This window comes from Mauremys mutica, chromosome 11 (genome assembly GCF_020497125.1).
Source record: "Mauremys mutica isolate MM-2020 ecotype Southern chromosome 11, ASM2049712v1, whole genome shotgun sequence".
NCBI classification, from domain to species: Eukaryota; Metazoa; Chordata; order Testudines; family Geoemydidae; genus Mauremys; species Mauremys mutica.
In genome coordinates this window covers 38,330,943-38,391,890 of record NC_059082.1, presented here as the reverse complement: position 1 = coordinate 38,391,890, position 60,948 = coordinate 38,330,943, and the positions used below count along the sequence as shown (strand labels likewise).

Sequence of the window (60,948 nt, the reverse complement as noted above, 5' to 3'; positions counted from 1 at the left end):
GAAAGGCTTCATTAATACTGTGGTTTTCCATCTTCCTGAGTTACCTAGAGTTATGCTTAATGACACCAACAAGACCCCAAGTGTCAATAAAGCCCTCCTGCTCTAGGCCTGAGTGAACCAAAGTTCCTCCATATTGTAAACTGTAACCAACCTAAAATGCTAACAGTCAAAAAGCAGAATTTGTAACCGTCAGCTATTTAGCTAGCAGCTGCAGAACAGCTCGAACCGGTCAAAAGCGGTAGTGATAACGGGGGGGGGGGGAGGAGGTCTACATGCGTCTGTGTCGTGAAGGCCGAAGATAAAAATGCAGAAGGGAAAGATTTCTAACAAGCTACAATTTATTGCCTAATGTATTTGCTGCAAGGGGCGGGAGGGAGGGGGAGAAAGGGAAAAACAAAAGCTTAAACATAGAACTGGGATATAAAAAGGGGAAATTGCTTGTATCAGCGCGCTTGATTTGAGACACTGTGGTCTCCTAGTGCCTTTTTCGAAATCTCGAATAAACTTGGTTTGCTTCTCCACCCTGGTGTGTTAATTAGTGCGACGCACACCGGGCAACAAACCCTGCTGTTGCCCCCTCGGGCCCTCTGTGCCGGCAACACTATGGTGCTTCCATGCACCACGCTGCTGCAATCTGCCCCCACTGCCAGCCGCACCCCCGTTGTTAATTTCGGTTGGCCATATTCCTGGTGCTTTTATCACAGGAGAGAATCTTTAATTCCTGAGCCTCCCGGCCGATCCCGGACCATTGGCCACCCTAATTCTCTGCCGCAGGGTTTGGGGCAGCGCTGAGCCCCCCCTCCTAGGGAGCATTTCGCGGCACCCTCCCCCCCACGAGCTGGGGAAGCGGCCCAGGGCCCATCGGGCTGCGACCGGCGGAGGAGCAGGGATGCGGGCAGGGCAGAGCGACGCCGGCATGGGACGGGCGGGCTCCCTTACGTCACAGCCACCGCGCGTGCACACAGCGGGAGCCCAGAGCCGGGCGCTCCTGCGCGAGGCCAGAGGGCGGGGCGGAGCCGAGGGTGCAGAGTGGAGGTAGGGGGGCAAGAGCCACTATGGTTTCCTCGTCGCGTCACCCTGGTGATGTCAAGCGGGACCCCGTGACGTCACTGCTTTGGGGGAGGAAAGGCCTCCCGCGTGGCATGCGGCCCCGGCCCTCCGCGGTAGGACTTGGCTACCTGGGGGCGGGGGCTGGGGCTGCCTGTCAGGGGCTCAGAGCGGGAAGAGGAGGTGGGACGCCTCGGGCCGAGGAGAGAACTACATCTCCCATCATGCTCTGCTCGCGCGGCCGCTTCCGGTGCAGGCAGCACTTCCGGCCGTGCGGGGCCGAGCGCAGCCGCAGGGGTGAGCGCAGCGGGGTGCGGGGATGTCCGCGGTCCCAGCTATTTACCCCGCTATCAGGGGTGTGTCTGGCCGGACCGGCAGTGCCCCAGTAACTCGGGGGGCTGGCTGGTGTCGCGCTGCCGCGGTTACAGGAGGGCGTGGGGGAGGGGCATTCGGCGCGTCTGCCCTGTCAAAGCGGGAGCAGCGGCGGGTCCGCGTCTACGCGCGCGCAGCGCCCTGCGGGGTGACAGCCCCTCCCCCCGACTTCTGCCGTGATATCAAAGCAACCGTCCTTAGCGCCGGGCCACGTGCGCACCCAGCACACTCCCTGGAGAGGTGCTACGTGCAGGGCTAAAAGCGGAGCCCTCTGCTTTACTGCTGTTGCCCACTGGTGTTCTACCAGCTTGGGGGTTTCTTCACTGTATGCAGATATTTTCTGGTGTCTTCAAGGTGTGATATTTTCTGGTGTCTTTGCTCTGTGGGATGCAACTTAAACAACTTTTGTTAGTTAACACAGTGTAGTTTTTTGTTTGTTTCTGTTTTCAGTAATCCAAACTTAATACAAAGTTTAACTTAGTTTGTTTACAGTGTAATAGGGACAATATAATAGGAACCAAGTCTTTTATAACACAAGCTATACTTTTGCAATTGTTGTATAGACATTCATTTTCATTTGAGGCGCATTACTAATTATACTAATATCATGCTTAACTGCTAAAATAAATGCTCACAATCTTGTGTGAGAAGGTGTATTGCTTTTTTCCCCCCGCTGAACGTTCTGTGTTAGCAAAAGAGTTAATAACATAATTTTTACCTAGCTTTTTAGAGTTAGTTTGCTTGTGATACCAATTTCACTCTTGTTAACTGTTTAGAACAGGGGTGGCCAACCTGTGGCTCCAGAGCCACATGCGGCTCTTCAGAAGCTAAGCCCAGACTCTGGGGCTGGAGCTACAGGCACCAACTTTCCAATGTGCTGGGAGGGTGCTCACTGCTCAATCCCTGGCCTTGCCCCCACTCCACCCCTTCCCACCACCTCCCCTGAGTCTGTAGTGCCCTTGCTCCTCCCCCTCTCCCCCAGAGCCTCCTGCATCCCATGAAACAGCTGATCAGGAGGTGCAGGGAGGGAGGGGAGGTGCTGATTAGGGGCTGCTGGTGGGTGGGAGGTGCTGGGAGCAGGGGTGGGGGGAGCTGATGGTGGGCTGCTGACATATTACAGTGGAGTCGCATCATAGGCACATTTAACTTGCGCAATTTTAACTATACGTGCTCAGCAAAACAAAACAAGAAAAAGAAAAATAACAATTTAAATACTGTACCTGTAGTGCGGGTGATTCCGCCTGCCATTCCACTCAATGAGTATATGTGATTTTCGCCTTACGTGCTGACTTCAGAACCTAACCCCCACGTAAGATGCGACTCCCCTGTACTGTGGCTCTTTGGCAATGTACACTGGTAAATTCTGGCTCCTTCTCAGGCTGAGGTTGGCCACCCCTGGTTTAGAAGCACAAACTTTAACAACCACTGCTTCCCATTAACATAACATAACAACAAAAGAAAAGCGTATACAATTTAAACCAAAATAAATTTTAAATACAGGTCCATGCAAATACTTTGAAGGTATTAAACTTTCAGGATGCTTTGTTGTGTTTGGGATCCAAAGGTGGAAACCTGTTGAAATTGTTTGATTAGCTTTATGGATAAATTGTTATTTTTAAACATTTTTGCTATCACATTCTTATAACTATATTTAAAAGTGCAAACAAGTTTATAAAAACCCAACCAAGAAATTGACATTTTGTTAATGTTATCTTTACCTTAATGTTGAGGTTTCCCCTTATATTTTTTCTTTCAATAACAAGTAAAAAAAACCTTAAAAAACAAAACTAAACCGTGATTAATATAAGAGAATTTTTTGTTTGCAATTGCATTATTTGTTGAGACAGAAATATATGTACATATACAGTCGAACCCATTTATGTCGACCTCGGTTAACTTGCCAATCCTATTAAGTCGACGGTTTACAAGTGGAACCGCCAAACTCCCTCATTGTCTTATGGGTTTCTCATCCGTTATGTCGATTTGCCGAACCCTAATATCTCGAGCCCGTCCCCGACGCACCGTGTCCCCAGCCGCCTGCTCCCCGGCTCTCCAGCGGCGCGGTTCCCCAGCCGCCCGCTTCCCGCGTCCCTAGCCGCCCGGCTCCCCGCGTCCCCGACCCACCGTGTCCCCAGCCGCCTGCTCCCCGGCTCTCCAGCGGCGCGGTTCCCCAGCCGCCCGCTTCCCGCGTCCCTAGCCGCCCGGCTCCCCGCGTCCCCGACCCACCGTGTCCCCAGCCGCCCGCTCCCCAGCTCCCCAGCCCCGCGGTTCCCCGCGTGCCCGCCCGCCGGCTCCGCTTCGCCGCCCGCCCGTCCGCCCGGCTCCGCTTCCCCGCCCGCCCCCGCATACCCGGTCCCTGCCTGTCACCGCCCGCCCGGCCCCGCATACCTGGTCCCTGCCCGTCCCCGCCCCACATACCTGGTCCCGGCTTCTCCTGCCGCCCGCCCGCCGGCTCCGCTTCCCCGCCCGCCCGGCTCCGCTTCCCCGCCCGGCCCCGCATACCCGGTCCCTGCCTGTCCCCGCCCGCCCGCCCGGCCCCGCATACCTGGTCCCTGCCCGTCCCCGCCCCACATACCTGGTCCCGGCTTCGCCTGCCGCCCGCCCGCCGGCTCTGCTTCGCCGCCCGCCCGTCCGCCCGGCTCCGCTTCCCCACCCGCCCGCCCCCGCATACCCGGTCCCTGCCTGTCCCCGCCCGCCCGCCCGGCCCCGCATACCTGGTCCCTGCCCGTCCCCGCCCCACATACCTGGTCCCGGCTTCGCCTGCCGCCCGCCCGCCGGCTCCGCTTCGCCGCCCGCCCGGCTCCGCTTCCCCGTCCCTGCCTGTCCCCGCCCGCCCGCCCGGCCCCGCATACCTGGTCCCTGCCCGTCCCCGCCCCACATACCTGGTCCCGGCTTCGCCTGCCACCCGCCCGCCAGCTCCGCTTCCCCGCCCGCCCGTCCCCGCTTCCCCGCCCCCGCATACCCGGTCCCTGCCTGTCCCCGCCCGCCCGGCCCCGCATACCTGGTCCCTGCCCGTCCCCGCCCCACATACCTGGTCCCGGCTTCGCCTGCCGCCCGCCCGCCGCCCGCTCCGCTTCCCCGCCCGCCCGTCCCCGCTTCCCCCCCCCCGCATACCCGGTCCCTGCCTGTCCCCGCCCCCCCGCCCGGCCCGCATACCTGGTCCCTGCCCGTCCCCGCCCCACATACCTGGTCCCGGCTTCGCCTGCCGCCCGCCCGGCTCCGCTTCGCCGCCCGCCAGTCCGCCCGGCTCCGCTTTGCCGGATCCAGCCACGTGCAGGCAGCGCGGTAAGGGGGCAGGGAGGGGGTGGGGGGGTGGATAGGGGTTTATCTCGATCATTGGTTATCTCGACGGCTTTTGGCAAACCCCTAGGCCGTCGAGATAACAGGGTTCAACTGTATTTGTAACTGAAACCTTTTTGAACTTTGCACAAAAAAATTGGTGTTAATAATACTATGATTCTACCCCAACCAGGATCTTAAAATAGTGTGGTACCACGTATACATATATTTTAAAAAAGTATAAAATTGACTTTTGTTGCAACAAAATAAAAATAAAAAATAGTCACGCGACGCACACAACATACAACACAGGACATACACGTCAAACTTAAAATTAAAAACAAATGGCACCATAATTCTATTCATAACTATACAAAATAAGACAAACAAAAATAAAAAGGGTTAAACATTTGAATAAACAAGTTATTACCTTATTTAAAACTTTTAACAAAAATTGATAGAAATGTGTTAATATTTGCCAAATTTATTGTATTAATTTGGTAACAAGGAATTTTGCACTACTTATATTTAACATTATTTTAAAACTCTGCTATATGGAAATAAGAAAAGCCCGTATTTCAAATATCAGTGAGTGGTTAAGATTAGAAGCAGTGTGCGCGTTTCTGTTGCTTGGCAACCATATCTTCAAGAAAGTTAGGAATAATTCTAGCTGTTGCATTCCTGAAGGGTTAAAATAATTAATTTACTGGATTTATTTAAAGTAAAGTTTTTTTACCTTGTTTTCTGCTTTGTTCTGTTTTCAATTGCTTTATCTTTTGGAGGTTTCTGTAAAAACTATAACTTTTATCACAGAGAAAGAGTCGAAGTGAGGAGAGGTAGGGAAAAAGAGGTGTGTGTGTGAAGAGCTACCTAGTAAGGTAGTGAGACATGAGCCAAGAGAGATTAACTCTTAAGGTACAGGCAGCAGCAGCAAGTTTAGCAAACTGATAAAAGATATAAAAGAAAACATACTGGTATGTAAAAATATTTGAGAAAGAAGGTTATATTTTTAGCGGAGTGTGGTTCCGTGGGTAAAAGCAGTTGGGAAACCGCGCCCTGGGTTTTTATTCTGGGTCTGAGATGATAGTGGGGGTAATTATCTGCTCTTGTAAAACCTGAATTTATTCCCCCGGTGTCTGTCTTTGTCTGCATGCCAAACAGATTGCAGGAGTGCCCTTTTTTTCCTGCAGTTAACTGTTTTTGGGCAACTCCATATGTTCATGTTTCAATTTAGGTGTTAACCTGCTCAATTTTAGTTTGACTTTGAAATTCCTTTTTATTCACTCCCCTGCGATTGAATCACAGCTCCTGTCTTGTAATGTGTTCTGTGAACCGTTGCATTTTTTCTTCACTTGATTTACCAATTCAGTGAAATTATTGTGTGCTACTTTTTCCATCTGTGCACTTACTTGTCCCATTTTGACAGGCACCAGTCTAGGTCTCGGTTTAGGTTGTACCAGTACCTGGCTTTTATCATAAGGTAGTGGTTGCACTGCAGTGGACCCTGTTTCATCTTTTAATTTTGCTAGGGCCACCTCTTTCCATTTCTGTCCCCATTCTTCAGGCACAGGGTAGCTACCTGAAGCCTGCTGTTTACCACCAATATTTATAATGGGATGGCACATGTTTTTTTTGTAGGTTCCGTGCAGCTGTTTCCAGTGTTTTATTCTGTTCTTGTGCTGGTTGTCTCTGGGCTGCTTGCCACCCTGCAAGGGGGGTGGGAGCATTCCAGGAATGCTGTGTAGCTTCTTTTGATTCTTTTAACTCTTTAGTTGTTACTGTTTCTTGCCCCACCAATTTTGTGACGTGCTGTTTTAACCATTTAACAGCTATGGTTATAGTTTGCAATATTTTACATTTTAAGGCTACAGTCTCTGCCCTAGCCTTAAAGATTACATTACGTGTTTCTTCCCCATTATATTTTTTAAACTCTGTGGGGAGTTGCAGGGAGGGGTTAAGGGGGTTCCGTAGCTCGTGGTTCTCTGTCATGTTAGATAGCGATTCCTACAGCGGACAGCTTGCTTACTCATCAGATCAGCCATCGGGGTCACCAGTGTCATCAGATGCCACCGGTATGGTGCTCTGCTCTGTTCAATGATGATAACAGTCGACTGCATGCATGTGTTCCCTTTGTGTGCTGCCCCGGCTCTGCCGATCGCTAACACAGCAGGCCCGAGAGAACCCCCAATGACCACAGGCTCTGATAAAATACGAAGGCACCCGGCCAGGTTTATTGCCAAACGAAGAGCAGTTATAGTTTCCACAGACTCTACAGGACATACTACGAATATGTGCCCCCTGAATACTACATTCCTTAGTCATGATCCCAGGCCTAACATTCCCAGGCCCACTATAAGGGACTACAGTCAATTGGAAAATAAAATCTGTTCATCAGTCGTACGAGGGAATGTGCAGACTAAAGACAGGTGGGGCATGAGTGTATGAATGGCAAAATAAGGTAACCACATAACAGTGTTTAGCCTACTGAGTTATCTTTAGTCCATGCATTATGCTTTTCCTGGTTGATGGGTAAACATCCACCCCATAAAAAGACAAAAAGTGGGGGAATGTAGTAAGATGAGGTCCTGAAACATAAACCCTTGGTATCAGAGGCCTGGTATGAGGCCTGAACTAAAGTAATGGTCAAGAGTTTACTAACATAAAGCAAAGTTAAGCTGTGAGCTAGAGGCAGGCCCTGCTCACAGAAGTTGGCAAGAAGAAGGCTGCTAATTGCACGTATACACATATCTAAAAGGTATCAAGTACTAATAGGATGAACATGTGCTAGGATGGCACCGGAGCATTCTGGTACAAACACATTCCACAGAGATAATGGGGAACAGGCTGACCCATCCTAAAGACAGGGTCAAAAGAATAATATGACGGATAGACTTGTTTGTTCGAACCAACATGTACCGGGAGAGAGGCAGCACCCTAATGCGTAGAGAGGTTGTACTTCAATGGGTCAGGAGTGAAGTGTTACTTGTTTGTACCTGTGTATAAGAATGCATCCCTGAGTGAATATCTTTGGCCTAGGGGGCAGTGGAGAGTCCACCACTGACTGAGCCGGTCCATTGTCAGGGGGCACATATTCGTAGTATGTCTTGTAGAGTCTGTGGGAAACTCTTACTGTGCTTCGTTTGGCAATAAACCTGGCTGTGTGCCTTCATACCTTATCGGAGTCTGTGGTCATTGGGGGTTCTCTCGGGGCCTGCTGTGTCAGCGATCTGCAGAGCCGGGGCAGCACACAGTGGGAACACATGCATGCAGCCGACTGTTATCATCATTGAACAGAGCAGAGCACCACACCGGTGGCATCTGACGACATCAATATTGTTGGATTGCATTCTTGTCTGTGGAGATGAGAGGTCTAATGGTTACAGAAAGCACAGCCAAGCACATAGATTGGCACATTTACTCTGAAGGTAACATGGCTAACTGAATGAGGAGTACTTGTGGCACCTTAGAGACTAACAAATTTATTTGACCATAAGCTTAGCCCACGAAAGCTTATGCTGAAATAAATTTGTTAGTCTCTAAGGTGCTACAAGTATTCTTCATTCTTTTTGCTGATACAGACTAACACGACTACCACTCTGAAACCTGTCACCATGGCTACCTGAGATGTTGGTCAGATGTTAGAGACACATGGTACTGTAATGTGTCTCTAAAATGCACCTCCAAATGGGAGTTAGGCGCCTAAATAATTTTGAGGGATCTGGACAAGGGTTTTATTCCCAGCTCTTCCTGAAGTGGCCTTGTGCAACCTCTCATTTTCCCCATCTGTAAAATGTGGGGAGTTATACTTATCTTCCTTCTAAATTAGGGGAATGAGGCCTTGCTCAATAATAAGGGCTGTGAAGAACATGGAATTATCAACACTAATTGATGGAAGAGCTGAGACAAGAACTCATGGACCCTTCTGGCTCTCAGTTTAGCATGCCTTTCCATAGGCCAAAGGGACAGAAGCTTTTGCTTTTGCAGTGTTCTGTTGAGAACTCAAGGTCTGTGAGGCTAGGGAGCAGGCTAAATGCAGATGAAATCTTCAGAGATTTTAGCAGCAAGCCTCTCTAAGATGTGCTGAGTATATGTAAAACTCTGACCTTATTCTGAAGAACGGGTTTTTATTTTTTATTATTATTATTTTTTTTATTTAAACAGAAATCATCCTGAGGCAAAGACCAAGCATTCCAGCCCAAATGATTGAAGTCTGGCAAGGTTATAAAGACTTGAAAACAGTGGACTATAGTGGAAGGGATATGGTAACCTTAACTACAGATGTCACTACCAACTCCACGTATAATAGGGGCATAGTACTTTGAACATTTGGAAAATAATATATAATTCAAACATTTGGATTAAATAAACCAAACACATCCAGCAAATCTTGTATATAATTGTAACCAAAGCTTTGCAATCTTCTCCATTTCCAAACCACATGCATAAAGGGCCTTATCTAGAGTCGATGGAAAGACTCCCATTGACTTCAGTTGACTTTGGATCAGAACCAGAAATCCCTAACATTTTACATTTAGTCTGGGAAGGTGTATATCACATTGTCCCCCAGCTTCCACCACTAGCTTTATATATTTATTTAAAAACATTACAGACATGGTGTTTAGTTTGATATAAATACCTAGATTATAGGTATTCATTTGTTTGAGTGTTATATATATCTTGAAAATTAAATAACATTCTATGTGTCCTACACGTTTGTTTATACCTTAGTCTTCCCCAAATTAGTTTAGTTAATTAATTGTAGTTAATTCTATATTTCACCTCTCTAGCAGTTTTTCAAAAGTATCCCAGTGATTGAGTCCTTTAGATCTTGCTTGCATTTTAATCATTTTACTTTCCAAAATATTCAATTAATGCTCTTCCAGCTAATTTCCCAAAGCTCCAGTTAAATAAAGAATCAGAAGAAATAACTAGCTGGAATATCATACTTTTAATTTTGTTCATTAATCTTTCTAAATGATATTCATTAACCTAATTATATCATTTTCTTTTGCAAAGTTTAGGACAGGGTTAGGTTGGTGATTTAGAGTTATTATTTAATAGTCATGTGGGGCTTATGCCAAAAAAACCCAACAATGTTCTGACTGAATCATTTGTGATGGCCTTAATTTCATTTAAATTGAATATAGATAAAACATGATATAAATTATAAGAAGTTACAGTATCCTGAGTTACCTTAGCCAATACATAAGTCGAATGACCCTGTCCCCAAGACAAAAGAAACTGAACCTTTTAGCAATATTTTGGAGGGTGGGTTGCCTATATATCCCTGTATTATGAGACAGCATTAACAAAGTTAGGCCCTGATCCTTCAACTGATGATGTGTGGGTGGACCACTGCGATATGAGCAGATTCCCGTTGATTTCAAAGTCATTTTAATATAATGGCCATAATGAAAATTAGTTTTAATTTTCTAATGTGTTAAAACTTAATGCCAAAGATAAAAACCTGTTATGATGAGTGATTCATATGTGATGGCCTTAGTTTCTGTGCAAAGGCAACTGCAGGATCAGGGGTTAAATTTGCCCTAGGTGATTTTGTTTTTCATTAAATTATAAATAATCTATCAAGTATTTTGGAAAAATGTCATAAATTCATAGGTAAACAATGGAAAATGTATAAAAATTTCAGGAGCGTATTCATTTTTAGCATATTAGATCTTTCTATAAACATAAATGTTCCCTTTGTTTTTGTGAGTAATTTATTCAAAGTACTTGCTACCATATCTTTCTTATTGTTAGAGATCCATTACCCATATGCCCAAATTTATCTGAAGTTCATTTTAAAGAAAGGTGTTTTAAGTAATCTTTATTATTTAATGGATGTCTCCCAAGTGATTCAGAATCCTGAAAAAGGCATTATTATTACTATTTGTATTACAATATTGCCTAGAAGATCCAGCAGAGATCACAGTCCTATTGTGTTAAACATTGTACAAACACTATTGAGAGAGAGGATATGTCTACAGCAGGGGTAGGCAACCTATGGCACATGCGCCAAAGGCGGCACACGAGCTGATTTTCAGTGGCACTCACACTGCCTGGGTCCTGGCTGCCGGTCCGGGGGGTTCTGCATTTTAATGTAATTTTAAGTGAAGCTTCTTAAACATTTTAAAAACCTTATTTACTTTACATACAATAATAGTTTAGTTATATATTATAGACTTATAGAAAGAGATCTTCTAAAAACATTAAAATGTATTATTGGCACGCGAAACCTTAAATTAGAGTGAATAAATGAAGACTTGGCATACCACTTCTGAAAGGTCGCTGACCCCTGGTCTACAGTATAGTGGCATTGCTATGGCTCTGTGGCTATGACATCATAACCCTGTAATGTAAACGCAACTTATGCTAACAGAACGGGTTTTTTCATCGGACAAGGAACACCACCTCTTCAAGTGATGGTAGCTATGTTGATGGACGCATTCTTCTGTTGGCTTAGCTGAACCTGTGTGGGTTAGGTTGGCATAGTTTCACACTCCTCAGTAATGTGGCTATGTCAACCTAAAATTTTAAGTGTAGACCAAGCCAGACAAAGGGTGGGAGAAAGGAAATATTATTCTCCCCATTTTATAGATCAGAAGGACAGGAAGTCTAATTGTCTTGCCCAACATCACACAAGTTGTCTGTTGCAGAACTGGGCATTGACTCAGACCTGAATCCCAGTCTTGTGCCTTAAACGTAAGTTCATACATCAGTTATTTCAGGAAGTGTAATTGCTTGTGGTAACTCCAATCTGCTTCTGCTGTGATGCACAAGATATTAACACTCTTGGCTGGCATTGGTTAGGCAAGTGGCAAGATGTGACTTCTGCTTTTCTGCTAAATTGTGTTCGCTTCATAGCTATTTCTTCCTCCACTTTGTTGGTCTGTTTTGCCCACCTATTATATCAGGGGGCCTAATCCCCGACTGGGTTCTTGGTACTCCTATGAAGCAGATGATGATGATGATGATAACTCTTGTATGAGAGCCAAGGTGCATACATCTGATTGATGTATTAAAAAACAACAACATGCATTCATTTCGCCTATTAGAGACTGAAGGTATGCAACTCGACTGAGTCACGTGCCTTTTCCATATTAAGTGGGAACAGCAGACTCTAAATCCTGTACCAATTTGGACAAATGAAGTAGCCTCTTTACATTTATTTCTGTTGACCTTCCAGAACAAAGCCTGACAAGTCCTGAACCCAGTAGCGTAGCTAGTGGGGTGCAGGGGAAGCAGCCGCTCCCCCTCAGCACACTTTCCAAAAGCAGCGTGCCTTAGTTAGGGGTTACCATGGCGCCAACTCCGCTCTGAAGCTTGGCCTGCCGGCTGGCACTGTACTCCTGCACACAAGGGAGGGGCAGGGGCTGGTCTCTGCGGTGGGGCGGGGTGGTGCCAGCACAGGAAGCGGAAAGCAGCGGGGCTGGTTACTAGTACCGGGGGCAGCATGGAGCAGCCATGAGAGGTGGGTGTGGGCGGCCCAGCTCCCCCTGCCTGGGGCTCCCCTCGCCCGCCGTGGGGCGCGGGCTCCTCCTCTGCAGCACTGTCCGCCGTGGGGCTGGGGCTCTCCTGGGGCTCTGCCCTACACGCGCCCAGCACCCCTGGGTCTGCTCTGCCTCCCCGGGCTGGCCCCAGATCCCCTCCCCTGGGGGGGCTGGGGTCCTGCTGCAGCTTGTGCCCCTCTGCCTCCTTTCCGGCGCAGGCAGCCCCAGGGGGTTGAGGCCGTGCCACCCCTTCCCCAGCTTCCCCCTCCAGCAGCCCCCACACCGCCCTGCCGGGCCTGTTCAGCTTGGCCTCACCGGGTCCTGCCCTGCCTCATGAAACCTGCCCCTACCATGGGGCGGCCCATCCTGGGGGCACTGGGGGAGCCGCAGCAAAGCCCTGCCCAGAGCTGGTGCAGGAGATGAGCCTGGCTCTCAGCCCAGGCTCTGGCATCAGCCTGCAGCGGGGAGCGGAGCCACCCCCCGCCGGCTCGGCTCAGCCCAGCCCCACTCTTAAAGGGACATTGACTCCACCGCGGCTTGGCCCAGCCCGGGGCACGTCACCTCACCCCCTGCCTGGGGGGCCTGGCGAGGGGGTGCTCGGTACTGTAGCAGTGCAGCGGGGAGGCCAGCGCAGAGTGGACCCCATGAGGGCGGGGCGCGTGGCGGACGGAGGAGGAGCCAAAGGGGCATGGCCAGAGGAGGAACCATGGGGGGATGCCTTTTTTATGTTTGCTCCCCCGCCCCCGCTCTTAGGACCTGGCTACACCTTTGCCTGAACCATGAATCTAGGCTGTCTATTTTCAAGTCGCAAAGAGTCCTGTGGCACCTTATAGACTAACAGATGTATTGGGACATGAGCTTTCGTGGGTGACTACCCACTTCGTATTTTCAAGTTTTTTAGCAAAAACTTATTGTGATTTAATGGTGAAGATTCTGCACGATACTGAGTATACTGACCCCAAGCTGTGGGGACCACAGACTACTCATGTACTTAAAGTTAAGCAAGTGGTTAAGGGTTTTTCTGGATCAGGGTCAGATTGCTCATCACTTCGCAGAATCGAGCCTAAAACTGGGTGACCTGATTTAGGATCTACTAGGATCCTTTCACTTTTTAGAAATGCTGATAATTTTGCTTCCCTTAATAACACTGGAAGGGATCCCTTCCATTGTGCCTCTCTGTTAATTGACAATAATATGGGATTCCTCTAAAGATTTTGAAATGTTACCTCAAGACCACCTGTTTTACCTCCTGGTATCCTGTAAGTACTTTTGCTAGCTCACTTTCATCAGTTGGGCTATTCCGGATGTGGAAAGGATCCCATTTACTTCAGTGAGAGGTGTATCAGAGTTCCCAACTCTGAGGATTTGCATGTTGCAAATGTACTCCACTGGTGAGTGTGTGTTACATGTTTCCCTCCATGCCCAGTCCACAGAGCATGTGAGTCTGTTACATCCTCACACTACAGAACCTGACTCTTTAGCTCATGCTGTAGCAACATATCCATTTAGCTCTGGATCAATTTCTGGTGTCATCCAAAATGGCAGCCATCATTCATATAACCCTTGATCACAAGCAGTCCCTTCTGGTGAAAGCACATTGAGTGCTTTGAGCCATAGTACCCAATATTTTTTAAATTAAGTTAATTTCACAGTTAACCCTGATGTGATCTTTAGAATAATAGGTAACTGCTGAGGAGCAGAATGTTATGGTGACCCTCCCACCTTATTACTGAAAGAAGTGTAACACTTCTTGGATCAGTTTATATTGTTCTGAACTGAAGAGTGTTTTGAGGCCACTTACTGATATTCTGTATAGGGAGGCAAATCAGCAATTTCTCTGCATGTCTATCATTGGGTAAATCCAGCTCAGAGTTTGAAGACTGTTTCTCCTTGTTTGTAGATTTGATTGTCGCCAAGGTGCATAATGGAGCCCTTAACCCTTTCAGAGCCACAGCCTTCCCCACAAAACAGCTTGCCCACACCACAAAAGACGTACCATGTGCTGGTGGGTGTTACTGGAAGTGTGGCTGCCCTGAAGTTGCCTATTCTTGTCTCAGAATTGCTGGAGATTCCTGGGGTGAGTAACTTATGCTTCAGTGAGTTAGAAGAGAAACTGTAAATATGATATCTTCATGTTTCCTTTTTATTCTCTCTTAGTGGAGATCAGATTGGGTCAGTTAGAATTTTAAAGCTGATTCTAGATGCTGGTCCTGGGGTCTGAAAATCAGGCTGAGCATTTTTCTGTCTCTTTCCCCGTGATCAGTAATAACTCACAGATTCTCACAGTAAGAGTTTACCTGACCGTTTTGTTGATATTGTTAGCCAAAAGGGCTCGTTTCCCCCTGGAGCTTACCTAATTACACCAAGGAGGCACGGAGACAGGAAGACAAGTACCACACCCTTTATTGATCGGTCAGCTGAGCGGGTGTTCCTCTCGGCTAGTGCCAGAGAAAGAGACACACCTTTCATGGCCAAGCGGCCTACCTTTATAGCCGGTAACAAACAACTTAGCCTACGTTTGTCTACATCATTTGGTTGACCTATAGACCCTGTACATGTATCTATTAGGGGATAATTGGGTACGCAGGATACATATATCATTTTGTGGGGGTTACAAGAGACATACAGCTGTTGAGGATACATTTGTCATTCTGAAGGGGACACAAGATACATCCGTTGACCCTTTGTACTAGATACTTTGGATGCATACATGTGAACGCAGCTGCATACACTTGGGGAGCCAACATATACTTGGGGAGCCAAACAAAACTGATAAGCGAAATAGCTGACTTAGGTAGATACACGGCCTTCAGTCTAATGAGTTCTGTAAGCTTTCCAACACAGTTTGGACAAGCATAACATAACTTTGGTTTACTCAGGCCTAATACAAAAAGGCTTCATTAGCACTATGATTTTCCAACAACTCCCCCCTTTGAGAATACTCACCAAACCTTTTGGCTGAGTTTTCTCACACCAAAAAGCAATGAAGCTCTGCAGAAATATTTACAACTGCTCTTTTAAGCTTAGTCACCCCCAACCCAGGAATGAATGCAGGGACAAAAGAGTGGAACCTTGTTCATTTAACAACGAAGGGATCGGGGCACTGACTATAACTCAGGTAGGTATACCCAGTGGTTTAATTTCCCAGATGTCTCGGTGAATAATTTAATCCCATATGCATCCTCCCCATGGATCCGGCAGGATTCGGTATGTGGGAGCCACACCCACCCCAACCAGTCCATATGCTTGGAAGGAGCACTGTAAATGTACACACTTCCACCCAGAAAGTGTCCAAGTATGTCTTCATGACCACAGATCAGATGGTACTCCTGATATGTCTGTAAGGGCAGTGGGTCAAGTCTGGTGCTCAAGATCACTTCAAATGGCCATCAGCTGGTCATCGAGGAAATCCTGAAATTTTAAACATACTAGATCCCACTGCAATGCCTTCCCAGCCTCAGTGATATTCAATACCATCTCTGTCAGTAACTTCTGGGTTATAGAACTAAGGGTGGAAATGACATGTAACTCACCAACTTCAGCCTATACTTGGGTTAGCTGAACTTCAGAAATAAGGCTAGTGGCCCTTTCTAGTCGGCCCAATTTCTTATTATGTTCTTGGCCTTTAAGAATATTCCAAATGGCTGCTACACTATTGGCCCCAGCCCACAGGGATCTGCCCAATTTCTTCTTTTTCCAGAGGAAATAACCCAGGCTCTTTGTTGTGCTAATCTAATGGCAGTCCCCTGTGAGCAATCTGGGTATGTAAAAGTGATCTGAAAACTGGATAAAGGCAATGTCATTTAAAATCCAATTAGGGAGGGCAATACATACTAAAGGATTTATCCAAAACACAGGGCGCAGCCTGTAGAATAAACCCCAAAATTCAATTAATACCACATTTCCAAACAGGATCCCACAAGTTTCTTCCTGCCAGTGTAGAATTTTTGTTTCTTTACCAGGGTCAGTTCTCAATGTCCTTTTTAGTCAGGAATTCCTGGACTTTGGCAATGTCAGTGGAGTGAGCGTTCCTTCTCCTTTCCCAAAACAATTGTAGTTTAGCATTCTACAGGGGAGAGATTATCAGCACATCACCCTGTAATGGTTTTTTTTTTCCTAAAACATTTTATTCACAAGACGACCCGAGTCCTCCCTCGTGAGGCTTGCCACCTGGGCAAAACGCATGGCCCGCTGGCGTTAACTATTTAATTGCCTCTTGTAGCAAACACACTGCTGTTACAGCGTATGCTGAGCACAAATGGTTAAATTTTAACAAGTCCCTAAAGGACTGGTACTTGCTTAGCCAGGGCTTCCTTTTATAACTGGAAGTCCTGTCTCAAGGCCTGCAACTTGGCCTGGCGCAGGTTTGAGTTGCTGCCTGGTTCATGATCTATGCTCTTAATTGCTTAATTCCAGTTATCAAATACACATTTTTTTCCTTTTCTCCAACTACTCTATTGCCCAGTCCTGCTACGACTGGGGGTAGATTCACCTGCCACCCTTCCTGGTCAACCAGGGTGGAGAGAGGAATGCTAAACCCTTCTCCAGTTCTCAGACTTACTGCAGCTGAGAATGGGCACACCTTTAATTATGCAATCCTCAACATATAACACCAACAGAACCAAATAAAACAAACATAAAACAACAAGGGTAAAACAAATAGATGGTGTAAATTCTACAGGGTTCCCCCATTCTCTATTGCTCACCAAACTGTGACAAATTTCTGTTACCAATTTATGCCTCATGTCAGGTGATCAAACTGACACTGCAGGACGTTGCAGGAGGATAGAGAAAATACACCATATAACCAAATTTTAAAGCTTCATTAAAATGATAAAACAACAATGGAGAGTGTTGGGAATGCTTCCACATCACTCATAAAAAATACGAATGCCCCATACTTACACATATCCAGACTGGCCACGTCTGTATATAACATTCAGAAAAGGGGAATAGGTGGACGGGAGATTATCCTGTATACAGCTTGTTCAGAATTTCCAACATGCTTCCGCTCTTGGGAAGGCTGTTCTTTTACACCCTGGAATCTCCTGCGGTGTCTCTTTCAGAGATTCTAGTCCAGGTCAGCTACCTCTGGCTTCTCCAGTGTCACCAAGCCACACCAGCACCGGCATCCGTCACAAAGTCAGACTGTTGGATCTCACCAAACAGTTAAGCTTTGCAAATGTAATCTCAGTTCTGTAACTTGTACTGCCTTTGGTTTGCTTGACCTTGAGCATAAAACAACTTTCTCTTTTTATCTCTGGGCGAAGCTGAGTTTTAAATTAACCCGTTTCTAGACAAATTGCTCACACTGTGTCAGAGGCTTTTCTTTGGTGATTAAAAGCTCCTCTGAGATATATGATCTTATCTAGATTAAAGGTACCTTTTAATGGGCATTGTTTAGATGGATCTTCACGCGTATAAAGATTCCAATTCTCTAAATACCTGCAGGTTTTAGAACCATAATGTACGTACATATAATATGCTGGGGTACCCTTAGGGGGTGAGGTGGAATGTTTAGACTGTCCCTTACCCACACGGAAAAGAAGGGGGGGGAGAGAAGATGGGTTCACACGCTCCTAGACCCGGTTACAGTTTTGGCTTCCAGCATACCAATAGAACAAGAAACAAAAGTACCCCTACCAAAAAGAAAAGCCAGCCCTGGGGCTGCTCTAAGTCCCAGTAATTGTTCAGCACGGCCCACGGACTCGTGGAGTTAATGGAATTATTCATTAGCCGTGTCTGAACCTAGGTACCTTAACCAGAAAGCTTTTACCCACACACCTTCCTATTTGTGGGTTCCTTTACCATTAGGGGCCCAAGGTCCCAACCCGCACTTCGGGGGCGTTAATCCTCAAACCCAGGAGGTAACGCACTTACCACGCCCGGAGTGGCCACGTCTGGCAGGTGGACTCCCCTCTTCTGGTACTGTCTTGCCTCCGTGTCGGCTGGAGTTCTCTGTGGAGGGGGCGTAGCCGTCCTGGCCGATTGCGGCGACCCGGAGCTTGAGCAAACCAATAGCTCAAGGTGGCCACTCTCCTGAGCCGTCCTCGGCCGCCGGTCAGCGCCCCCAACAGGGAGAGAAGTCCCGGCGTGGAGTCGCCATTTGTTAGCCAAAAGGGCTCGTTTCCCCCTGGAGCTTACCTAATTACACCAAGGAGGCACGGAGACAGGAAGACAAGTACCACACCCTTTATTGATCGGTCAGCTGAGCGGGTGTTCCTCTCGGCTAGTGCCAGAGAAAGAGACACACCTTTCATGGCCAAGCGGCCTACCTTTATAGCCGGTAACAAACAACTTAGCCTACGTTTGTCTACATCATTTGGTTGACCTATAGACCCTGTACATGTATCTATTAGGGGATAATTGGGTACGCAGGATACATATATCATTTTGTGGGGGTTACAAGAGACATACAGCTGTTGAGGATACATTTGTCATTCTGAAGGGGACACAAGATACATCCGTTGACCCTTTGTACTAGATACTTTGGATGCATACATGTGAACGCAGCTGCATACACTTGGGGAGCCAACATATACTTGGGGAGCCAAACAAAACTGATAAGCGAAATAGCTGACTTAGGTAGATACACGGCCTTCAGTCTAATGAGTTCTGTAAGCTTTCCAACACAGTTTGGACAAGCATAACATAACTTTGGTTTACTCAGGCCTAATACAAAAAGGCTTCATTAGCACTATGATTTTCCAACAATATCACACAATACATCATGGAAACCAGCTTTGTCTCTCATCATATGTGGGCTTTACAGGGCTCACCGATGTAAAAACATAGATGTCAGTAAAGTCACCAAACCTGAATTTATGAGATACATATAATAAAAAGTGCCATATGCTCTTTGAAACTCCAAATTTGTAGTTCAGATCGTGCAATATAAGTAGTCTCAGTAGTTGAGACATAGAACTTAAAAGTTGGATGCTAGTGTAAAATGGAAGAGGACAAACTATAAAAATATAGGAGTACTTGTGGCACCTTAGAGACTAACAAATTTATTGTAGCATAAGCTTTCGTGGGCTACAGCCCACTTCTTCGGATGCATAGAATGGAATACACAGAAAGAAGATATTTATACATACAGAGAACATGGCATAGCTACTTCCACCTTTTCAACGGTAAGAGGCCAGTCAACTGAGATGAGCTATCATCAGCAGGAGAAAAAAACCCTTTGAAGTGATAATTGAGATGACCCATAGAAGGTGTGAGGAGAACTTAACATGGGGAAATAGATTCAATTAGTGTAATGACCCAACCATTCCCAGTCTCTGTTCAAACCTAAGTTAATTGTATCTAATTTGCATATTAATTCAAGTTCAGCTGTCTCTCTTTGGAGTCTGTTTTTGAAGTTTTTCTGTTACAAAATTGTCACCTTCAAGTCTGTCACTGAGTGGTTAGAGAGGTTGAAGTGTTCTCCCACTGGTTTTAGAATGTTATGATTCCTGATGTCAGATTTGTGTCCATTTATTCTTTTGCATAGAGATTGTCCGGTTTGGCCAATGTATATGGCAGAGGGGCATTGCTGGCACATGATGGCATATATCACGTTGGTAGATGTGCAGGTGAACGAGCCCCTGATGTGATTAGGTCCTATGATGGTGTCACTTGAATATATATGTGGACAGAGTTGGTATCGGGCTTTGTTGCAAGGATAGGTTCCTGGGTTAGTGTTTATGTTGTATGGTGTGCGGTTGCAGGTGAGTATTTGCTTCAGGTTGGGAGGCTGTCTGTAAGGGAGGACTGGCCTGTCTCCCAAGATCTGTGAGAGTGAGGGATCATCTTTCAGGATAGGTTGTAGATCTTTGATGATGTGTTGGAGAGGTTTTAGTTGGGGGCTGAAGGTGATGGCTAGTGGCGTTCTGTTGTTTTCTTTGTTGGGCCTGTCCTGTAGTAGGTGACTTCTGGGTACTCTTCTGGCTCTGTCAATCTGTTTTTTCACTTCAGAGGTGGGTATTGTAGTTTTAAGAATGCTTGATAGAGATCTTGTAGGTGTCTATCTCTGTCTGAGGGATTGGAGCAAATATGGTTGTATTAGAGCTTGGCTGTAGACAATGGATCGTGTGGTGTGTCCTGGATGGAAGCTGGAGGCATGTAGATAAGTATAGCGGTTTCCGGTATAGGGTGGTGTTTATGTGACCATCGCTTATTAGCACAGTAGTGTCTAGGAAATGGACTGCTTGTGTGGATTGGTCTAGGCTGAGGTTGATGGTGGGATGGAAATTGTTAAAATCATGGGCTGTAGCCCACGAAAGCTTATGCTCAAATAAATGTGTTAGTCTCTAAGGTGCCACAAGTACTCCTGTTCTTTTTGCGGATACAGACTAACACAGCTGCTACTCTGAAACCTATAAAAATATAGAAGCATCTGTATGCACGTTTAAAAAAAAAATTATTTCCTAGAGCAAGGGTAGGCAACCTATGGCACGCGTTCCAAAGACGGCACATGAGCTGATTTTCAGTGGCACTCACAGTGCCCAGGTCCTGGCCACTGGTCTGGGGGGGCTCTGCATTTTAATTTAATTTTAAATGAAGCTTCTTAAACATTTTAAAAACCTTTTTTACTTTACATACAACAATAGTTTAGTTATATATTATAGACTTATAGAAAGAGACCTTCTAAAAATGTTAAAATGTATGACTGGCACGCGAAACCTTAAATTAAAGTGAATAAATGAAGTCTCGGCACACCACTTCTGAAAGGTTGCTGACCCCGGTCCTAGAGTAACCAATTTGTCCAGGAGATGGCAGTATTAGTCAGGAGTAAATAGACTTACTTTTTCAAAACAAAGGGAACTATAATAGCTTTTGCTTTAAAGTAAAAGGAAAATTCAGAATGCTCTCACATTTTGGAACCAACCCAATTATCGTGGTTCATTGAAAAGAGAGAGAATTTGTGGCACCATCTTTCTTAAACATAGGCCAAATACATAATGCATTTATATTGCTTGGGTTGCTAGATGGCCTGGTTTAATACCCTTTGGATGAGTCATATATTTGGGATTCCTTCACTCCAGAGCTCAAGGTACCCCATGAGATTTGGACACAGGAGATATTTTGGAAATGTAATTGTGAAACTGATTGGTGGTGGCAGTAGCAAATCTGGAAAGGCTGTTGAAGGTACACAGAGCTGTCAGGGTAGCAGTGCTGTACCCTGTCAGCTGTTGGAAAGAAAATTCAGCTGGCATATTTGGGGGGGTGGGCTTAGTTAAGCTTTTCAGTTCCAGTAACTGAAAGAGGCTTAAGGTTCCAGACCAGATTGGGAGGGGGATGGAGGTGGGAATGGACAGCAGAAAGTGATGCAGAGACAGGAAGAGGTCATGTCAGAACCTCAGGTCATGTGTTGCTATCTGTATGAAATGTAGGTTATGCAGGGATTGTCCATTTCCCCCAGCCCTCATCCCCAGCTTTCTGGTTTTCCATCTTAGCAACAGGAGATGCCTGAATCATAGAGCCCGCAGCATACTATCTCTCTCCCATCACCCCCATCCTGTACTGGTATCCGAAAGACCTCCCTCCACTCTGTAGGTGACAGGAAGAGAGAAAACTACCCATTCTGTAGGAGTCTAGATCAAAGCACATCCCTTCTCTGTGAATATTTTGATCATAAACAAACTTTGCAGCAAGCTAGATCCAAATTTGATAGCAAGTCTCCTGGATTCTGTGATACTCCTGTGCAGGAGTCTGCAGATTTTGTGGCAGCTTCATTTAAATTTAAAAATAGAGGTTTTCACTGAATGAAATACAAAGAATCCATTCAGTCTAGGAGCCCTAGTTATTTATTTTGGCAATAAATTCAATTGATTTTCTACTGTCTGTACAATTTCAGGGCCTGAGCCAAAGCCAAATAAAGTCAATAGGAGTCTTTCCAGTTACTTTAAATCAGGCCCTCAGTTTTAACTTGCTGCAGATTTTTGTGCTGACAACAGAGAACTGTCTTACGAAAGTTCTCAGAGGAACTTGGGTAGAAAACAGCTGAAGTTTTTGGATCATTAGGAGATGTGCTGAGAGGTTTAGTGTTGTAGGATAAGCATGTTAGATAGAAGTTTCTGCTAAAATGATCAGCAGTGAAATAGTTGACAATTTAAATATCAATGTTGTAATCATTAGGTTTCAGATTCAACCACTCATTGAGATGAATGAGGTAGTTAATACATCTCATAGCCATCAGGTTAGACTCTCTGCAGACTCAGGAAGTTAATAGTGCATCAGTTAACATTTTAAAGGTTTTCTTCATAACCATGGCTGTTGAAGCAGAAAAAAGTCTTGTTTTATCCAGGCCAGTGGAAAATTCTGATGGTCACTTATGTATTTGCTCAGAGTTACTAATATAAGTGAAATCACTGCTTTCTTGACTCTTTAAAATGGCACTCACGTAAACGTGGGCAAAAATTAGGCTGGCAGAGCATTGGCTAGTGATCTCTGTGTAGAGACAGCAAAGCAGGAGATCCAAGCTTAGCCCTGGATGAAGTCTGCCACTCCACTAGCCTCTCCTCATGTAAAAAACACAACTTGTGACTCTAGCACACTTCTTTGACCAGGTGACGTATACATCAGCTTGTATCAGCAGTTAAACAGAGGAGTCACATGCTCATTTTCTATTTTAGCTATTATAGAGGCAAACGGAGGCTGTTACTGGTATATAGAAAGGAAAGAATACTGATCTCTTTCCAACTTAGGTGGAGGGACATGAAAGTCCCACTAAGGGTATGTCTGCACTATAGGATTACTCTGATTTTACAGAAATCGATTTTTGGAAACAGATTGTATAAAGTCGAGTGCAGCCACACTAAGCACATTAATTCGGCGGTGTGCGTCCATAGTACCAAGGCTAGCATCGACTTCTGGAGCGTTGCACTGTGGGTAGCTATTCCATAGCTATCCCATAGTTCCTGCAGTCTCCCCCACCCATTGGAATTCTGGGTTGAGCTCCCAATGCCTGATGGGGCAAAAAACATTGTCGCAGGTGGTTCTGGGTACATGTCGTCAGGCCCCCCCTCCCTCTGTGAAAGCAATGGCAGACAACTGTTTCACGCCTTTTTTCCTGGGTTACCTGTGCGGATGCCATACCACGGCAAGCATGGAGCCCGCTCAGCTCAACGCAGCAGCCATGAACATTGTAAACACCTTGCGCATGATCGTGCAGTTTATGCTGAACCAGAACCTGCAAAATCAGGCGAGGAGGAGGCAGCAGCTCGGCGACAAGAGTGATGAGGACATGGACACAGAATTCTCTAAAAACCGAAGGCCCGGCACTTTGGAGATCATGCTGTTAATGGGGCAGGTTCATGCCGTGGAACGCCGATTCTGGGCCCGGGAAACAAGCACAGACTGGTGGGACCACATAGTGTTGCAGGTGTGGGATGATTCCAAGTGGCTGCGAAACTTTCATATGGGTAGGGCCACTTTCATAGAACTTTGTGACTTGCTTTCCCCTGCTCTGAAGTGCAGACACCAGAATGAGAGCAGCCCTCACAGTTGAGAAGCGAGTGGCAATAGCCCTGTGGAAGCTTGCAACGCCAGACAGCTACCAGTCAGTCGGGAATCAATTTGGAGTGGGCAAATCTACTGTGGGGGCTGCTGTGATGCAAGTAGCCAAAGCAATCACTGATCTGCTGCTACCAAAAGTAGTGATTCTGGGACTTGTGCAGGTCATATTGGATGGCTTTGCTGCAGTGGGGTTCCCTAACTGGGTGGGGCAATAGATGGAACCCATATCCCTATCTTGGCACTGGAGCACCAGGGCAGCCAGTACATAAACCGCAAGGGGTACTTTTCAATGGTGCTGCAAGCACTGGTGGATCACAAGGGACGTTTCACCAACATCAACGTGGGATGGCCAGGGAGGGTTCATGACACTCGTGTCTTCAGGAACACTGGTCTGTTTAAACGGCTGCAGGAAGGGATTTACTTCCCAGACCAGAAAATAACCGTTGGGGATGTTGAAACGAGTATAGTTATCCTCGAGGACCCAGCCTACCCCTTAGTGCCATGGCTCATGAAGCCGTACAAAGGCAGCCTGGACAGTAGTCAGGAGCTGTTCAACTATAGGCTGCGCAAGTGCCGAAGGGTGGTAGAATGTGCATTTGGATGTTTAAAGGGTCGCTGGTGCACTTTACTAACTCGCTCAGACCTCAGCCAAACCAGTATTCCCATTGTTATTGCTGCTTGCTCTGTGCTTCACAATCTCTGTGAGAGTAAGGAGGAGACCTTTATGGCAGGGTGGGAGGTTGAGGCAAATCGCTTGGCTGCTGATTACGTGCAACCAGACACCAGGGCGATTAGAAGAGCACACCAGGAAGCACTGCGCATCAGAGAAGCTTTGAAAACCAGTTTCATGACTGGCCAGGCTACGGTGTGAGAGTTCTGTTTGTTTCTCCTTAATGAAAACCTGACTCATTCCCTGTAAGCCACCCACCCTCCCCCCTTGATCACAGCTTGCTTTCAAAGGAAATAAAGTCACTATCATTTCAAAACCATGTATTCTTTATTAATTGATTATAAAAATAGGGAGAGAACTGACAAGGTAGCCCCGGTGGGGTAGGGGAGGAGGGAAGGAAGGAAAAGGCCACTTCAAAACTTGTTGAATGACAGCCTTTTGCTTGGGCTGTCCACTGGGGTGGAGTGGCAGGGTGCATGGATCCTCCCCCCCGCGTTATTGGACATCTGGGCAAGGAGGCTATGGAACATAGGGAGGAGGGAGGGCTGTTATACAGGGGCTGCAGCGGCACTCTGTGATCCTGCTGCCGTTCCTGAAGCTCCACCAGACGCCAGAGCATGTCCGTTTGATCCCGCAGTAGCTGCAGCGTTGCATCCTGCCTTCTCTGATCTTCCTTCTGCCACCTCTCATGTCGAGCATTCGTCGCGTCCACGTCTGTCCTCGCGTTCGTCCCATCTGTCCTCACGTTCATTGGCCGCTTTCCTGTACTGTGATACTGTGTCCTTCCACTCATTCAAATGAGCTCTTTCACTACGGGTCAATTGCATGATTTCAGAGAACGTTTAATCTCGCGTGCGTTTTTTTCGCTGCCTTATCTGAGATAGCCTTCGGGACGAAGGAGGGAGGCTTGAAAAATTTGCAGCTGCGGGAGGGGAAAAAAGGGAGAGAAGTATTTAAAAAGATATGTTTTGCAGAACGTGTGTACTCTTTCACGGTGAACAACACTATTCACATTACACAGCACATGTGATTTTGGTACAAGGTCGCATTTTGCATCTTAATATTGAGTGCCTGCGGCTTTGGTGTTAGACATCACAGACCCAGGGCCGGGCAACAGAATTCAGCTTGCATGTGGCCATGGTAAGCCATTGTCTTTCAGCTTCTGCAACCTTCATAAAAGCAGCGCCCTCCTTTTCCATACCTACGGTTTTCATGTTAATGTGCAGCAGCAGAAACCAAACTAACCCTGCCCCCCTTCCAATTCTCTGGGATGATTACTTTACCCCTCCCCCCACCGCGAGGCTGTTATCAGGGAAGATCCTTGCTAGCCAAACCCAAACAGCTCAGCGTCAATGCCCCCGCCACCCCGGCTAGCTGCAGGGAAGGATTTCTTTTCAGCCACAGGCAAACAGCCCCATAGGAACAGCCACCTCTGTCCCCTTAATTAAAATTCCCGTCTTTCAACCAGGTTACCATGAACGATATCACTGTCCTGAGGATAACACAGAGAGATAAAGAACGGATGTTGCTTGAATGCCAGCAAACACCGGGACTATACGCTGCCATGCTTTGTCATGCAGTGATACCAAATTACTTGCTACTAGCATGGCATGGTAAAGTGTCCTACCGTGGAGGACGGAATAAGGAGCACTGCCCTGAAACCTTCTGCAAAGGCTTTTGGAGTAACCTTCAGGAGAGCTTCATGGAGATGTCCCTGGAGGATTTCCGCTCCATCCCCAGACACGTTAACAGACTTTTCCATTAGCTGTACTGGCTGCGAATGCATATCAAGTCCTCAGGGCAAATTAATCATTAAAAAAGTTTGCTTTTAAACCATGTGTAATAATTACAAAGGTACACGCACCAGAGGTCCCTTCCATGGCTTCATGGTCCAGGATACTGCCTTGGGAGGGTTGGGAGGCTACTTCAGTCAGGCTGAGAAAAAGATCCTGGCTGTTGGGGAGAACAGTGTGCTGTGTGCTCTCCACAAGCTCGTCCTCCTCCTCATCTTCCCTGTCTGCAAAATCCTCAGGCATGGCTGAGAGTACCCCCTCCTCGCAATCCATAGTCAGGGGTGGGGTAGTGGTGGCAGCCCCCCCTAGAATTGCATGCAGCTCAGCGTAGAAGCAGCATGTCTGCGGCTCTGCACCGGACCGTCCATTTGCTTCTTTGGTTTTCTGGTATGCTTGCCTGAGCTCCTTAACTTTCACGCAACACTGTAGTGAGTCCCTATGGTGTCCTCTCTCCAACATGCCCTTGGAGACTTTTTCAAATGTTTTGGCATTACGTTTTTTGGAACGTAGTTCTGCTAGCACGGAATCCTCTCCTCATATAGCGATCAGATCAAGTATCTCCCGTACAATCCATGCTGTAGCTTTTTCGATTCTCGGACTGCATGGTTACCTGTGCTGATGAGTTCTGCATGATCACCTGTGCTGATCAGCTCTCCACGCTGGGCAAACAGGAAATGAAATTCAAAAGTTCGTGGGGCTTTTCCTGTCTACCTGGCCAGTGCATCCGAGTTCAGATTGCTGTCCAGAGCGGTCACAATGGTGCACTGTGGGATAGCTCCCGGAGGCCAATACCGTCGATTTGCGGCCACACTAATCCTAATTCGAACCGGCAGTGTCGATTTTTAGCGCTACTCCCCTCGTCGGGGAGGAGTACAGAAATCGATTTTAAGAGCCCTTTATGCCGAAGTAAATGGCTTTGTTGTGTGGACCGGTGCAGGCTTAATTTGATTTAGCGTGGCTAAATTTGACCTAAACGCATAGTGTAGACCAGGCCTAATTAGGATGAGTAAGCAAGGAGCCCATCCCTGCAGAAAAGAATTTAACAGTGGGAATAATTAATCATTGGAATGTGTTAAATTCTCTATCACTTGGAGTTTTTAAAGCATGACTGAATGTCTTTTGTAGCCCATAGGGCTAGCCTGCTTGCTTGCTTGCTTGCTTATATCCTTTCTTATAGGTTTGTTGATAATAGCTTTATAGCTTTGTATTAGAGTATTTTTTTGCAGTAACGGAAGAAACCTACAGGCCACATCCTGTATGATGAGCTAAAGCAAGTTAGCGTACACATGTTTGTGACCTTTGGCATAGAGAAGTTGCCAAGCGATTGTGCGCTATAAAGTTAACAGGTACACCACAAAGAACATGGCTATAACCACCAAACCGATTCAGGCCAGAAATAACAGATGTGAGAATGAGCACCCCGATTTGATGTGGGTGAAGAAATTGGACGTGGAAGGTTGGGCACATAAGAGGGCAAACCACCATGATTAGGGTTAGGTTAGTTTTTTCTTGGGTCTTTTTTGGCTTAGTTTCCTGGCTTTCTAGCTCTCTAGCTTCCCCTAAATTTTTCACTTTCCACTCAAGCATTGAGGAACCTGGACAATCGGACTCTTTTTGGCATGCTGGAAATGAGGCTGGTCCTTTGTCTCTTACCATCAGGTTCTCAAGGAAGGATGAGTGTGTGTTAATCTAGGAAGTTTTATAGTAAAGGATACCACATGTACCTCCAAAACAGTACTATTTCCTTTTTAATTCTGGGTGATTACTTTCCATTTGATTACTTTTCCACTTATGTCAGTAAAAGTCTCTACGGCTGTATTGTTTTCTCAGCATAAGTGTCCTTGTCATACATCCTGAGGGGTTCTTGCAAGATTCTGTGTAGCCTGATTTTGGGACAAGAACCATATCTTCTGATCAGATCAACTGGCAAGCCTTTTAACTTATATAAATAATAATATTAATCCCCTAAAATCAAGCAACACAACTGTTATAAAGGCAAACAGAGGCTGTTACAGATATATGGAAAGGAGGGAATACTGATCTCTTTCCAACTTAGGTAGAGGGACATGAAAGTCCCACTTAGGATGAGTAAGCAACGAGCCCATCCCTGCAGAAAATAATTTAACAGTGGGAATAGTTAATCATTGGAACAGCTTACCCAGGAATGTGTTAAAATTCTCCATCACTTGGAGTTTTAAAATCATGATTGAATGTCTTTTGAAAAGATGCACCCTAGCTTAACTATAAATATTGGGTTAAATGCACGAATCACTGGGTGCACTTCTCTGGCCTCTGCTATACAGGAGGTCAAACTAGATGATCAGAATGGTCCCTTTTGGCCTTAAAATCTGTGAAAGAAATGGCAGAGCAAGAGTGGTTTTTAAAAGTGCCTTGGCTGCAGCTATGTGTTTGTTTCGAAGGGCTTGTCTACACTATAAAGGTTTTCTGCCTTACCTGTACCGGTACAGTTAAAGCAGCAAAAAAACTCTGGTTGTGTACACAATTATATCAGTATGAAAATTCTTATATCACTATATAGCTTATTTTGGTTCAGGAACTGAAATAAACTATATTGCTATAAGGCACCTTTATATTGGTATAACTGCATATACACTAGAGCTTCTACTGGTATAACTACATTGGCAATACTACTAATAATTAATATATCATACCCCTAACCAGTGTAGGCCTTGTGTACACTAGAAAGTTTAGTTATAGCTATACCAGCAAACCCTCTAAGGCAGTGTCTACACTGTGTACCTTAGAGTGACAGGTGTGTTGCTACAGCCGTGCCGCTGTAAGGTGTGCAGTGTAGCCGCTCTTCATTAGCCAGGAAAAAAAGCTCTCCTGCCGACAAAATAAAACCACCTCCAACGAGGGGCGGTAGCTTTGTCGTTGGGAGAGCGTCTTCTGCTGATAAAGCGCCATCCACACCGATGCTTTTTGTCAGTAAAATTTTTGTCGGTCAGGAGTGTTGTTTTTTTTTTTCCACACCCCGACTGACAAAAGGTTTACTGCCGAAAGTGCGTTGTAGACATAGCCTTAGTGTAGTTGCAGCTTATAGCAGCAAAACAGTGCTTTTGCTGGTCTAGTCTATACCGGTTACTGAACAAGGAGAAGTGCACCCAGTGATTCCTGCATTGAACCCAATATTTTATGGTTAAGCCAAGGCTTTTATTAATATAGAAATGTCATAAAAATCTCATCCAATATTAGTATTCTGGCTAAAGTGTATAGTATAGATCTGGCCACAGTTATGCTAGCTCGCTCCAAAAGATTCCTAGTGCATGTTAACATTGGGACTACATCAACACACGCTAAGTACCTTTTAGGGTTTGGCTACACTTGCAGCTGTACAGTGCTGGGAGTTAAAGCTGTCTTTGTACAGCTGTGTAGGGAAAGCGCTGCAGTGTGGCCACACTGACAGCTACCAGCGCTGCAGTGTGGCCACATTTGCAGCGGTGTTGGGAGTGGTGCATTATGGGCAGCTATCCCAGCGTTCAAGTGGCTGCAACGTGCTTTTCAGTGGGGGGTGGGGTGGAGCGTGACAGGGAGCGTGGGGGAGAGAGAGAGAGTGGATTTTTGAAGCTGACACTGTGTCAGCTCCCTGCCTTGCAAGTTCCAACCCCTTCCCACCCTCTCTCATTCACTAAATGCAAATAGCCTTCTTTATTTTTTTCCTCACAGAGCAGATAAGCAGCTGCTCCAAAACGGACCCCCCCCCCCCCGCCCGCCAGGCTGCTTCTTTCCTCAAGCAAACACTAGCTGTGGACATTCCAAAGGGATCCCCCTACCTGCCTCTGCTCGAGCAAAGAGTAGCTGTGTTTGTTTTTTAGATAAGCAGCTCCGGGAGCCCCGAGTTCACAACAAAACAAAGAGAGGCATCACAACAAAACAGAATGTTATCTTTACTTAAAAGCATTATGGGAAGGTTCCGGAGGTCAGTTACAGCGTAGTAAGATTAATCACTGTTTACACTGGCACCCCAGTGCTGCAAGAGCAGCCCTGTTCTCTTTATTCCTCTCGTCGAGGTGGAGTACAACCAGCGCTGTAGCCAGGGAGATACAGTGCTGTATGTGCCTTGCCAGTGTGGACGGGGAGTGAGTTGCAGCGCTGTAAAGCCACCACAAGTGCTGTAACTCTCAAGTGTAGCCAAGCCCTTAGAGTGTGTCAGCCAGGTCTACATGGGGCAGTTTCAGCACAACATTTTAGAATGCTCTACAATTTACACCCCTCCGGGGCACATTGACACACCTTGTAGACAAGCCTAAAGAATGCAGTTACTGTATAAAATCAAAAAGAATAGGAGTACTTGTTGCACCTTAGAGACTAATAAATTTATTGTAGCATAATCTTTCGTGGGCTACAGCTCACTTCATCGGATGCATGTAGTGGAAAATACAGAAGGAAGATATATATGTATAAAATCAGCATTTAAATAGGCTGTGTAGGCTCTGAGGTAAACACCTCATTGAGGCAAATAGGGTAGCAGATAGTGCAGTTAGCACCTTTGCTGCCGCTGTTTGGCTGGAAACAGTTTTGTGCAAAGTGAGGTTAATGGGGAAACTGTGGTTGTTGCTCTGAAAATGATTTTGACACTGGAAAGGGCCAGAAATGTGTGTGATTTCAAATGAAAGCTATGGAAAATGAGCAAACATTGCAGAAAGAGCATAATGTCCCAGAGTATGATGCAGAATAACTGGATAGTGCCCTGCTATGAAGAACAAGCAACCACAGAACCCAGCCTGGAGGAGGAAGAGCTGAAAGACATGCACTCAGATAGTGCTGGCTGACTCCAGCTAGCTGCTTGCTTGTTAGATTGCAGTTCATAGGTATGTGCCCCAACTATGCTTTGACATTGCCACTTTCAAAGCAACATAAACTAAACTGGAAAAAATCACTTTTATTCCAGAATAAGACTGTCAATCCAGTATGATGTACTGCTACACCTGTATCAGTATAAATATACCTGCATAGTATATACATGTACATTTCTATATGTAGACCAGCCCTCCTTAGATTCTGAAATAAACAGCAAAAGTGATCAAAGACCCTGAAGTTTGGGAGCTGGAATTTTCCACTGCCCCAGGTCATCCTAGGTAACAAGGGTGGAGGAAGATGAGCCTAGAATTGTCATTGCTAGGAAGATAAAACAGACTATAAAACAGTCACTGTTGGGGAGATAGGTTAACCTGTTCCCAAGCCTCAACTGCTGCTGTTGGAGATGGTCAGCAGCTTTTGGTGACAACAGAGGTGTATAGCAGCTAGCATGATGAATACACTTAGCCCATAATCAAGTATATTACTATGGATGTGCCTACACAGAGGTTTTCTTCAAATTCTTCCACCACTGGTGGACATAATGGCAGGAAATGCTAGCATATACTGGCCATCATAAGTAAAGAACAAAGTCTTTTGTCCTCTTCAATGTTCCACTCTAGTCCATCTGCTGTTGATGGGCCTTCCTTGTTGGCCACTTTCTATTGGAGATAATCACTTTACACTAGTTAATGTCTCTCTCCCATCTGGTGATTTACACAGAGGGTTACAGTGAAAACACTCAAATATTATCTTGTGATATGGGATACAGATATGATAAGTGAGATTAATGCTTGCAGCAACTTACAAGCATTTCATAAAATCTAAACACTAAATGCATTCTTATTCTAGTACTTATTTTAACAATACTAACACACAGGTGAGCCTGACTGATTTCAACCATGTATTTGTAAGTATTCAGTTGAGGCATGGGGATCTTGGCATGAGCTGGCACCTGGTATGCCAGCATCACACTCCATAATAGGTAGTAAGTGTGCATCCTCATTGGTTGTAGGACAACAGCCAGAGAATTTGAGAAAAGCCTCCTTGTAGTTAAAACCATTGAGTTACACCCATAATTTCGCATGGGTGACAGACTGTTTGCATGCAGTTTGATTGCAAATGCAGCAGGTGTAGTTAGACATAGACTGATGAACAAAAATCCTGCCAGACAGAAATAGCCCTAGGAAACAAAAAGTTTTCTTATGGTGTCTTCTTGTCCACGGCCATGAGGTGCCCTGCTTAATAGGGCCTTCCAGAGCCAGGCACTTTCACAGCCTCTTTCCATACACATCTCTTGATCAGACAAGGCTCTTGTATGGAGCTTTGTTTTTCCTGGCAGCCCTCTTTTCTAAACCACGCCTCTCTTTTGTCTGTTTCGGTCATCTTCACTGGCCCAACTGCTGGTTGGTTATTTGCATATGCTAGGAACCAAATGACTAAGGCCCAGCCTGCTCATGTGAAGAACAGAAATGAGTATCTGGCTTGCATTGCACCTGTTGGTGCCTGACCTTTCAGCGGTGACTGGAAGTGGTTATGCAAATATGAGTAGTAGGGTGAAGTCTTGGTGTGAGGGCCTGATATAAAACTCTTTGCCACCCAAGTCTTCCTTCCCTTGCCTGGCTCAGGGCTTTTATGTTATGAAAGGTAATTGTTTGTCTCTCCTCCTCCTTTTCTCTCGTTAGCTGAAAGTGCGTGTGGTAACAACCGAGAGGGCAAAACATTTCTACAACCCCCAGGAGATTCCTGTAACCCTCTACAGTGACATTGAGGAATGGCAGGTCAGTATCCCTCTTCTACCCCATCTGATCCATTCTCTATGGTTGCTGGGGACAACTAATTCCCATGCCAGCTTCACTTTTTATATAGGATTTGTTTGTTCATTCAGTTGACCTAGTCTTCCAGAAATGGCCAATAGTGGATACTTCAGAGCAAGGCAAAACCCTCTCCCTCCATAATGCACTTGGTCAGTTGTGCAGATGCTGGATTTGGTGTAGTAAAAGAATTCCTTCCAGGTCCCCTCCAAGTGATCAGTTTTTCAGCATGAGGCTGATGGACTGATTTCATTCACTTTTACAGAGCCTTTGAATCCAATTACGGAGTATTAAAAACATGCAAATAATATGATGTTGCCCTCTCTGGATGGTGGTGATGGTGGTATTTATTATTATTACAGTAGTGTTAAGTGGTCCCAACCAATATCATAGCCTCATTGTGGTAGGCACTGTACAAACACATAATAGACATGCGCTGTCCTAGAGCTTACAGTCTAAATAGACAGGAACGACTCAGTGTGGAAGAAAGGAAAGATTGTTAATGGGTAGTGCCACAACCTGGCCCTGTTCCCCTCTCTGGACAGACACCAGTATGTTGTGAGAAGACACAACCACTGGATCCCATGTGCTTCTAAGACTGCTGGGTCTAGGTAAGGACTGGTCACTTCCTGTATCTGGGTCTATCGGTCACACTCCCTCTACACTATAGGTCGAATTGTGCCAGTTCAATTTTCCGGCACGGTTAGGGAACATCTGTATGTTGTCACATTTTTTGTTTGTGATGACCTAGGACTGTAGCACAGTTCCCAAATTACATGGTCTCAACTACACTAGAAACCAAGTATTAAAACAAAGGTTGCCCTCACTATGCCAGAGAACCACATGACACCCAGATGGACGAGGGAGGGAGTGTAGGGTAAGAGGTGGTCTCTGACCACTCAGGACTTAAGAGCTATCCCCATCTCCCTGAATAGCAGCTGGAAGTGGGTAGGAAACCACTGAAGAGCAGTGGGTGCAGATGTTATGCAATCATTATGCCTTGCCCAACTTAGAGGGCAGCAGCTTGATTACCCCCATCATTATCTTAGCCTGCAAATCTACAGACATTATTAATAGTCATAAAATTATCCAGCCCTGTTTAAAATCTACCTTCAGCATATGACTCAATAACCTCCAGCACCACTGAATTTCCCAGGCTTATTATACATCATATGGAGTGTAATAGAAGTTCTAGATTCCCAGCCTCAGATCCGATGCCTGGGCACCAGGAGAAAAAGTTCATCTGTGCCCAGTTTCATTGCAGAGTTCTATCTCATTCACAACTTTAGTATTTTGCTGTTTTGGATGGGTCCCTCCCATTCTTTTTCCTCTTGTAATTTAATACTAGTTAGGATTTCTGATTGGAGACTATGGCACTGAACAGCCTTTCTTCTTAGTCCTGGATCATAACATGAAATCCAGCCAATCAAAACAGATGGCTTGTGTGGTGAAAAATAGTTCCAAATTGTATTTTTGGCAGCCGGAGGCAGCAGTTTGTGCTGCATGAGTGAGCTGCTCTGTCCTATTCTTTATCATCTTATGATTAGGGCTGCGAGACTGAGATCTGGGTTCTATTCCTGGCTCTGCCACTGACTCATTCTTGTGACCTTGGGTGAGTCACTTTACCTCTCTGTGCCTGTAGTGGTTTAGTGGCGGGGGCTCCTCCCCATCCGGGTCCGTGGGAGGCCACTCCGCCTCATTACGTGTCTGTTTGTCTCCTACCGTGGGGCATTAGTGGGGTGACAACAGTCTACCGCTCAAGTCTATAGCTCAGGCCTGTGGTAAGGGCCCAGCAACAAAACATAGGTAGGGAGGCCAGGCCCTTAGTCATAAGAACGCAAGAATGGCCATACTGGGTCAGACCAAAGATTCATCAAGCCCAGTATCCTGTCCTCTGACAGTGGCCAATGGCAGGTGCCCCAAAGGGAATGAACAGACAGGTAATCATCAAGTGATTCATGCCCTGTCACCCAATCCCAGCTTCTGGCAAACAGAGGCTAGGGACACCATTTCTGCCCATTCTGGCTAATAGCCATAGCTAAGATCTTGCATGAATCTATCTAGCTCCCTTTTGAACCCCGTTATGGTATTGGCCTTCATAACACCCTCTGGAAAGGAGTTCCAGAGGTTGACAGTGTGTTGCGTGAAAAAACTTTCTTGTGTTTGTTTTAAACCTGCTACACCTCTACCCCAATATAACGCAACCCAATATAACACGAATTCAGATATAACACGGTAAAGCAGCACTCTGGGGGGTGGGGCTGCGTACTCTGGTGGATCATTTTGTTGCCCAGTCACCCAGTTTTGTGAGATCTTTTTGTAGCTCTTCGCTGTCTGCCTGGGACTTAACTATCTTGAGTAGTTTTGTATCATTTGCAAATTTTGCCACCTCACTGTTTGCCCCTTTTTCCAGATCGTTTATGAATATGTTAAATAGGACTGGGCCCAATACAGACCCTGGGGGACACCACTATTTACCTGTCTCCATTCTGAAAACTGACCATTTATTCCTACCCTTTGTTTCCTATCTTTTAACCAGTTACCAATCTGTGAAAGAACCTTCCCTCTTATCCCATGACTGCTTATTTTGCTTAAAAGCTTTTAGTGAGGCACCTTTTCAAAGGCTTTCTGAAATTCTAAATACACTATATCCACTGGATCTCCTTTGTCCGCATACTTTTTGACCTCAAAGAATTATAATAGATTGGTGAGGCATGATTTCCTTTACAAAAACCATGTTAACTATTTCCCAACAAATTATGTTCATCTGTGTCTGACAATTTTGTTCTTTATAATAGTTTCAACCAATTTGCCTGGTACTGAAGTGAGGCTTACTGGCCTGTAGTTGCCAGGGTCACCTCTGGAGCCCTTTTTAAAAATTGGCGTCACATTAACTATCCTCCAGTCATTTGGTACAGAAGCTGATTTAAATGATAGGTTACAGATGACAGTTAGTAGTCCTGCAATTTCACATTTGAGTTCCTTCAGAACTCTTGGGTGAATACCATCAAGTCCTGGAGACTTATTACTGTTTAGTTTATCAATTTGTTCTAAAACCTCCTCTAATGACACCTCAATTTGGGATAGTTCCTCAGATCTGTCACCCAAAAAGAATGGCTCAGGTTTGGCTCACTCAGGGCAGGGCATTGAGAGTCTATAGCTTTGGCTTGTGTTCAGGGGTTCGGGCATCCTAGCTCTGGCGGATGCCTGACAAGCACTGGCCTCTTAGCCTAGAGAGGAGGAGACCACCACCCCAGGGGCTCGGATGGCAGGGGGAACGCAGGCCCACCCACTCCACTGCATCCTGGCCCAGGGCCCTAACAGCGGCAGAGGGGTCTGCCACTGGGTCAGTGGGGATCCTGACTGCAACATGCTGACTGAGTCTACGGCAACAATGAACCGCACTAGGGTTAGCTGTCCCTGGGCCACTTCCTAACTCCTCCTCGGGGTGTACTTGGGTCTGTAGAGGATTGTCCAGATCGTCAGGGTAGAAGGCCTGCAATAGTCCCGACAACTCCTCTGTGGTGTGGTCTGGTCAGTATGCAGCTCTGGCCAGTTCTCAGCTCCCCAGGGGCCTGCAGCAGTCTCCCAGCTTGGGAGCAAGCAAGAGGCATCTGGCTCCTCTGGTGGCTACAGCCCAACTAAGTGCCCAGACCCACCTTTTATACTTCCTGTCCCTCCTACTGACTTCTGGCGGGAGGGGTGAGCATGCCCTGGTTCCGCCCACCAGGGCTCAGTGAGGGGCTCCTCCCCCTCCGGGTCCGTGGGAGGCCACTCCACCTCATTACAGTGCCTCAGTTTCTCCTTCTGTAAAATGCTTTCCTATAACCCACATGCAGTTGTCTACACTGAGGTTGTTTGTACTGGTGTAGCCATACCAATGTAGTTGGACTGGTGCAAATCTTAGTGATGTAGGTGTCTTGCACCAATCTAAAAGGCGGCTTGCACTAGCATAAACTGAACTGGTGCGTGTCACTTTTGACACCAGTGCACCGTGTCTACATTGGGTGTTTGTTGTGATAGCTGTGCAAAACTTTCCAGTATAGACAGGTCCTTAGTTCATGAATGTTTGCAAGGTGCTCTGAGACATCTTCAGATAGAAGCTGCTAGAGAAGGGTAAAGTCATATAATGAAGGATTTAGGGAAGGGTCAAGTCAGATAATGTGGACGGAAGTCCCATTTCAGGACCTGGACTCTTCTGAGGTGTCTACACTGCAGCTGGGAGTGAGCTTTCCAGCCCGGATAAACAGACTCATGCTAGTGGGGCTCAAGGTAGCACGCTAATAATAGTGTGTGGATGTTGCAGCTCCTGCAGAGGCTTGGGCTAGCCACCCAAGCTCAAATCTAGGGGTTGGGTGGGTTTGAGCTGGAGTGTCTAGCCTGAGTCTCTGCCAGAGCCACAAGATCCACGCAGCTATTCTTAGCATGCTAGCTCAAGTCTCGCTAGTGTGAGTCTATTGTCTACCCATGCTGGGAAGCTTGCACCCAGCTGCGGTGTAGAATAACCGTAGTGAGTTAGTGCAGCACTGTGGGAGAGGGATGTTTTATCAAAGGTACAGTACTTTAGAGGAGATGTTAAACCAAGGCCTTGTCTACACTGGCAAGTTTCTGCGCAGTAAAGCAGCTTTCTGTGGTGTAACTCCCGAGGTGTACATGCTGCCAAGCCACTTAGCGAGCAGAAACTGCGCAGTTGCAGCGCTTTAAAAAACCTACCCCAACGAGAGGCATACAGCTTTCTGCGCCGGGGCTACAGCACCATGGTGCCAGTGTAGACACTCTGTTCGATTACAGCACTGCGATTGGCCTTTGGGGGGTGTCCCACAATGCCTGTTCTCACCTCTCTGGCCATCAGTTTGAGCTCTACTGCCTTGCCCCACCCCTTAAACTCCTTGGGAATTTTGAAAGTCCCCTTCCTGTTTGCTCTGTGATGTGTGCAGTGGTCTTAGCGTATCTTTCCAGGTGACCATGCCTGCTCCACACACCAGGTGATCTCCTGCTTGGAGCAGTGCTGAGCTGCTGGACCTCATCAGCATTTGGGGAGAGGAGGCTGTCCAGTCCCAGCTGCGCTCCAGCCGTAGGAATTATGATACTTATGGACAGTGTGACAGGGTCAGGCCAGATGGATGCAGGAGAGTGTTAGAAGGCAGATATATTAGTCCCAGATTAAGTAGATCCCTTTTCCCTGGGGAAGGTAACAGGGACAGTTCCAGAACAAGCAGGAACTTTCTGGAACCAATTAAGGCAGGCAGGCTAATTAGGACACCTGGAGTCAATTAAGAAGAAACTGCTAGAATCAATTAGAATAGGCTGGCTAATCAGGGCACCTGAGTTTAAAAAGGACCTCACTTCAGTTTGTAGCATGCATGCAAGTAGCTGGGATCAAGAGGCACTAGGAGCTGGGAGTGGGAAGGCTGGAGGACTGAGGAGTACAAGCGTTATCAGACACCAGGAGATACAGACACAGTTGTAGCTGTTGTGCAGCTGTTCCAGGAGGCACTCTAGACAGCGTCAGTCCACAGGGCCCTGGGCTGGAACCTGGAGTAGAGGGCGGGCCCGGGTTCCCCCCAAACCTCCCAATTCCTGATCAGACACAGGAGGAATAGACCTGGGCTGTGGGTTCTACTAGAGGGGAAGGTCTCTGGGCTGTTCCCTGACCCACATGGTGAATCTCCTGAGGCAAACAAATCTGCCAATAAGCGCAGGACCCACCAAGATAGAGGAGGAACGTTGTCACAACAGATTTCACGATGCACGATAGAAAGGGGCCATGACTGGGACACATTGCAGTGCAGGGGCAAAATGAAGGAGCTGCAGAATGCCTACCACAAGGCGCGGGAGGCAAACCGCTGCTCCGGTGCTGTGCCCATGAGCTGCCGGTTCTACAAAGAGCTGGATGCAATACTCGGTGGCAATCTCACCTCCACTGTGAAGGCCATTATGGATACTTCGATGGCTTGCATGCCAGTCGAGAGTGGAATGAGCCAGGAGGAGGAAATCTTGGATGAGGATGTGGAGTGGGGGGACCCAGAGGTGGATGACGACTCGGAGGTCAGAGATGCATGCAGCCAGGAGCTCTTCTCTACCCCGGAGGAGGCAAGCCAGTCACAGCTGTTGGAGCTTGTTGGAGTACAAACAGGAGAGGAGGCCCCTGGTATGTGGCTTTGATTTTGGGAATCGCCGGAGCGAGTTGTTGTGGGCAGGACGGTTGCTGAAAGCAGGCTTGTGTCTGTATGATGTGCGTACCACCACATGCCTAGTCTGAGTGGCGGAATAGGGTGTTGATTGACTCCCGCACTTCACAGGAATCTGCCTCAGAGATCTCCACAAAACTCTCATGGAGATACGGGGCAATCCTCTGCCGTAGGTTCTTTGGCAGAGCTGCATTGTTTCTTGCCTTGTTAAAGGTAACTTTTCTGCGCCACTCTGCCGTCACTGGGGCGGGACCATTGCTGCACACAGGCAAGCTGCATAAGGGCCAGGGTGGAAGCTGCAGTCTTGGAGAAGACTGTCCCTTGATTCCCTGCTCACCCTCATCAGCAAAATATCTTCCATAATGAACACAGCTTGTGGAAAATGGGGGGACAGGAATGATTATAAGGGTCCCCCCCCCATGCTGGCTCTCCCCAAGAGCCACATGCCCAGTGTACAGTACGGTCTTGGAACACTGATTTCCCCTGCCTCTGCGGTTACTCACCATTTTGGGGGTCTTGTGGCTCATGCGTGTTTGCCTGGGGTCAGCCAGTTAGTGACAGGTATGTGAATAGTGGCTGTCTTTTAAATCAATGAATCAGTGTTCTGTGTGTTGCAAACAATACTGCTACTGTAAAGTGTTGCATTTTGGTTTCACAGAGATGATCTCGGGAGCCCAGCCTCCCTCTTTGTTATCGCCGGCTGAACGGCTGTGCAGAATTAGAAAGCGGCCATAAAGAACTAAAGAGGACTTTCTGCGTGATGTCACGATGCACTCTGCGGCCGAAAAACAAGAACTGAACGAGTGTTGGGACAGCAAGAAGAGGGACTGAAAGGAGAACGTGGCGCACCAGAACGAAGCCACGGAGCTGCTCTTAGAAGTTATGGAGCGCCAAGTGCACACGCTTCAGGCACTACTAGCACTACAAACCGAGTAGTTCTGTGCCTGCCCTCCCCTGCAGCTGCTGTCGTAAAACTCTTACCCATGCACCCCCCCAGACACCGCCAACACACTCTTATCAACCTCCTGGCTCCAGTCTGTACTCGCTGCATTTCACTCCTGCCCTGTCACAGTCCAGCCCTGTGGCCTCCCAGTACCCACTGCACTCAACACCCGTCCCTCTGCAGTTTAGCCCTGCTGAAGTACAATACCCACTGCACTGTACTCCAAAGGACAAGGTTGCATATGATACCTGGACATACACAAATCTTTAACCATCCCGGGACCCCACCTCCTCCTGGGACCCTCCTTTTCCCCATCCTCCACAGTCCTGATGTGTTTTTTGTTAGTCTCTCTCCTCCAATTGTTTTTTTTTAATAAAAGAATTGTTTTGGTTTGAAAGCCATCTTTATTCCATTAATTGTGAAAACAAACAGAGGCCTGCAAAGCAACAGGCAGTTTTCTTAAACCTTCATAGTGCATCGTCTGCACCAATCACAATCACCTCCTAGCATTACAAGCACTGCACTCCCGAGCATAGCAACAAATATTAGTGGATTTCAGCTTCAAATTTCTGCCTCAAGGCATTCCTGATTCTTATGGCCCCACCTGCGCCCCTCTAATAGCCCTGATCTCTCTCTGTTCAAATTCAGCCTCCAGGCGCTGAGCCTCAGCAGTCCAACCCTGAGTGAAGCTTTCACCCGTCCCTTCACAAATTTGGAGCATACAGCACACGGCTATAAACATAGGAATATTGTCATGAGCCAGGTCGAGCCTCCCATATAAGCAGCGCCAGCATGCCCTTAGACAGCCAAAAGCACACTCAACCGTCATTCTGCACTTGCTCATCCTGTTGTTGAACCGCTCCTTGTTGCTGTCAAGGTGCCCTGTGTCTGGCTTCATAAGCCACGGCATTAAGGGTTAGGCAGGGTCTCCCAGGATTTCGACTTCCCCTGTGGTGATCTTCTGGTCCGGGAAGAAAGTCCCTGCTTGCAGCTTCCTCAACAGGCCAGTGTTCCAAAACATGCGTATGTCATGCACCTTTCTGGACCAGCCTACGTTAATGTCCGTGAAATGCCAACCATGATCCACAAGTGCCTGGAGAAGCATTGAAAAATACTCCCTCTGATTAATGTACTCGATAGCTAGGTGGTTTAGTGCCAGAATTGGAATATGCGTGCCATCTAGCACACCTCCGCAGTTAGGGAAGTCCATTTGGGCAAAACCATCCACATTGTCACGCATGTTGCCCAGAGTTATGGTCTTTCAGAGCAGGATGTGATTAATGGCTCTGCACAGTTCCGTCAACATGAGTCCAACGGTTGACTTTCCCAGTCCAAACTGGTTAGCGACCAATCAGTAGCAGTCTGGAGTAGCCAGCTTCCACAGTGCAATTGCCATGTGCTTCTCCAACGACAGGGCAGCTCTCATTCTTGTGTCCTTGAGCTGCAGGGCTGGGGCGAGCTCATCACACAGTCCCATGAATGTGGCTTTCCTCATCCGAAAGTTCTGCAGCCACTTCTCGTCATCCCAGATGTGCATCACAATGTGATCCCACCACTCAGTGCTCGTGGCATTCATGGAGGTGCTGACCACAGTGGAACGCTCCTTTTGGGCTCAGGAAACCAGCAATCTCGTGTTGTAGCTACTACATGTGGCGAGATCAATGTCATCTTGCCTTTGTAGTTTAAGGAATAACTCCACTGCCACTCGTGATGTGTTAGTGAGAGCGAGCAGCATATTGGTTAACAGTGTGGAATCCATTCCTGCAGACTGAAGAGGCAGAGCGTTGAAAGATGGCGCCAAATCTAGACGGAAGCACAGGGATTGCTGGGATGCAAAGCAATGCATCCCGGGCATTGGGAGAGGACCCAGGATGCTCCATTACCCCTGCTGCCTTCCCACAACTCTTAGCGGCAGAAGAGGAAGAGATGATCTGTGGGATAGCTGCCCAGACTGCACTGCTCTGAATACCGCTGCAAGTGCCACAAGTGTGAACACGCTATTGCACAGGCAGCTGACAGTGTGAACACACAACAGCAGTTTCCCTTCAGCGACGGATAGCTCAGTGGTTTGAGCATTGGCCTGATAAACCCAGGGTTGTGAGTTCAGTCCTTGAGGGGACCATTTAGGGATCTGGGGCAAAAATCTGTCAGGGATGGTACTTGGTCCTGCTGTGAAGGCAGGGGCGTGGACTCAATGACCTTTCAAGGTCCCTTCCAGTCCTACACTTCTATGATTCTATTAAATTGATGCCTGACTGACCGGTAGCTGTCTGGCGTTGCAAGCTTCCACAGGGCTATCGCCACTCGCTTGTGAACTGTGAGGGCTGCTCTCATCTTGGTATTCTTGCGCTTCAGGGCGGGGGAAAGCAAGTCACAAAGTTGCATGAAAGTGCCCTTACGCATGCGAAAGTTTCACAGCCACTGGGAATCATCCCAGACCTGCAACACTATGCGGTCCCACCAGTCTGTGCTTGTTTCCCAGGCCCAGAATCAGCATTCCACGGCATGAGCCTGCCCCATTGCCACCATGATGTCCAAATTGCCAGGGCCCCTGCTTTGAGAGAAGTCTGTGTCCATGTCCTCATCACTCTCATCACCGCGTTGCTGTCGCCTCCTCACCTGCTTTTGCAGGTTCTGGTTCTGCACATACTGCAGGATAATGCATGAGGTGTTTATAGTGCTCATAACTGCTGTGGTGATCTGAGTGGGCTCCATGCTTTCCATGGTATGGCGTCTGCAGGAGAGCAGAGTGGCAGTGGATGCGTGATGATGGTTTGCAGCCCTACTGCACCGTCTGTTGCCAGCAGCACCCAGGACACAACAGTGGCAGCTGAGCGGGCTGCACGCTTGCCATGGTGTGGCGTCTGCGCAGAAAAAAGGCGCAAAACGATTGTCTGCCGTTGTTCTCACGGAGGGAGGGGCGACTGACGACATGTACCCAAAACCACCCGCGACAATGTTTTTGCCCCATCAGGCAGTGGGAGCTCAACCCAGAATTCCAATGGGTGGCGGAGACTGCGGGAACTGTGGGATTGCTACCCACAGTGCAGTGCTCCAAAAGTCGACGCTAGCCTCGGTACTGTGGACGCACTCTGCCGACTTCATGCGCTTAGTGGGGACCCACACAATCGATTGTATAAAACTGCTTCCTAAAAAATCGACTTCTATAAATTCAACCTAATTTTGTAGTGTAGACATACTGTGAGTGAGTACAAGAAGGACCTGCTCATCACCATGTCAGCAGTCCTCTGTTTTTGCACCCACAAGCATATGTTACTTTCCTTCATAGAAAGGCATGTTAGTGGGAATGAACAGAAAGCTTTCCAGTCATTTCAGAGATCATTGTGGTGCATTGGCAGAGCTCTGTTGGGGCCCAGGTCTGGAATAGCAGAGGGGCTGCTGGTCAGAATTGAGGTGCATTGGGTGTGCCGCAGGACCGGTGCTACCATTAAGGCAAACTGGGCGGTTGCCTGGGGTGCCAAAAAGCGGTGCTCCCAAATTATTATTTTATTTTATTTTTTTACACCGTTCCTGGGCTGAGCTGCCAGCGACGCGCTGACACATGCGGCTCAGACTCCCTCTCCCAGCGCAGCGGCCGCTCCATGCAATTATTGTCATTGCCGGTGGGGGTGCTGGCGGCTGGGCAGAGCTCTGCTTAGTGCTCATGTGGCACAAGCCCGGCGACAGGCGTGACAGCAGGGTTTCGGCTCAGCCTCCACCAGAGATGAAAGTAAGGCGGTAAGGTCCGGTACGGCGTACCGGGAAGAGCCAGTACGCCGTGCCGGACTGCACCGGCTTCCGTGGCCGGGATTGAAAGGGCTCGGAGCTCCCCACTGCTACGGGGAGCCCAGAGCCCTTTAAATCCTGCCCGCAGCTCCGGCGGCCAGGCTGGGGCTGGGATTTAAAGGGTTTGGAGCTCCCCCCAGCCGCAGGAGCTCCGAGCTCTTTAAATCCTGGCCCCAGCCCCCGAGCCCTTTAAATCCCAGCTGGAGCTGCGATGGGGATTTAAAGGGCCTGGAGCTCTGCAGCGGTCCCTGCCCCGGGCCCTTTAATTTGCCCATGAGCCCTGGGGGCTCCCAGCCACCTCTGCAGCTGGGAGCCCCGTGTTGATTTAAATGTATAATCTATGTGATTTATTGGGGGGAGGGGGGGCTCAAGGTGGAAGTTTCGCCTAGGTCGCAAAATATCCTTGCACCGGCCCTGCTGTGCCCTATGGGCTTGCAGTACTGAAATACCAGGGAATGCTGCAGATCAGGATTAAGATACATTGGCAGAGCTGGGCAAGGGATGTTGCAGGTCAGGATTGAGGTGCATTGACAGAGCTGTGTGAGAGGAGCCTGCATAGCTTCTGCTTGCATTATATCTGGCTCCAGAAGAGTTAAATACAAAAAGTCATTTTAAAAAGAAGGCGAGACTCTTTAATGTACTTAAAAACTAAAAAGAGAGTGAAAAGCCCTACTTTGGGAAGGGTGGGGAGCACTAGTTATTCCGGATGCTGCCTCTCTGTTGTGGTTGTGTGTGACTCATAGAGTGAGCAGTTTGTGGCCCTGATGCACACCTCTCACTGGCCTGTGGTCGTGCCTGGCCTCTGGAGGTAAGACACCTCATCTCATTTGCTGCTTCTCTTGACATTTTACCAGCTCAGATGCTCCATCGAGGTCAGAGTGTGACAGATATAGCAATTTCCTGCAAAATCCAGGACAAACCTGATTGGATTAAGTTAAACCTTTTAAGTATGTTTACAGTCTATTGTATTTAAAATGTGAAGTTTATGTGTTATTGTGAGATTATATGTAAGTTTTTCTGAGGGAGACGTGGCCAGTGTAACCCTTGGGAAGTGTTATGAGCTTCAGAGAAATATTTTAAGCAATGTGCCAGACAAACAAATATAAGTGGGGTTCTAGAAAATACCTGCAGATTGGTAAATGCAAATGACCACTTCCAGCTGTACAGAGACCCAGCCTTTTGAAGCTTCATCCTGAGGAGGGGACCACTGTCTGGGTACTTAGGTATTTACGGTCTCTGCAGATCAAAGACCCAAACTGTGTAAAGTGGTGACAATCAGATTCAGGGTGTGCTTGTTCTGAGCTAACAGTTGATATGAACTTGTGACCACAGAAAACCCCCGTGGTGGAGTTTGAAGGACCAACCACGCGTCAGAGCCCTTGTTGGAATTGAGGTGATCTCCGGTAAGCTGATTAGTATGCCGCATATGTGTAGTTTCTTTTACTTTTTAAATACGTTTTCTCTGTAGTGCTTTCACCTTAAGAATAAATGTGCTTGCTGAGGACAAGCTGTTTTGTAATTTATACCTATCGGCAATTACACTGTTTATTGCCTCTGAGGCAAAGGCAAAGCAAGCTAGCGTAGGCAGTCTGACTTGCTGGGGAACTCAAAGTGTAGGCAGAGAGCTGTGCAGTCTGGAAAAACCCCGGTCAGGAGGGAGAGAGATGTGTGTCTCCATCCAAGAGATGTGGTGGCTGGAGATCTGGAAGCCTGACAGTGGATTTCCTTTGCTCGATCATAAAGGAGGAATACAGGAGCAGTTGCACTGAACTGTGACCTATACACTTCCCCCCAGATACTTCCTAGGAACCCCACTTAACTTTGTTTAAAATAGTCCTTTGAAGTTCACAACACTTCCCAAGGTTTACAAGTCTTCACCCTAGTGAATCCCACATTTTGCGTTTTTAATACAGTGGGCTCCAAAGATACTTAAACTTAATTCAATAAGGTTTAACTTAATTCAGCAAGGTTTGCCCAGGATATTGCAGGAAATCACCATGTCTGACTCACAGAGAATTTCCAGAGCAGTCTTCTGGGTAAACCAGAATGATCAGAGTTACAAAGGTTGGAGCGAGAAAGGCCTAGCTGGCCTCATCTAGTCTATTCTATGGGACTTTGGCCGGGGTTGTTCAATGCAGCATAGTCACCAGGGTAAAATTTTCAGGAAGCTTTTCTAACACAGATGCCCTGTGGTGAATGGGATGGGGAAGCCTGAACTGGCATGCAGGGTTATGTAGATGTCTGACATGTAGACTGAGTGCTCTCTGAAGCAGAGTCTGTTTCCTTGATGTTTGTCTGTACAGCAACTAGCACAATGGGGCTCTGATCTTTGATTGGAGTTTCTAGGTGCTACCACAATATAAATAGTAACTATAGGAAGAGCGAAGCAAGAGAAGGGTTAAATATGAAGCAGCAGCAGCACTGCTGTCTCAGAGGCCCATTGTGATTGGGCCTTGCTCCGTGTGGATGTTACTCTTTCCCCCTGATTTGACATGGCATTTATGCATGTGGGATTGGTACAGTGCCAAGCGCTCTGTGTACGAGTGAGTGTCTCAGGAGAGTTCAGTGATCCAGCCTCTTCTGTTGTCTGCAGCTGTGGAAAGGACGTACGGACCCAGTCCTCCACATCGACCTGAGGCGCTGGGCCGACCTGATGCTAGTGGCTCCTCTTGATGCAAATACACTGGCAAAAATAGCAAATGGCATCTGTGACAACTTACTGGTGAGTTACTGTCTGCATCTGGGCCATTAGTTGCCCTGAATACTGGCTGAGGACTTCTTTCATGCTCTTTTTCCTTATCCCTCTATTGCTTCCACTGTAACTCTATTCTGTTTTCCTTTTCATGCAAGCTCTTTGGGGCAGGGACCATGTTGTTCTGTGTTTGTATAGCGCCTAGTGAAATGGAGCCTCGATCCATGACTAGGGTGTGACAGGTTAGATCACAGAACTCCTCTTGGGAGCTGCCACTCGATATGCTAAGGGCTTGGCTACACTTACAAATTTGCAGCGCTGCAGCAGGGTGTGAAAACACACCCTCTCCAGCGCTGCAAATTGCGGCGCTGCAAAGCGCCAGTGTGGTCAAAGCCCCAGCGCTGGGACCGCGGCTCCCAGCGCTGTACGTTATTCCCCACAGGGAGGTGGAGTATACGGACAGCGCTGGGAGAGCTTTCTCCCAGCGCTGGCGCTTTGACTACACTTAGCGCTTCAAAGTGCAAGTGTAGCCAAAGCCTAAGACTACCTCTGCTCCTGTTTTCCCTGCCAGGTCAGGACTCCAGCACCCTGTCTTGCTGAGCCAGACGCTTCTGTCTGCTCCAGCAAAGACCCAGGGTCTGAATTACTTGCCCCAAAGCTGCAGGTTTACCTGAAAACAGCTCACAGAAGTGTGCTTGTCTTTAGCACTCAGATGCCCAACTCCCTATGGGGTCTAAACCCAAATAAATCCGTTTTACCCTGTATAAAGCTTATGCAGGGTAAACTCATAAATTGTTCGCCCTCTATAACACTGATAGAGAGAGATGCATGGTTGTTTGCTCCCCCAGGTATTAATACATACTCTGAGTTAATTAATAAGTAAAAAGTGATTTTATTAAATACAGAAAGTAGGATTTAAGTAGTTCTAAGTAGTAACAGACAGAACAAAGTCAGTCACCAAGCAAAATAAAATAAAATAAAATGCACAAATCTATGTCTAATCAAACTGAATACAGATAATCTCACCCTCAGAGATGCTTCAGTAAGTTTTTTCCTCAGACTGGACACCTTCCAGGCCTGGGCACAGTTCTTTCCCCTGGTACAGCTCTTGTTCTGGCTCAGGTGGTAGCTAGGGGATTCTTCATGATGGCTTCTTTCCTCCCTTTGTTCTGTTCCACCCCTTTATGTATCTTTTGCATAAGGTGGGAATTCGTTGTCCCTCTCTGAGTTCCCAACCCCTCCTTCTCAATGGAAAGACACCAGGTTAAAGATGGATTCCAGTTCAGGTGACTTGATCACGTCACTGCAAGACTTCATTGCCCACTTGCCAGCACACACGTATACATGAAGACTTACAGGTAAAACACAACCATCTGCAGTCAATAGTCCTAGTTAATGGGAGTCATCAAGATTCCAAACCACCATTAATCGCCCACACTTTACATAATTACAATAGGCTGTCAGAGTTATATTTCATATTTCTAATTTCAGATACAAGAGTGGTACATTTATACAAATAGAATGATCACACTCAGTAGATTATAAGCTTTGTAATGATACCTTATAAGAGACTTTTTGCATGAAACATATCTCAGTTATATTATATTCACTTATTAAAATTTGTAAAACCATATAGACTGCACAACGTCACATAGGGCTTCTAGGCATTAAAATAATACTACTAATAATAATTAATAATGCCTGCTCTTTTCCCTGGCTCCCTCCTTATACCTCTCTCTCTCTCTCTCTCCCCCTCTTCACATCCTTCTTCATCTCCCTGGCTCTTCTCTCATGGTGTTCACTCGCCATCCCTTTCCTTATATTTCCTCCTCCTTTTCCTGATGCATGATTCTTCTTCCTCTCCTGCAGCTTATGGCCTCTCCATCTCTCTGTCTCTCTCTCTCTCACAGACACACTTTCTCACTCTTCAGTTCCTCTTCCTTTCTGTGTTTTAGATGTAGTCTGGAAAGACAGCTGTGAGATCAGATAAGTTTGTTTTCTTCCTGCTAGTCCTCACTCCCTCACCTAAAAGCATAACATGGACATCCACCCTCCCACACTCACACATTTATCTTCCAGTTTCAGCCACAGGTCTTTTTTGGGGCAATGCTGTTTTCTGGTACCTCAAGTAGCTTGGGGTGGGTGGAAGAAGGGAGGCAGCTCCTGCATTTGGGTAAGACAGACTACCCAAGAGCCCCCTTTACACCCAAGCACTTTGGGACCAGAGATAGGTGCTCATTAGATAGGGAAGGTCATAGAATTTTAGACACCTAAGGAATCTTCAAAGAGAATGCAAATCTGCACATGCAATGCTGGTATAACCAGTTCAGTGCCCCTCAAAAATGAGTGGAGAGTGGGTGGAGCTAGGGATGCAGGCACACAAAATCTCAAAAGGAAATTTGTGTGGACAGGTGCCATTCAGGTCAAGAAACTCTGAATGGCTGAACCCTAGTGCTAAGGAAAACCACAGTGCCTGTAAATGAGTAAAATACAGCTGGACTTACAGGCTTCACCTACGTGAGTGTCTAGAATGTCTCTGGAGGTGTTGACTTAGCAGGAGGAGCATTATATGGCCCAGGAGACAGATCCCATCGGTCAATGACACACAAGATTACAACTCTATGACTGCTAGCTTTTTTGGGAGGGAAATAAAATAACATAGATGTATGAAACAGGCCATTTAGGGTTTCATTTGGAAGCTTGGAGGGGATAAGACCTAACTAAGGTGACCAGATGTCCTGATAAAATTGGGACCATCACGATATTTAGGTGTTTGTCCCGCATCCTGACCAATCTTTGGGCGGGATGCAATTTGTCCCGATATTTCACTCCGCCAGCAGCACTCGCCCCCCCCCCCTTTTTTTTTTCTTGCTCCGCCGGCAGCACTTGGCTTTTTTTTTTCTCTTGCTGCTCCTCTGGTGGACTCTCCCCTCCCACCCCCCATGTGTCCCGATATTTTCTCCCTCTCATCTGGTCACCCTAGACCTAACAGAATTAAATTTTGCCTGTACTGGAGAAAGTTCACATTATACAGTACAAAATAACAGGTAAAAGGTTTACTGAACACAAGATGACTACAGCTGAGATACTATTCCAAGGACAAATGCAAGTTGTTCTTCGAGTAGTGTTCCTACGAGTGCTCCACTGTAGGTGTATCTGCGCCCCTGTGCCTCAAATCGGCAATTTTAGGTAGCAGTGTCTATTCAGCCCATACATGCGTTCTCTCTCCCTCGTGGTTTGCCTCAAGCCTGTCTAACACTGTGCAAGCGAACCCCCCTCAGTTCCTTCTCAACCGTCTTTGGCCTTGAACGAAGCGAGCAGTTGTCCCTTCCTTATCTGCATTATTAGTATTGACTCAAAGACTATCCAAATGGGTCAAGAGTTGTATTAATTACTGTTATCAAGGGTGCACCCTGTTGCCTGCATCCTTAATCCATACGCATTCTGCGAGGTCAATTTCTACCTTGGTCGTATTCCTTAAGGATGTCCCTATCTTGGAGATCTGCAGAGCAGCGACTTGGGTCTCTACCCACACTTTCGCAGAATATTATACTATCACTGGAGATTCGGCCTCTGATGCCATCTTTGACTCCACAGTACTCTCTGTAGTAACAGACACCACTCCGAAGCCTTGGCCCTCCATGGGGGATACTGCTGTAAAGTCACCTGCAGTGGAGCACCCAAGGGGCACTACTTGAAGAAGAAGAGGTAGTTACTCACTTTGTGCGGTAAGAATGGTTCTTTGAGATGTGTCCCCCTATTGGTGCTCCACAACCCACCCTCCTTCCCTCTAGTGTTCTCCATAAGGGGTTTTGCGGTAGAGAAGGACCTGAGGGGATTTCGCCTGCACAGTACTAGGTAGCCTCTAGGCAGACCACGAGGGAGGGAGAACGCATGTGTGGGTTGAATGGACACTGCTAACTAAAATCTCTGATTAGAGGAGCAGGGGCGCAGATACACCTATAGTGGGGACATATCTGGAAGAATCATTGTTACTGCACAAGGTGAGTAACTTCCTCTTGTCCTTTTGTCTTTAGGATGCTATAGCAAACCCTATCTGCCTATCCGACAAGATAATATCTTGCTGGTTCAAGAAGCCAGACAGAGAACTGACTGCGCTCTCTATTAACGATCTGCAAACTTTGTCACTGTAGATTCTGATGTAATACGTAGGAGTTGTTTGATGGCTGTGAAGCTGAGGTGTTTTGCATGTTTTGAAATAGACCAGACATGTTTCTTCTACTTGATGCTAGTTACATCCATGGAAGATGGGATGTTTCTTTTCATTGCAAAAGCGACATATGCAGTCGACACGGCACTTAGGCAAAATGACTGTACACCTGGCTTCCCTCAAATACGGTCTAGAGAGTTCTACAGTATGGTTTGTGGCCATCATTAGCTTTACTGTGGAAGTGCAGCCCAAGGAGATTGTCGGCTGGATCTGAGTGGGCTGTTCACTTGACTCAAGAAAAGATGAAGCATGTTGTTCTGGGACTTGCCTCCTTTTCCCTATTAGAAATGAGGCTGCTGCAATCTTATGCCATTTAGTGCTAATTCGTTGCTGCCAGGAAGCTGCTGACAAGTTTCCAACGTGGCTGGGCAAAGTTTGGGTACCCCAGCCCTAATGGTCTTCGGCTTGGCAAAGGACTTCTGCAGCAGTGTGATAGGAGATGCAAATAGGAAAGGCAACAAACACGCTAGGGTTGGATCTCTTGTTGTCTTTCTTACAGACCTGTGTTATCCGCGCGTGGGATATGACTAAACCCCTGCTGTTCTGCCCTGCTATGAACACAGCCATGTGGGAGCATCCTATTACAGCTCAGCAGGTGGAGCAACTAAAGGACTTTGGCTACACAGAGATCCCTTGTGTGGTGAAGAGGCTGGTGTGTGGGGATGAAGGTCAGTCTTTAGCATGGCCTCTGGCTACTTTCCTGTGTGCTTTCTCCCATGATGATCATGGAAATGTTATACTGATGGTGAGACAATCTTCTCACCCTGTGAACTTCAGTGTGCTGGGCTGAGGTGAACAAGTACAGTTTGTGCTGTAACCCTCCATTGCCAAAATTTACAGAAATATGTTGAAATTGGGTCTCAGGCCAGCCTTGAAGAAAATATTTCTTTTCTTGCCAATTTTCAAAATCCATGCAGACTGTGAGCTGCTAGGAATCCGAAGCAGAATCAGGAGTTGGAATTTGGGGTTAGGGGCTTAACTTAGCTTCAATAACTCAAATCAACCTAAGATTTGTAAAGTAAATATTGCCAACTAGTAATCCATGATATGTGCACGAGAGAGAGGAAGGATGGGCCAGTGATTAGCATGCTATCCTGGGACTTGTGACACACAGATTCAATTCTCTGCTCTGCCACAGATTTTCTATTTGACCTTGGTCTAGTCTCTCTGTGCCCCAGTGGGGATAATAGAGGAGAATAGCACTTCCCTGTCTCACTGGGGAGTTGTGAAGGGATAGATACATTAAAAAATGGAGGCACTCAGATACTATATAGTAATGAGGACCACATATGGATAGAGAAGGAAATTGTTTCTTTGGCATGTTTTACGAATGTGTAATCCAGTTATTCATAAAAACAGATGAGCTGTAGCACCTGTATAGAATCATGTTTGAACAAGCACATCTATGTTAATATTTGAATAACTCTGCTGTATTGTTTGATACCAAGCTCTATGGTGTGCATTGACACAGTGCATAGGAATCTGTCTGGAAAATAAGACACATTTAAAAATAGTCTTTGTGGTTGCTGAGTAGGGGTTGGCTTTCACACCTCCTGATCTCTCAAGTAAATAATGTGCATCTCTGAAAGAGAGGCTTTTTGGAACTGAATACCAATATACATTTATGGCTGGATAAACACATTTAAATCAGTAAAAACACACTGGGCCATAACTGTTCTGCTAGGGTTCTTATAGCTCGTCATCAAATTTCTCCCATGTCCATGATTACTATAAATGGAAACACCCAAATGAGGTCAAACCACACAATAGACTTTGGCAAAATGGAAAAAGCCATCTGGATCAACATGCCTTCCCTTTTTTGTCTTTTCCTTTATCTATTTACCTAAGATCCCCCATTACCATGATATCTGAGCACCTCGCAATCTTTTATGTATTTATCCTCACACATCCCTGTGAGGTAGGACAGTGCTATTATCCATAATGTACCAGTGGGGAACTGAGGCACAGAGAGGATCCATGACTTACCCAAGGTCACACAGGAAGTCTGTGGCAGAGCAGGGATTTGAAGCCAGGTCACCCAAGTGAGCGTCCTAGCCACTGGACCATCCTTCCTGTATATCCCTCACCATTGATAGCTTACATCCGTCAATCACCTCCATCCCCAGAAACAGTCGTGATTTTTAGGTCTTGTCCATACTGAAGTTTGCTCTGATCCCACTGGTTGATGCCAGCAAGGTTCAAACCCATAGAGTAGCAAAAGAAAGCTGCAATTTGCACCAGTCAGTGTTTTGCCTGTCTATTCTACAGGTTTGTGTTCATGCAGGTACTCTGACAGGCCACTGATGGCTGGAATCGGTGCAAAACCTCAATATTAGCAAGGGCATCAACACACAGTCTTTGCTTGAATTACTTTCCCTTGCAATTTCTCTCTCCTAGTAGACCCAAGAAGTCTCTAACCATGTCTACACCCAAATTTTTGGATCTGTAATTCCCAACAGATTTTGCTCCCTCAATGAATGCTGTAATATAAACAAAACTCAGCTGAGCTGAAGTGTTTTTATCACTGTATTGCTTAATCTTTCTGGGACAGAAAGACAGATTGGCCTGCAACAGCTGGCTCAGGCAAAGCACTTCTTAATGCTTACGCTTTTCATCCTGCTTAACCAGTATTCTGTGTCATGAGCAGGGCCGGCTCCAGACCCCAGCGCGCCAAGCACGTGCTTGGGACGACATGCCGCGGGGGGCGCTCTGCCTGTCACCGGGAGGGCGGCAGGCGGCTCCGGTGGACCTCCCGCAGGCATGCCTGCGGATGCTCCACCGGAGCCGCGGGACCAGCGGACCCTCCGCAGGCATGTCTGCAGGAGGTCTACCGGAGCCGCGGGACCGGCGACTGCCAGAGCGCCCCCCTGCGGTGTGCTGCCGTGCTTGGGGCGGCGAAATAGCTAGAGCCGCCCCTGGTCATGAGCTATCAGTAGAGCCTACCTAGCTAAACTTTTCATAGTGGTTAACCTGAAGAGTGTTCCTCTTCTGTTTCTTGATTATTTTATTTGTTTTCTTATTTTGTTTGTGATTATCTCTCATAGGTGTGTAGGTTTTGTGTTGGGTGGATTTCACCCTGTATGAATAATTTGTGGGTTCAGGACACACTGCTTACCAAGATTTTGCACAGTTAAAAAGTCCGGATGTGACTTGCCGAAGGTGAAATGGAAGTAGCTGGGAAAACACAGGCAGGTCTTGGAAATGTTATTTATGGATCATTAAGATGAATGGCTCTGTATGCAGAACTGTAAGGAGCAGAGGTGACACATAACTATTGGAAGGCACAATTTAAAGGTTTGGGGGGGACCTGACCGTCCCATGTGTTGGCTCTGCTGGCCACCCATCACCCCTTTGCATGCTCTCCTCCTTCTGCCTCCTCCTGCAGCTCTCCCTCTTGCTATCCCCATCCCTAGCCCCGCTGCTCCTCCATAAATTGTCGGCGGGAGCACTAAGAACACCTGCAGCCTGCCTGGCAGACTTCTTCCTTCCCGTCTGCCTCTGACCAGGACAACACCCCAGGAAAGCCCAAGACCCTCACGCACAGGGCATGGCCCAGGAGGAGACGAGCCCTGCATGTGCCAAAGCTGTCCTGAAACCTGTGCAACGTTGGCATGGGGGAGCCTCTCTGCCCCTCAGATAAGCACTGGAGTGGGGGCTGGGGAGTGATATCCAGCCTGTTCCCACCCTGGACTTGCAGGCTCCCCAGCAGTCCCATGGGCAGGGGCTTAGAGCCCTTTTTTCCCCTCCATCATCCCGCTTGGCCCTGGCCCTGGCCCTGGCCCTGGCCCCAGCCCCAGAGAGCATGGGACTGCTCTGTCCAATATGCTTTGTGCCCAAAGCAGCAGCCACATGTGGTGCTGCTCCTCCTGCAGGGGGCATCCTCCCTCGCTGAGCCACCTCTGGCTGGGCTTCATGGCTGCTGAAGCCCCTGCAGCACCCGGCACCTGCAGCTGGTTCAGGGAAGGTGGGGATGGATCTGCTGGTTCCCCCCAGCCCAGCTTCCTGCTGCCAGGCACCAGCAACAGCCCTGCCCTGCCTGCTGCCACCACTTGCTCCAGTGTGCTGCCCAGCTGGATGGTCCCTCAATGGAGAGCCCCAGGACTCAGATGCTCCTGCTGAGCCCTCTGAACTGTGTTGGCTCCTCCCTGCAAGCCCCCCAGTGCTGGTCAATGCCTGGCTGGAAATGGAAGGCAGAAATCTGGGGGGGCATGTGATCCCGTATGCCCTCCTCCCACACGTTGCCTCTGGTAAGGAGGCAATTCAAGAGGATGTCTCTTGTCCATATCTGTTGGGTGCTGTTCCACCTGTTCAGGGTTAGACAGTATGGAGATTAACACACAAACCTGCCTATTCCTTATCTATAATGCAATCCACCAGTTGGAGTTCACCTGTTCGGAATTATGGGTCTGAAATATCCTAGTGTAGAATGAATGTTCTTTCTGCTTTTTAGGAAAATAGTTCCTTTATTCTTTCAAAACCATCATTCACCAACAGTTGCTGACAATTACGGGGCCTTCCTAAAACAAATCTAAGGTAACTAATTTCTAATTAGGAACTAGGTAACTAACTAGCAATTAGGTAATTAAATTTTAAATTAGAAATAAGGCACACTTTTTAACAGTGAAAGTGATTAACCTTTGGAACAAATTACTAAGGAAAGTGATGGATTCTACACCTTTGAAGTCTTCACATGAAGACTGAATGCCTTTCTGAAAGATATGCTTTCATCAAACACAAGTTATTGCTTTAAATTCCGGAGTAGCTGGATGAAATTCTATGACCCGTGTTTAACAGGAGGTCAGACTAGATTATCTAATGATCCCTTCAGGCCTGAAAACTTATGAAATTTATGAATCTATGAAAAAGGACTTCAGGAGTGAAAGCAACATCTCCACTGAAAGACTGAGTGCACATCTGGCAAGTAACCAATCCCAAAGGAAGAGTTTTTACATTTTGTTCTTGTTGTTACATTTCCAAGAATTAGTTCAGGATGCAAGCCAAAGCAAAGTCAGGGCAATTTTCACTTGAAAATCATCTTAATTTAATTGTATATTGAAAGTGTACAAAAATACAAAGTGTTAATGGTTTTGACGTAGAAAAAAATGGCCATTTTGCATACATTTCACACAAAAATAAAGTTTCTGGGTTTCAAAATGAGAAGTGAAATGAAAAAAAATTATCTCACATTGAGTGGTCATTTCCACTCAATTTTTGTAATCAACCAATTGGCATTTAACCAGGACGCATAATTGACATAGACCCTGGAGAACTGATGAGGCTCTGTGGCTAGTTCATGGGTATTTTTCACCTGCCCATATGGAACACAGTTGCTTTCTGATATTCAGGCCACTATGGGAATCACAAGGGCTACTCATGAGGACCCGTAGTTTGTGGCAGTGTCTGACCCCTTGGATTTTGGCAGTCGGAGCTGATCTTCACACTAGGCTTGTTCTGTCCTGCCAGCATTTCTGGTGTAACTCGCTGCAATGCACTGCTTAGAAAATGCATGGGCACATTGCACTGCTGAGTGTATGGGAAGGAACAAGGCCAAATTTCAGCAGGACTTGTGGTATGTCAATGCTCAGCAGTTGTGCAGGCTCCTTGGGACCTGAGTTTTACTGTGTGTGTGACCTTGCTCTCCAGGTCGAGGTGCCATGGCAGAAGTATGGACCATTGTGGAGAAGGTGAAGGCGATCCTTTCAGAGCGGGACTTGCTGACACAGAGCTGATTCCTTGATGTAAATCACATTTGCCCTCCTTCTTGACAGTTTTTCAGTGTAAGGATGAAAGCAATGGGAGCTGAGATGGCATGTGCCTCCAAGAACACTGCCATAAGCTGAAAGAAGATGTTTGGGTTCCAGTGCTATCAACTGCTCTGACATTAAAACCTCTGGCATCATTAGAGACCTTCGAGAACTGAAGTCAAGTTTCTGTATATGATTATTTGGGGGCCCTCTGCCGTACCTTAAACACAGTTCACATGCAAACATCTCTATAGAGAGGGACTTATCATACTAGGCCTCTTGATCCTGAGTATTTTATATGGAATAGTTTTTGAAACATTGAAAAGAGAATGGTGTAAAACAGTGGTGGGCAACCTGTGGCCCGTGGGCTGCACACGGCCCGTCAGGGTAATCTGCTGGCGGACTGTGAGACGGTTTGTTTACATCAACTGTCTGCAGGCACGGCCCTCCGCAGCTCCCAGTGGCCACGGTTTGCTGTTCCTGGCCAATAGGAGCTGTGGGAAGCAGTGGCCAGTCCTTGCCGTTTCTTGCAGCTCCCATTGGCCAGGAACGGCGAACCACACCGGCCACCACTTCCCGCAGCTTCCATTGGCTGTGAATGGCGAACTGCGGCCACTGGGAGCTGCGGGCGGCCGTGCCTGCGGATGGTCGATGTAAACAAACTGTCTCGCGGTCCACCAGCGGATTACCCTGACAGGCCACAGGTTGCCTACCACTGATGTAAAACCATTTGTTATGGGAATGCTCCCAGCCTCTCCCACTAAAAGTCACTGTAATGAATGTTGTAAGAGCACTGGTTTTGGAAAGCTCCTACAGAAGCTGTTCTAGTCTTCACCTTTCCAGCAGGAGGCCCTATATTATCGATATTTCCCCAAGAAACTATAGTGAGAAAAGGCTGCAGTTCTACATTTGAAGGTGGTTTGCATGTTTTTGGTGCCTAATATGCAGTTTCTAAATTACTTGAATGTTGTTGTTTTTTAACATCACAGGAGAAGAGAATACATTGAAAGAGAGCACACAAGGCCTTGTATTGACCTTTGCCCTTTTGTATCCATTGATGTGTGGAGATGCAGACGTCAAACATAAACCAAAATGAACTTTTGGCTCTGCCCGGCAGTATGCTGCAGGTCTTAGAATCAACACGTTTGGCTACTCTGGAGAGCCTGGGGCAGCTGTTCCCAAGAGACTTTAATGCTCCTTTTGAAATTGAAAATTAACTGCGTGATGTGAGAAAGTTGGGAAATCCTCACCATGGACACCAGCCGTTAGACCTGCGAGGGCCCCACAGTTCATCCTCCTCCTTTGAAATGCGATCCTTCCACTGAAGGGGATGGGAGTGGACTGGGGAGGGTACTGCAGTCAGCAGACCACGAGGTTTGTTTACAGATACTAGAGTTTTATTTTTAACTAGTCACAATCAAATATAAGGCCTTCTGTACAGAACCTACATATTAGGCAACCTTTGAGCTCCTTAGCATGAAAGGTTATCATGGAGTGTTTAGTTTCCTTATCGATGATACACAAATAAAAAGGCTTCTGAACTTTCCCACTTTGGCTTCTTTACTGATGTAGAGCAGGCCCCATGGGGGCCCAGATTTGCTGGGGATAAGGACAGAAGAGAGTCTAGTGTCACAGCCTTAAGAGTAGCAGGGATGTTCGGCTGGGTGATACTGTTCCACAGTAGCAGTTAGAATCCTCGTTTTATAGTGGTGGCCCGGTGGCTTCTGCCTCTAGCAGTGCCACATTGTGAGGGTGACTGACTTGTGGGGTTTCCCCATGTTTGTGGGAAAAGTCTCTTATTATTAGTCTATTAGAATAGCTTTGTGATGCTGACACAGGGCCTGATCCAAAGCCCATTGACATCACTAGAAAAGACTTCCATTGACTTTACTGTTTGGATAAGGCCCTCGCTGAGTGACTACAGAACCTTTGAAGAGAGAATGTGTTCTGCTGGTGGTTATAGTGGAATGAGAATTGGGAATCTTGGGTTCTATTCCTGGTTGTGCGACTGATTTGCTCTGTGGGATTGGAAAAATCACTTACCCTCTATGTGCTGCAGTTTCCTCATCTGCACAAAAAAAAAAAAAAAAAAAAAGGCTAAACTGGAAATAACACAAAACTATCTTGTGAGACTAATATAATTGTAAAGCACTTGCAGATCCATTGAATAAAAGGAATTTTACAATTTCAGAGCCTAAAGAGAGGGTCCTGTGGAGATTATGCCAATGAAGTTGTATAGATATATGTTAAAGTAGAACTTGATCCATAGCATGAGGAAATATGAGCAGACAGTGAGATGACCACTTAAGGAAGTAAAAGAGAACTGCCTGAAAAATAAAGGATGGAGCTTTTTCTTAAAGGACCCCGCTCTGTTTTACCTGTGGTACAATATCAGACATTAGTGTGCCATTATGTGATCTTTTGCATGATCACTGCTTGGAAACCTGAGTTGACACTTCTTAGAGTAGCTTCTTATTGGATATGGGTCATGGTGTCAGCATGGCACCAGTGGGTGTAATAGCTACTTTTCATTTGAGATAAATGTAAGAGACAGTTCAGCTACTTTATGGAACCATGTAGCTGAAACAATAGCAGCCTCCATCCAAAACACAGGAACATGTGACTGCCCTGAACATGGTGGCAGAGGGGTTTTGCTGGGTATTGTTTTGTGAACTTTTGTCTGTGGAAGAGAGGTTGAAAGACCAGAGAAGGCAACAAGGAAGCATCAGATATAACAACAGGAGCATCAGAAGCATAGAGTGGGGAGGGATAGCTCAGTGGTTTGAGCATTGGCCTGCTAAACCCAGGGTTGTGAGTTCAATCCTTGAAGGGGCCACTTAGGGATCTGGGGCAAAAATCAGTACTTGGTCCTGCTAGTGAAGGCAGGGGGCTGCACTTGATGACCTTTCAGTTCTAGGAGATGGGTATATCTCCAATTATTTAATTTAGATCTGAGGAAAAAACTAAGAGTGCTTTTGGGCTGAGTTCTGGCTAGAAAGGGGCTTGAAGCAGTGATCAGAGAAACTGTGTCCTGCTGTTTGATTCTTGCTGTGCTCAAACAAACAGGACTTCGTATGTACTTTGTAAATAAACAGAGTTGCATCAAAGACACCTGCTCTATCATCAGTACCCACCCCCCCACACACACTAACTGAAACAGCCTGCAAGACCCTGCATTTTGGCTAACTACTTGGGTGTAAAAGGGGTAACAGTATGTTAGGCATCAAATGAGGGATATCTGATAAAGATGATCTTTGAAACAGAGAAGAAGGAAAACTGGACTTTTGCCCTTTTTTTGCTGCTTTCGGATGTATAGCGGACCTGAAATGTTTGGGGGGAGGGGAGTTGTTTTTTTGTTTTGACATTATAAATTCTGGCCTTATCTGCCCTATATTTCTTGAAAATCTCCATGGATGACTGGAGGATTAGTATGATTGTGACATCACAGACGGCATGCAAGTGGGACCCAATTAACTGACAGTGTTGTTTGTTCACATTTTGTTTAGAATTCTTTTTTGGGGAGGAGGAGAGAGGGGGGAGCAGCACGTGTTTAACTCAAATGTGTGAATAGAAGTGGTAGAAGATGACAGAACAAGGAGTAATGGTCTCAAGTTGCAGAGGGGGAGGTTGCAGAGGGGGAGGTTTAGGTTGGATATTAGGAAAAACTTTTTCACTAGTAGGGTGGTGAAGAACTGGAATGGGTTACCTAGGGAGGTGGTGGAATCTCCTTCCTTAGAGGTTTTTAAGGTCAGGCTTGACAAAGCCCTGGCTGGGATGATTTAGTTGGGTTTGGTCCTGCTTTGAGCAGGGGGTTGGACTAGATGACCTCCTGAGGTCCCTTCCAACCCTGAGATTCTATGATTCTATAATAAGTAATTAGAACTAAAGCTCTTTTTGTTAAAGACTCAGTGCCCATACCCCCTGCTTTTAAGGGCTGAGAAAACTCAGGATCCATATCTAAGGCCTTTATCTAGAGTAGGATTTGGAAGGCTAGCTAACATATCTGAACAGACTAGTGCAAACGAGGCAGCGTGGCTTTAACACATTAGTTCTACTGGCTGAGTTAAAGCCTAGAAACTCATCCAGTTTAATTCATGTTAAAGGGTGTGTCTTCACTGCAGGGTTAACTCAAGTTATCTACACTCGAGTTACTTCTCTAGAGTTAGCCTAGTTTGAGTGAGGCAATGGGCTTGTCTACACTTGAAATGCTACAGCAGCACAGCTGCAGTGTTTCAGTATGGACACTACTCCACTGACGGGAAGGGTTCTCCTGTTGGCATAGGTAGTCCACCCCCCTGAGAGGCGGTAGCTAGCTAGGTCTACATAAGGACTTAGGTCAGCTTAACTACATTGCTCAGGGATGTGGAATTTTCACACCCCTGAGCGACATAGCTTGGTCAACCTCACTTTTTAGTGTTGACCTGGCCTAAGAGTGACCTGATTACACAGTGAAATAACACTTGAGTTGTTGCATCCACACTGGGGCTACAGTCACTTGTATGGGGTATTAAGATTTCTGGGTGCACATTTCATGGTTCTGCACTAAGCTGTGTCTGCTGCTCTGCAAGTTCTTTCC

The 60,948-nt window shown here is 46.8% G+C and overlaps 1 protein-coding gene across 14 annotated transcripts; it reads left to right on the top strand.

Annotated features, from left to right (window-relative positions):
* The first annotated feature begins 1,016 nt into the window (after positions 1-1,016).
* PPCDC (phosphopantothenoylcysteine decarboxylase) lies at positions 1,017-57,918 on the top strand. Of its 14 annotated transcripts, none has more exons than XM_044980426.1 (8): positions 1,018-1,035; positions 8,860-8,960; positions 14,089-14,265; positions 32,657-32,752; positions 46,299-46,427; positions 51,128-51,296; positions 56,272-56,366; positions 57,362-57,918. In XM_044980426.1, the coding sequence occupies exons 3-7, from the start codon at positions 14,113-14,115 to the stop codon at positions 56,355-56,357; spliced, it is 633 nt and encodes a 210-aa protein (XP_044836361.1). In that variant the 5' UTR covers positions 1,018-1,035; positions 8,860-8,960; positions 14,089-14,112; the 3' UTR covers positions 56,358-56,366; positions 57,362-57,918. The 14 variants fall into 14 exon arrangements, with proteins under 14 accessions (XP_044836369.1, XP_044836373.1, XP_044836361.1 ...); XM_044980427.1 differs by lacking the exon at positions 1,018-1,035 and adding an exon at positions 1,304-1,344; XM_044980429.1 differs by lacking the exon at positions 1,018-1,035 and adding an exon at positions 1,313-1,344 and having other exon boundaries at positions 8,860-8,916.
* The last annotated feature ends 3,030 nt before the right edge of the window (positions 57,919-60,948 follow it).

Coding starts and splice junctions, on each gene's coding strand:
- PPCDC (XM_044980434.1), top strand. CDS start 14,113: ATGGAGCCCTTAACCCTTTCAGAGCCACAGCCTTCCCCACAAAACAGC. Junction 46,428..51,127: donor GCATCTGTGACAACTTACTG/GTGAGTTACTGT, acceptor TCTTTCTTACAG/ACCTGTGTTATCCGCGCGTG. Junction 51,297..56,271: donor GCTGGTGTGTGGGGATGAAG/GTCAGTCTTTAG, acceptor CTTGCTCTCCAG/GTCGAGGTGCCATGGCAGAA.